The following is a 72,089-nucleotide window of genomic DNA, read 5'->3' as shown; positions in this document are numbered from 1 at the left end:
AGATTTTTTCTTAGTTTAGTCTGACTCTTTTTTCCTTCATTTTTGATTGAAATACAATTACCATTCTGCTTAAAATCGGGTATATGAATTAAGATTTTATTTAAACACTATTTTATGTCGTCATTTAATGTGACAGATTTTATTGGATTGTTCAAATTTCAAATGAAAATATAAATTCAAATTTTATTTGTCACATTCATAAATATACACAGAATGACGTAGTGAAATGTGTTCCTATAGTAGAAGTAAATAATGTGTTATGACTTCTGTATTCTCTTGCAAGTTGAAAAAATTATGAAATACATCTAGGACTGAAATAAAATAAATAAATAGATAAACAAAGGAATGTTCTAGAAATCTGCAGGTTTTCAGTCCTACCACATTTCAGTTGTTTTGTTCAAGTAAGATTTTTAAGAGATTTAATTTCTTGAGTGGCTTTTTGTCTACTTCCAAGATCAAAGCTGGATCTGAGGATCTATTGCTCAGAACTATGTTACATTTTTAAGGCAAATTAATGACTATTCAAGGTTTTTTTCTATGTTTCCTGTCTTTAATCTTTATTAAACTTCAAGAGAGAGCAAAAAAAAAATCAGATGCTGTTGAACGACATAAAGGTAACAGGAAATAACATGGCTTGCGATCGTTCCACTACATTACAAAATTATTCCAAAGTAAAATGTGTTTTTAAGAATGTTAATTGTTGGCAAATTGCTTTGTATTAAAAAGAAATCAAGTGTTTCTGGACATGCTGTTATAGACATATAGACCATGGTGGTGTGATGCTTCGTGACCTGACTCTGCCTTAAATATCTGATTACACCTGCATATGTTTGGACTGTAGCCCAGACAAACCAAAGTCACACAGCTCAGCTTTTGTTACTGTCCATTAAACTGAAGAGATTATGACCCGGCATGCTGGCATGGTGTGTGCATCAGCTCTGGTAATCAGAGAATGAGCACAGCATTTGGGGTTATGGTTGTAGCCTGGAGAAGGTGAAATTTCTCCCTACAGCTGCTGAGCCTTGCCTGCTGAGGTGTTTGTGAGCTCCTGCCTGGCTTTCGACTCAGACAGAGAGACATATAACCAAAAAATGCTGATTTTCTTTTCCTAGTCCTGCAAAGATATGCAGTCATTTTGGCTTGCCAATTAGTGTGTTCCAATAAAACCAGAGAAGTGTCATCCAGACCGTCAGCTGCCAGACACAGTCACATTATTCTCATGCTGTATTAATTATAGAAAAATGCAGTCCTTGATTAAAGATAAAGCCTCAGACAGACTTCCTAATTAAAATATTGTCTGGCTTTGTAAAACTTCAAAGTTGTTTTACAGCTCTTAAACACATTACACAACTGTATTGCCATATGTTCTTAAAAATATCTTCAACATCAACAGAAAATGTCTTTCATTTATTTTAGCACGAGGGAGATAAAAATAAACAAAATGTTCATGCGTGAAGAAATATTGTGTAAAATTTGTGACAAATATTATTAACGAATGCTTAAGTGTGTCCAGGTCCTCAGTGCTGCTACTTCAGTGCTACACAACTCAGAAATGAACATCTATAAATCTTGTGGATAGAGAGATGATTGGTCTCGACTCCACACAGCTGTGCATGTGCTTTCGGAGCTGATTGCTTACAGTATGATAGACAATCACACACGGTTATGGTAATAAAAGCTGTAGCAGTGATAACAGTTATATTGGATGCGGGAAAAAAAATCCTTATATATAATTCATTTTTGTAAAGAAACAAGTAAACAAACTAGTTCAGAATATAAAGCTGCTTTTCTCCTGCTATATCAGATGCCTTACTTTAAAAAAAGCACTATATCAAGGTAGCAACCATGAAATTAAAATACTATGGAACTAACTGTATTGAATTGTGTTGAATTGTGTTTTCAAATATTTTGGATTATTCATGATTAAAGTCAACATTTGTTTACACCAATACTGAATAAAGTGCATAACATCTTGAATATACGCAAATGTATCTAAAACTAGCAGAAACAGCCAGACCCATATTTCTAGTATTTATTTCTAGAAAGAAGCAAAATGATCTGTCAAAAGAATAAATATATTAAATCGCAACAACAAGAAGAAAAGCATCAAATAACAGTGAATCTGATAATGAAGTGATTAAATAAATAATTAGAAATATATTCAAGATATATTCTTTTTCTAAGATATACTTTTTGCTGTGTTTATAGCACAGATATAAGAAAAAAATTTTTTTTGCTCTAAACCATAAATTGTAGCATATTTGCAATACAATTATGACGAATATCTTATTTTGAATTATAATTCGTGGAAAAATGATACACCTCATTTACACTTTCATTTTAATAGTGCTGGACTTAAGCAGATTTTCTTTCCACTCGATGAAGTGATGTTTTTGTAGACATGCTGTTTCCAGACAGTAAAATCCGACAGTGCTTTGTGCTCCCAGTTAATGGGAGGAGTTGTTTAGGAGCAAATGGTGACCCCCTTCTCCCTCCCCCCACTCTATTTCTCTATGATTTATGGATAATGGAGGATGCACAGATGGGGTGGTCTTCATCCAGTCGGAGATCTGGAAGGGCGAAAGGCAGCTGGCTAAAGCAGGAAAAATACTTTTGTCTACCCATTTCCTACTCCGACAGTGCTCAAACAGATTTGTGCCTCTCACTGGGGAATTTCCTGGAGGTAAACAGAGCGTTAAAAGTTTAATTTCCACCAGAATTGTCCTGTTCTTTATAGGTTGAAAGCATTCACAAAAATAGCTGGTGTATAAAGGCAGTCACATTTCTCAGTATTTCTTATCTTTCCTTAGTTAGGAAAGAACAAAGTGTTTTTCGTATCATTTAAAATAGTACACTCCAAGCAATTCCTAAGCAGACTGTAATATACTACGCTAGTCAAAAATATTATTATAGAAACGTTAATGGAATGTGAATTAACAGCATGTCACCCTTATGGGCTTCTATGTAGAGACTAATATTCTTCTGGTGTTCACACACTCTGAAACCTCGTCCCTAATAATGGTGCCATGTTTTCTCTGACAGAGCTGCACAGTGTCTCAAATCACTGACATCATGTAGGCTTTTTACACTCTCATGTATGTGGATAATCTAACATCATCAGTGATACAGCCCATTTGAATGAGACCCATTCTGGAGTTACTCAGCCAAGTGCATTTGCCACCTTAACACTGCATATAGTCCTCAAATTATCAAGAGGATGATGGGAGGTTGGGAGGTTCAGGGAAATGTGCAGAATGTCAGCTAATTATATCTCATGTCCTTAATCATTTACAAATCACACCCCATTTAATAACCCTTATGGAAAAAATCTCATGTGAACACATCCTTCTAATTTCTGACATCTAATACTTGACTCCATGTGAAGAACATGTGCAAGCGGCATACGTTTCTTCAGATGTGGATCAAATAAATGTGCACATTGTTAATATTTCTGAAGTTAGTGCTCCAATTACAGTAATCACTTTAGAACAATTGCTAAATTAATGGTGATGTCACTTCCTGAAATGACTGTTAGAAGATGAAATGTAAGATTTAAGTGATGCAGTTTTATCCAGTTAATTTTGTGTATATACAGTACGTGTACCGTTCCTAATATAAGATAAGATAAGATAAGATAAGATAAGATAAGTTAAGCTAAGATAAGATAAGATAAGATAAGATAAGATAAGATAAGATAAGATATACCTTTATTCGTCCCACAATGGGGAAATTTCTCTGTTACAGCAGCAAAAATATATAAAAAGAATAAAGACATACGCTCACGTTCACCTCACACTCAAATATCACACGGAGATGCAAAAAAAAAGAAGAAAATTGGATGCATTACTATTTCAATGTAAAAGGACATTTTATTCATGTTATTGTATATAGGCTGTACTGAGCAGACAGCTGTCCAACCAAGTGCACTCACAATTTCACGTTTTGGTTCCATGTGCATGTTGAAATAATCTTTATTGCTTCAGTCCTGCATCTTTACCCCAAGTCATTTCAGAACACTTTTTTTTTTAAAATCATTCACTTAAACTCATTTAAATCCTTCTTCCTGGCTGAATCTTTCTCTTTTCTTCTACCTGTTTTTCCTTCTGCCTTCTTCTTTCCCTCTGTTTTCTCTTCTCACTCTTTATGTCTTTTTGCTCCATCTCTGTCTTCCCCATCCCCTAAATCATTTCCATATTTCATTTTAATATTTTCGCATACAGGCATATGAAATAATAATTAAAAACAGCAACGCTAATGCTAAAATATCAGGCAGGGTCACAGTGGATGGATCCTAATAATGAGCAATTGAGCAATGTCACTTATACAGTATTTCTACTATAACTACCGTACTAAGCACATTCGGAACCAAGGTGTTCTTAAAACATGACTTACACAGAATGCAGTGATTTATATTTGCCAGAAATGATGGCTGAATATTGGGCTGGTAGTAGAAACAAAGTGTAAACACATGAATTTAGTATTTACACACTGTGCTAACCATTATTTGCTAAGGTCATTTACACATCCTGTAAAATCTACACAGCATTTATAGTCAAGAAACTCAAACTTAACTATAAAAATCAAGTCAAAGCTATAAAACAGAGACGATGAGGTTGACAGTGTGGTCAGTAAGCTAAAGTCATTAGTTAATCTACATTGGAAATGTTTCAATTTCCTTTGGTTTCTAGGTGAAAAAAAAAATACAAATGTGCCTTATTTTTTCAGTTTATCTACAAAACAGTATATATATATATATATTCAACATTACCTAATACAAAGCCAACTTTAAGGACTTTATTTATTTGCATGCAATCCTTACTGGCATACTTTTGCTGTCTGTTCATTTTAACCAAGCTCACACATGTTTATGTAGTTTAGCCTTAAAACCCCAAGACCAAAATCAGAAAATATTGACAGTTCACAGAGATGAAGAATAGATTACTATTAATATCATTGAAACAAAGTTAAAATTAGGATAGATATAACAGAGAAAAAAGTCACAAAAAGTTACAACATCCAACAGGACAGGATTTCACCATTTATTTAATATTATTATATATTCCTGCTTTAGTTTACATTTTCTGACCATTTTTATTAGTTGGTACATCAGCACATCTGTATGGTATGAACTGTTTTATTGATTTCATTATTTAAAATTAGCATAAAAGACATTTAGTTAAAATTTTCCAAATAAAGGATAGAAATGCAGTTTAGGTCAAAGTCAAATGTCTGTGTCGTTTGACATTCATATTCATTCATTCATTCATTTTCTACCCGGAGGAAACCCCCGAGGCATGGGGAGAACATGCAAACTCCACACACACAAGGCAGAAATCGAACCCCAACCCTGGAGGTGTGAGGCAAACGTGCTAACCACTAAGCCACCGTGCCCCCCTCGTTTGATATTATTAAGTGTTTTATATATGTATTATAGGCTCATCAAGATAATATGACATCCTTCTTTTCTTGAATTAACCGATAGCAAGACATTTACAGCATTTGGCGGATGCCCTTATCAACTTACATCTTTAACTCGTTCTATACAATTGAGGGTTTAAACTGCAATACAAACTTACAACCTTCCAATCAGTAGTCCAATACCTTAACCACTAGGCTACCGCATCCCCAGTAAAAGTCCAGTATTTCAAACAAATAATAACAGATTAGTGGAAGAGCTTTTGCATTCTACTCTATTCTCAATAATCCTAACAATGATATTTCATCCCATAGGAAGCTTAGCTAAAGTAAATACAGGAAAGGTCTGTATGAGTAAATGTTTATCCTCAGTGGTAGTGAGTCACTTCCTGGCTTTCAAAATAGAACATTTGCAATTCTCTTCATGAGCTCTTCATTAGTCTGAAATAAGATCAAATTAATTAAGCTATATTGTGATGGCTCCTACTTGTGCACACAATACCTGACAGTTATTTGACTTGACAGGCAGACAATCAAAGCTGGATACTAAAATGTTGCACTGAACAACCTGAGTGATATGTTTCCAGCTCACTAATTTATTGTTGTAGTTATAGTGTCCTGGCACAGATGGAAGGGGCATATTGTTATATCTCGGTGAGTCACTCTAGTACAGGGATACAAATCTCACCTTGTATGGACACTAGGAAAACTGTGAGGATTTTTTTTTTAAAATGCAGATCCAATTGTTTTACATAATGAATATAATAAATGACGGTTTCTTTATCTACATAACTTCATGGATTTGTTGGATGTATCATGTGATCTAATGATCCAATGAGAACAGAGAATACACACTAATAATTGTATGAGAAAACTAATGTGAAACAACAGATTGGATCTTTACTTATTTTGTTGCCACTTTTGATCTACTGGCATAAAACATGTTAACGGAAAATAATTAAATGAAAACAATTGGGCCCCTTGCACACACTAGAACAGTTTATATTTGAATATAATAAATTCATATTCGGTTCATTTTCAGATCAGATTAACAATCTTACAACAGTAACACAAATATGTGTGTTTATGTTTGATTTTTTTTACCACGCTCATAACCTCATGTCCTTCTTTTGATGACAATTTTACATAAAATCATTCAGTAATTGTTCTTTATCCCAAAGCAAAGATAGGATACATTATAAAAGCACCATCTGGCACTTTCTACAAATAACATCTAATTTTTAATATTGTAGGTAAAAGAAGCGTGAACTATGAAGATAATCAAATTTTTTTCCAGCATAATTGACAGGAGCCAAAGATTATTGTATTGACCAAAGGTATTGGTCAATAAAAGGTGGGCTTATCTAGCATGACACATGTCTTAGGGCAGAATTGACAAACACTAGTTAAAGCAGTAACTGTCCCTCTGTTAATTTCTCTGGAAAGACATAGAACTGATATATTTCTCTAATGATCCCTTTATGGATTTCTCTAATAATCCAGCAGGTGTAGAATCATGGGCCAGCTTTCAGCTAATGGCAGGAATCCCAGATGCTTCGCACATTGTTTCTCAGCCAGTAAACACTAACCCACTCTCTGGTACATATCACTTACACCTCTTCCTGTTAATCTGTGAGACTTGTTTACAGTTTAACTGGTGTACTCAGGAGAGAGGTGTTTTCCATCATTTAGAAGGTTAGTAAGATAATAACCTTTATTTAACCAGTGTGACCTGACCAAAATACACAACCACAATGCATATTGTTACATAAAATGACCTAAAAATACAACGAAATATTGCAGAAACATCTTCCATCATGGAAATACTCAAAGCTATTTAGATCTGCTATGTATTCAACCAGTGAATAGAGTTTTAAGTGTTCTTGTTGCTGAGGCACTAAAGTTAAAAAAAAAAATTTTTTTTTCCCCAGCTCAATCCTAACATCTGGAAGAACAATCATTTGAACAAAGTTTGTAATGTAATTTTTTACAGAAATAATGCATGACAGATTAGTAGGCAACAAGATCAGATTGATTAATAAATAAAACAGTAGCAGTAGGAGCACTGTTGTAAGTCCAGAGGTGGGGATTTAGTATAGAAATAGCAGTGATGAGTTTCAGACTCACAACCTTTAACAAAACATTAGGCAATGTGAAAAAGGTTGTCACATTTTTTAAAACTTGCACTGTGCCATGCGTTATATAATATATGACCATAAGGCATGTTACTATTCTAAATTCAACTGGAATTTATTTGCAATGGAATATTTGCATAATACATTTATTCATTCATTCATTCAAGTTTATTTGTATAGCGCTTTTTACAATGGGCTTCGTCTCAAAGCAGCTTTACAGAACATAAACATAGAACAGAAGTTAAACATAAGGAGAAAAAAGAATTAATATAGTAAAAAATTAAGATATATATAGTTCACAGTGTGTATGTATTTATCCCCAATGAGCAAGTCTGAGGTGACTCAGGCAGCAGTGGCAAGAAAAAACTCCCTTAAATTGGTAAGGCCTTGAGAGGAACCAGACTCAAAGGGGAACCCATCCTCATATGGGTGGAACTGGGGGTGAGATTACAAATATACAGTCAAACAAGTGTTGAATTGGTGTAAAGATCACATGGAGTTCAGATCTCCTCTTGGTATCATAGAGTCCAACTGGAGCTGGTAGATCTGTAGATGTTTCAGGATTTTCATAGAGTCAGCCTCATCTCAAAGGTGCAAGTCTAAAGTATTGGTGCATAATTTTATGAAATGGTGATGTATTATGTGTGTGTGTACGCCTGACTAAAGAGGTGAGTTTTTAATCTGCTTTTGAACTGGGAAAGTGTGTCTGAGCTCCGAACACTATCAGGAAGACTATTCCAAAGTTTGGGAGCTAAATAAGAAAATGCTCTACCACCTTTAGTAGACTTAGATATTCTGGGAACTACCAGACGTCCTGAGTTTTGTGATCTCAGAAAGCGTGAAGGAATGTAACGTGTTAGAAGACTAGTTAGATACATGGGAGCTAAACCTTTAAGAGCCTTGTATGTAAGTAGCAGCAGTTTGTAATCAATTCTAAACTTAACAGGTAGTCAGTGTAGAGGTGATAAAATTGGGGTTATATGGTTATATGACCACACTAAGGTCAAGTAGAACTAATAGTGACATACAGTCTTGGTCCGAAGCTAAAAACAAGTCATTTGTAACTTTAACAAGTGCTGTTTCTGTGCTATGATGGGGCCTGAAACCTGACTGAAACTCTTCAAAGATATTGTTCTCCTGTAAGAAGGAGCTCAGTTGAAGAAAAACAACCTTTTCTAGTATTTTAGACATAAACAGAAGGTGTGAAATAGGTCTGTAATTTGATAGTACATTTGGATCTAAATTAAATTTGGATCTTAATGAGTGGCCTAATGACTGCCAACTTGAAAGATTTAGGGACGTACCTAAGCTAAAGATAGCGAGGAGTTAATAATATTAAGAAGAGGCTCACCAGCTTTATGTAACACTTCTTTCAGTAATTTAGTTGGAATGGGGTCTAGTGAGCAAGTTGTTGATTTAGATGTGGTAACAAGTTTATCTAACTCTTCCTTTCCTGTACTTGTAAAGCACTGTAGTTGTGTGTCTAGAGCCTTAAGTGAGACTGGGTCACTAGTTGCTCTCATATGTTGAGCATCACCTATTTTATTCCTGATACTTTCGATTTTATCAGTGAAGAATCTCATAAAGTCATCACTACTGAACTGTGATGGAATAGTGTGTTCAGATTTCTGTTTTTTTGTTAATCTAGCCACTGTGCTAAATAAAAACCTGGGATTGTTCTTGTTATTTTCTATGAGTTTGCTCAGGTGCTCAGCCCTAGCAGCTTTAAGAGCATGTCTGTAGCTGGGCATACTGTCCTTATACACAATTCTAAAAACCTCTAATTTAGTTTTTCTCCACTATCGCTTGAGGTTACGGGTTTCTCTCTTGAAGGTGTGAGTATGACTATTATACCACGGTGCAAGCGTTTTATCTCTAACCTTCTTTAATCGGATTGGGGCAACAGTGTCTAATGTGCTAGTGAATATAGCGCCTATGCTGTTAGTCATTACATCTAGGTCGTTTGTGTTTAAGGGTACAGTAAGAAGTCCAGACAGATCAGGCAGGTTATTTGTGAATCTGTAATACAACAAGTAAATAATTTTAATTAGGGAAATGAATAGACTCTTAATTTCTCTTATGGTTTTGTTAATAAAGGACCCAGAACACTTATTGCCAGGTTAGAATTTATCAAAATGTGTTTGCTCCAGTTTTCTTCTTTTCCCTTTGTCAATTATTTTGTCTAATGACTGCGTGAGACTTTTTAGTTCAGAAAGAACAGAGTTGGTAAAGAGCCTTCTTTACTCTATCTCCATAATGAATGTGTGCCTTGGTCATCACCACTTAATTGGAGATAATCTGCTTGGACAGGTGTAGATTACTCTGTAGCATGCTAATGGATTCTGCTCTGCCATGTTCTTAAATGAATGGATTACAATCAGTCCTGAAGAGTTTGTGCAATCAAACATTTTATTAACCGATTTATATGTTAATTTATTTTGTTTAACAGAAGATCTACTGATGAGCTGTTTTGTGTTCCTTTTTTCTTAACCTGACTTAACAATGCCTGTCAGCAACATTTCCAAATAGCCTCAATATTTATTAACAATTCTATGAACATACGTATTTTTCAGTTTAACCAGAACTGTAACTGTATATCAATATTATCTAAACTAATATAATGTTAACATACTGTTTAATGGAGTCTACTCTTTATCAATGTCAACATACTGTATTATGGATAATTAAAAAAAAGTAATGAAGCTACATTTTTCCTTCTGTATTGTTGCTGTATTTGACATTTTTATTGTAAGTGTGTAAGACAGCACTTAAAGACCTGTATTAAAGAAACCAGACCTTAATTCCTCTCATTTTTGGCTCTAATCTATTTCTGAGTGAAATACTTGAACATGTAGTCTTCTCACAGAGTACTTAAATGAAGACAACTCACATTCACAATTAAATTCCAGTGTGGATTCAGACCAAATCACAGCACTGAGACAGCATTAGTAAAAAGTTGTGTACTGTATATTTATTGTCCTGCATTTGTTTCATACTGTTGTGTGTTGCACTTTATGTAGTCCTATGTACTGCTGTGTGTAGTGTGCTGCATCATGGTCCTATAGGAAAGTCATTTTATTTTAGTGTATTGAATCTGTACAGAGGAATGAAATAAAAAAATGACTAGATTAGTAAATCCGATATTGAAGGTTAATGCAGGGGGGTTCTAATACATGCACTGGAAACAATAGCTCATATAATGCTTCAAATGGCAAGAGAACTGGTTTGGTCTCTCTGGGACTGGAAGACAATATTTTGTTTAGATGAACACAACTCAGATAAGTCTATGTGATCTGTGCATTTATTTTAGTTTTTTTTAACAAATTTTTTTTAATATACGTTAGTGGGAAGTCGTGGCCTAATGGTTAGAGAGTTTGACTCCTAACCCTAAGGCTGTGGGTTCGAGTCTCGTGCCGCAATACCATGACTGAGGTTACGTCACTTTGAAAGTGTTGTGACATTGGGTCAGATTAAAAAAATATTAATGGAGTCAATTGTCACAGCTGTGTAGATGAATAATATATATATACTGTATACATCTGTAGCACCTGATGATGCAACTAATCTTGATATGATGGTAATCTGCCTGTCTAGCATTGTTGGCTTAATGAATTTCTTGTCTTTTCTTCACTGTAATTTAATCTCACTGGATTTCACTACAACACACAGACTTCACTACACTACAACACACAGACTTCTGTGCAAAATGCAGCAGCAAGAATTAATAAATACCAGAAAATGAAATCATATTAGACCAGATTTTGTGATCCCTTTAATGGGTTCTATTATACTTTTCTCTAAAGATTTATTACTATATTTTAAAAAAACCTTTTAATGGTTTATCACCTACTGTCCATTCCATACTTTGTCATAAGGTCATATACTGTAGTGCAATTCTTCTTTTTTTTTTTTTTTAAATTTTTTACTTTTACTGCTTTTTTTAATTTTTATTTATTTATTTATTTATTTATTTTACAGATTTTATGATTATCTTAATTATTATAGTAATGTTTTACCTGTATGCATTACAGATAACACTACAGGTGCTATATTAATTTATTATTATTATTATTATTATTATTATTATTATTATTATTATTATTATTATTATTATTGTTGTTGTTGTTGTTGTTGTTATTGTTGTTATTGTTAATAATAATAACAACAATAATAATAACAATAACAATAATAATAATAATAATAATAATAATAATAATAATAATAATAATAATAATAATAATAATAATAATAATAATAATATGTTTATTTTTATATCTATTTTATTTTATGACTTCTGCTATATTTCTGGACATCATCAGCACCATCTGTCTTACATTACTTTAATTCAAAGAATTCAAAGAGTTCAAAGAATCTGAAAAACATTACCTCATCACCAGACATGTGTCCTTGAAAGTCATAAATGCAAATTACTCCAGCAGAGTGTGTAGCACACACACACCTGATTAATGGACCTTTCATTTGGTAATTTGTATCACTTATTATATTCAGAACTGTCAGAACAAAACAATTGGTTGATGCAAATGTTGTAACATGTAATTTCTCTCTTATTCTAATAGACCTGTATATTTAGCCAGTTTGACCGGGGACCAGAAGGAGTTTTATTTTAGGAAAAACAGCAGTACTGCTAGAATGGAGAAAGCAGAGCAGAGTAATGGAGCAGATAACTTAAGCCTCATCACACACATGCTGACTGGCAATAACATTAATGATATTGACTATGTGACTTCTTACTTCCCTGAAATAAAAATAAACTCATGAATTAATATTATTTATCAAACAAATATCTTCAAAGAAGTAAAACATGCCACAACTGACCTAGAAATTTTCCCAGATTCATTATGTAGCCTAAGCAACAACATGCGTAATGAAAAAAAAAATCTGATTCATAACTGACACAAGCAAAAAATGTATTTATTCATTTATTGACACTAAAAGTGTTTAGTCTTGTATTAGCATAATTGTAATGAAATGTGTACATTTTGAACATTTTCTTCAGAGACATGAAGATGTATAAATGTGTATATTCGGCCTTGGGAATAGCTTCCATGTTTTATGTATAGATACTGTATAATCTGATGTTTTTTGTTCAGAAACAACCCTAAACAGAAAAGGTTTTTCTGAGCCAACAGAGTTCTGTACATAAAATGCATCTGGAAAAGAGTCCTAAATGTGTCCTTCTAAAAAAAAAAAAAAAAGCCCCTCCTAACAGACAAAAGATATAGATTTCTGATGGAACAGCTTTAGAAAAAACTTCCTTCACGCTGATGATAAACCTCTTCTACAGACGATGTGAAAATTCCAGTCTTTTTTCATGAGTCTTTTGTGAGATGAATAGCAAAAACCTTCAGAGAAAAAGGGTCTTGTTCTCAGGGACTCGTCTTACCTCAAGGGCTTTGTCGGTGCAACTTTTCTCTGAAATAAGCATCACCCCTGAATATTTGAGTAACTAATTATTGCTTATTAATGAATTATTGTGTACTGTGCTTAGTTTGATAATATAACATCATACATTGTATATGTTTTTTTAGGTTTTAGCCATGAATAGATTTCCATTCATTTCTCCCTTTCTCATTCAAGAGTCTGTATAAGGAAGTGCTAATCAAGTAACCGGACGATTGTTAGCACTAGTAGTCCTAGTATATAGAAGTATTTGCGTGTCATATATACATTACACCACAGTGAAATTCTTTCTTCACATATCCCAACTTTGGAGGTTGGGGTTAGGGCACAGGGTCAGCCATGATATGGCATCCCTGGAGCAGAGAGTGTTAAGGGCCTTGCTCAGGGGCCCAAGTAGTTTGTAGTTTGGCAGTGCTGGGACTTGAACCCTGATCCTCTGATCAACAATCCTATGCCGGATGTGACTTTCACATGTTGTTTACATCCTGTAGTGTGACTACCTGTATTTGTTTACAACTGAAGAACTATGAAGAAATCTCTTGGACCTTTTCATTACAATAACTGATTTGTTAAAGCATTGATGATTCTCACTGCAATACCTCATCTGCAAGAGTAACGTAGAGAAATAATCTCTTTCAATAAAACTTCACCAGTCACTAACTTACAATCTCCACCCCTCAGAGAGTTTACTCATTCAAGCCATTAAACCAATTCTCAATTAATTAAAAGATGCATTGTTTAAAAAGGAGCAATGTTACATAACATCCGTTAGATTAGGTAATCCTGCATTCATTACAATTGCTCAGCTGTACGTACACTTTTAAAGTGGCTCAGACCTCAGAAAAATCAATAATCCATTATTATTATATATATATTTTTTAACATTCAGCACTTTTCTTGAGGTATGACCTTTTAGTCAGTCATTTATCATAAAGCAAAACCTTTCTAAAAAAAAGCAACTAAAGAAACCACTTCCATGAAGATTCAGAATCATTACTCAAAGCTTTCTGGACCACAATAATCCATTTGCTTTCTCATCATCTTCTCCTTCATCCCTGTGTCAGAATGTGGTATTGACAGAATGCCTTTGCGGTTTGGAGGTTTTTGAAGAAGTCTCGACTTATTAGTTTAGGACTGATCTTTGTCTTCTTTGCATAATCTAATAGCAATCAAAGACACCATGATATCGCTCACTAAAATGGACTCTCGAGAGGTCTTTCATTTCAATCTTTCTTTTTAAACAAGGCGAATTTAACAGTCAGTTCCACTCCAGGTCTGATCTAATATCTCACTATGTGACTATGTGTGTAGCAACAGCTTTTGAAAGACATAGACATACTTTCATATATACATTTATTTATATACATAAGGACAGCTTTTGTTGATATTGATCAATGACTGAACATCGATGTGTTCTGGATTTCGACTTCACAAATACATTCCAGGGTTTGATTGTTATGCGTTAAAAAGCAGTCTAGTATACAAGTAAACAGGATAAAAGCATAATTAAATATTTCAGGAAGTGATTTTTTTCCCCATTCCTCAACTGTCCAGTTTGAGTGTGTGTGTGTCCATGATAACTGTTCTTGGCTGACATGAGTGGAACCTGATGTGGACCTGAAGTTTTTTGCATGTTGAGATGCTTTTCTGCTCATTATTGTAGTAAAGAGTAATGACTTAAGTTACTATAGACTTCCTGGCCAATTTAACACACAGGAAATTTTCTGAAACATTCAAACCAACTCATCCGGCACCAACATCTATGCCATGATCAACATCACAGAGATCACACTTTTCCCCATTCTGATATTTGATGTGACCATTAACTGAGCTGTATTTGCAGGATTATTTGCATTGTCCTGCTAATCTAGCCACAAGGGTATTAAGCCAGTGATTTATGTGCCGGTCCCAAGCCCGGATAAATAGAGAGGGTTGAGTCAGGAAGGGCATCCGGTGTAAAACATGCCAAATGTAAACATGCGAGTCGTCAATGAGGTCAACCATCCAGTGTGACGGGGAATGGCGAGTACAGGCGGGTTGGAGTGGGTGTAGAAATGTGTCAGGAGTGTTGTTTGACAGAAGAGTGTCAGCAAGAATTATAGGAAAGGTGTACAAGATATTTTAGCAGTGAGGAAAATGAGGCAGAAAATGAGGTACCAGAGATGAGGATGTTGAGGTTCTATTTAGGAGCAACGAGGATGGACAGGATTAGGAACAAGCACATCAGCTCAGGTTGGCTGTTTTGGGGACAAGGTCAGAGAAGCTAATTAAGATGGTTTGGACATGTACAGAGGAGGGAGATGGTTATATTTGTAGAAGGATGTTAGGGATGGAGCTGCCGGATAAGGGGTCAAGAGGAAGGTCAAAAAAGAGATATATGGATGTGTTGAAAGAGGACATGTTAATTGGTGCGAGAGTAAAGGATGCAGAGCATAGAGTTAGATGGAAACAGATGATTCGCTGTGACGACCCCTAACGTGAAAAGCCAAAAGATTTCACAGGTAAGTTGCCAGGTAAGTTGTACTGATGTTCCTATAAAAATTGACAGTGAGTGTATGTTGAGGGACCAAATATTAGTAAATAAGTGTAAAAGTGTCTAGGTTATTTTCCAAGTTTCCAAGTTATCTTCCTAAAAATCACTTTGTCTGGATGAGGATTTAAATTAGGTTTAAATTCCAGCTGCAAGAGATAAACTGGTCTAATAGTTCAAATCTATTCGTCATTCATCTTGGCTGTCTTGCTGTATATTACACATGCTTCTTTCATCACTACTGAGTCATGAGTGAATATTATTTACTTCTTACAGCATCTTGTGTGCTTGACAATGAGAGAAGTAACATGTTAATATATGCTCTCTTGTGTGCTGGAAAGTGTTGATGTTGTGGACCAATATTTGGAAACGTGGACTAAGGTTTCATTCTGCATGTGCAGAACATCAACAGGACAGAATAGGACAGGACAGAATAGTAATGTAGTAGCAGATGTTTTGTGAAGAATAAGTTATTGCCCCTTGGAATGAGCCAGCTGACTCATCTGTGAACCTGTGATTTTTTTTTTATTATTATTTCTTTTGAATATATATATATATATGTGTTGTTTTTTTTAAACTTTTTTGGCAGCAGTGACTATTGTCATGTCTGGTGTTTTTCTATATATGACCAGCTAAAAACTGGATATAGAGATAAGGTTTGATACTTTCGTTTGTAGTTCCCTAAAAGTGTGATAAACATCAAGAATCTGAAGATCCAGCCTTCAGCCTTCTGATGCTGAACAACTGTTTGCTATTTTCCAATTACATATGTAAATGTAATGTGGCACTACATGAAAGCCCACAAAAATCCTACTTAGCATTTTCACTGAGACTGTGCTATATATATATATATAATGGGATTAATGAATGTTATTGGAAATTTAGAGCACAGTTTACAATTATTCATTACATAATTAGTAAAAACTGCCATCACAGTACCTGAGAGCATACATGGCAGAGAGTGTATCTAACGGGGGAAAGCCTAAAACATAACCCTCTGTGAAATGATCTATCTTTATTTTGGTATTAAGTAATGTTAACAACAAAATGCTCAAAAATAATGGTTAAGATTAATATGAGGGGAGATCTTAATGGGAATAGCATTAAAAGTTCAAAATCTATGTTTATAAAGGTTTTTATGTTCTAATAAAATGTAATAAAACACCTGCTTAATAACTGTCCTTATTGCCAATATTCCCAAGTGCTTATTAGCTTCGTATAAAGTAGAGATTAATGTGCTTTTTAAAATGTACACAGTAACTGTTAAAAATACACAGTAACTGTTGCTTTAAACTCTCTCTCTCTCTCTCTCTCTCTCTCTCTCTCTCTCTCTCTCTCTCTCTCTCTCTCTCTCTCTCTCTCCACATAAACACAAACATAAACACTTTTTCTTTCATATTTTTTTGAACTGTGCCATATTCTTCTCTTGTTTCCCCTCCATTTCAGCCCCAAGGAACTGAAGAGTTAGTGCATACTTAATAGTGAGTGACATTACCGATGACACCCTGATGTCACAAGCAACCTTCTTTGAAGAGAGAAAAAAGGGGGAAAAAACCCACTGAAAATCATCTAGTGTGCCATATATAAAACATCCTGATTCTATGAATATGCATTTTGAAAACACCCCATCCTTATAAAGTAAACTGCCTGCTTCTTTCCTGTGTTAAATAGATAAAATAACAAACAGACTAAAATCCACTATTCCAAGGAATTATGCACACTATAAGGAAATATCCTAAATGATTTCTATTCACTTCATCTTCGTTGTCTTTGTAGACCTTATAATGACACTTAATGTGAATCCAGTAAGTGTTTATCTGAATTTAACAATTTACATAGGATTATAAAACCAATGCATTATTAATAAAAACAGATGTGAAACACATTTCTATAGCTTACTAATTACTGAAAATAGTACACTGGACCTTTTTCCCGTTAAACGTGTAAAACCGGGGCTTGTGAGTAGCACAACAGTAAAGCATTCAGTTAATTAGTTGGGTGTATAAATGTTAAATTGCTTCTGACATCCATGTCTAAGGTCTTGTGCTGGAGTGTCAACACTGAAAACAAGCAGACCTTGTAGAAATAGAATTTTGAATTAACCTGCTCATAAAGTTGAGGTCTGCAGAACATTTCTGCCTTAAAGCCACTTCAAATCGCTCATCATCACAGCTCATTACAGAGTCCAGTAATCACCATCGTTAACACAAACCAGATGTACCTACCGTGCAGCAGACCATTTAGTAAAGCAGTGCACCTCTATTTCCCTTTTAAATCTGGTAATAGGATGAAATGTTCTGTTGTGTTGATGAAATGTTCTGTTGTGATGATGTGTTTTGTTGCTCCTTCTGGATAAATGATATATTATGTGTGACATATTGGCTTAGTCTCACAGCTCCAGAGCTCAAGCCTGTGACACATTTCTTCCCAGGTCTGTGTGGATTTCAAGATAGTAGGTGGATTAACCACACTAGATTGTCCCTGGTGTTTCAGCCGAGCTGACTTGTTCCCACTGTGTCTTGTATAAGAACATGATCACTTCACACTGAAGTTACTGAAGATCACTGAATGAATGAACAATGGATGAATTATTTAAATATTTGATGCCTTTTTCAAGCCATGATCATTTAGTTTTCCTTCTTCAAATGAAAATGCATGTAACAAATCACATCATTTAGAGGAACAGTCTTCACATTCTAAATCTTTAAGAGAACATATTTAGGGTAGAAATGTTATTGCAATTTATAATGATGTATTATGTATGATACGGGGAACAGCTTATGCACTTTCAATTGGTATTAATGTATTTAGCAATGTGTCTGGATAAAAAGTATTTTATGACAGCTTCATATGACAACCGGAGGAGGCTATAGGCTAAAAATATTGATGGTGGATGTCAGCTAACCAAAACAAGAAATTAAATACACCCCCCCCCCCCCCAAAAAAAAAAAAATCAACTCATTGAGAATAGATCCAGTTCTGAAAAAACACACAGTTAGCAATTAGTTGGCTAGCAAATATGTGTTGGTGCACATTGTATTTTAAATAGGCATTTTAAATGTAGATAAGAAGCTAAACTGTAGTTTCAGCAACTAGATTATTGACATGTAGCTAAGACTTTATACCTGTAACTTCTCATTCCACTTTATAACCTCATTTTAGCTTAGAATCTCTGTATCTCTTTTTTTTTTCAGTGATTTTTTATTTTATTTATTATTTATGGATGTCTTGATCAGCTTGATTCATTAACAAAGAACTGTATTTATGTATAATAAAATTGATTATAATTTCGTGAACCTAGTTGGGTGCATGATATTATGTGAATGACTTCAAATCAAAGCTCTTAAAATAGCATCAAGTATCTACCAAGTAAGTAGCAGTGGATGGAAAAAATCTTATTCTAATTTTTGCATTTTAGATTGTTAGTTAATATACAGGACGTTTATGGTGTCTGGTCTCATTTGGCCCATTTACTCTCACATAAAGACATCATTACATTAGCAACAACTGCAAGGTCTCATGCCACCCTGACATCCTCTGATAAAATGTAGCTCTTTGGTGTCATAGGCAATGAATTGCAGACTCTTGCACTCAGACTGTGGCTGCAGGTGACATATGAGCTGAAATTTTGTGTGAGGAAAGAACAAGGCCAGGGCTTGTCATGAGGTTGTGTTACGTGTGTGGGATGTTTGTGTGTCTACATGTGTCTCCAATCATATTTATTTGAAGTCACTTGGTCAGAATGGGAGTGTGAAGTTTCACACTATCTGAACACAGTATATATATTTTCTTTCTCTAAAGCCTTTACTGGCAAACCAAATTCATTGAGTAGAAAAAGAAACAATCATAAGCAATTAAACTGATAGTGTTGTGCATCATTACCATAAAGGTTTAAGGGATTTGGGAACATTGATGTTGATCTCAGACCTATTTTAAAATATCTCCCCAGGGCCACATCTTTTCCACATAGAAATGTGGCACAGTGTCATCTTGGGAGGTCTATGAAGATAATTTTCTCTATTAGGAATCAAACCCTACCTTAATTTATGTATGTGAGCAATCATGTCGCCCGTACACAGTTTTAAATCGTCTTGGAATAAACCGAAAAAGAAATAAAGATATTATAAACAAGACGAAAACAAAAAATCTTAACACAAATGTCCCTACTAAAACGTACTAGCTAGTATATTTATAATATACGTGTAATAGTATAGTGTTATATACAGTTTTTTATTGTTTTAATTGTGAAATGAATTGACAGGAGATAATGAAGTCACCCAGCAGCTGTGTTGATGAAAAAATAGCATTAGTGGAAAATAAGAACAAGCACTGACATGATTTTTTTCTTCTGTAAGCAGGCTCAAAGTCCTCTTCACATTCTGCTCCTAGCATAGCCTCTGAAGGAACATAAATCTCCAAAGATACCACATGAAAATCTAAAAGTGAAGGTCTGGCTCAGAGTGTGAATGGTTTCAGAGTCATGAAGTGGAAGGAAAAAAACACTGAGGGGGCAGATGTAGCTGTTTTCATCTGATTTTGGGTTGCATTCTGCATGAGAAGTCTTTTCGTGATATGTAGAAAATAGCACACAAGACTAAACACTCAATTTAAGAACAGAACATGCAAATTGCAGAACTTTTCTCTCATACATATGCATTTGAGGAAGGAGCATGCAAATGGTGCCAGGTAGGAGCAAAAAGGTTGGGGAAATGAAAAATGGAGGCAATTAAACGCAGACAGTTTTTACTTCCCAAACCCTTGTTTGGAGTATAAGTGTCATCGGTTGTACTCATTTATGGCTTATTCTGGTAGATTTTTTTATGTATAGCATGTATTATACAGCTATAATAATAAAAATTTCTGAAAGAATTATTGTAGAATCTTTCATATTTTAATACTACATGTCAGTTGTCAATTTTGGCACCTCACAGCGAATGGAATATTCTCATCTAAAGAAATATAAGAGAAGTTTCAAAACAAGACAGAAACCTTGAAACTTTAAAGCAGCACTTGGTAAATAACAGTAGTTTGTTCTGACACATCATTTTTAAATTCAAGACACATTAACTCTCTATACACTCTAAATACCTAAGTTATTATCTTTATTACTGAACTTTAAATGTATAAAAACATTTTGATTGAATTATTGTATTCAGTATGCGTATGCACATAGGATGTAGTTTCTGGGGATTGTGGTGATATACCTCATAGAGCCAGAAATTAAGTGAAAGTGATGTGACATACAGCTAAGTATGGTGACCCATACTCAGAATGTGTTCTCTGCATTTAACCCATCCAAAGTGCACACCAAAGTGCACACACACAGCAGTGAAACTGTTGGGACGCCGCTCCGCTTCCGGTTTCTCCGCGGGGGGCGCCGCCTCACTTCCTGGTTGTGGGCCATGTCACCAACTTGAGTTTTGTCTTGTTTTGTCTTTTTTTTTGACGTCGCTTCACATTTGGTTTCCGTGGAGGAAGTCGCCCCACTTCCTGTCTGTGGGGGGTGTTGCTGTTGCCGCGGGGGGTGGGGTTTGTTGTTGTTCTGTTTGGTTCTGTTTGGTTCTCCCGCCCTCCCCCACCGTCCCTGGGTTTTGAGAGGTGGGACTGGCCGAGGTGCGTCGGGGGTAGTCTCGGGTGTGCCTTGCTCCCCCCCACCTGCCCTCGCCGTGGTCCTTACTCCCCCATCTACCTCGCCGTGTGCCTCGACCCAGCGCCTCGGGGGGTACCGTCAGGACTCAGCCCGGACTTTGGCCACGTGCATTTGTTTATGTTCTTCTTCACGTGTCTGCCCCTCCTTTGTCTGCTCCTCCCCGTCTCTACACACCTGTTTCCCATTGTCATCTCCCAGTCTATTTAACTGTGCCGCGTTGCCTTGTGCAGCGCGGAATCCCTGTTGTCTTGTCCTGTCTTTAGTCCGTGTCCTGTTTAGTGTTCCTTTGTTATTAGACCCTGTTTATTTCGCCATCCTGCAGTTGGGTCCGTTTTGTCCCGCGTTCGTGACAAACACACACCCGGAGCAGTGGGCAGCCATTTATGCTTTGGTGCCTTGCTCAAAGGCACCTCAGTCGTGTGATAAATAGCGTGAAACAAAATGGCGTGTTTAAAGCCTGGTTAATGATAAGAGGTAATAAGCACTTATGCTTTGTTCATGATTATGAAAACTGTGAATATGCGAGTAAAGTAAATGGAAGCAGTTGTGATTTAAATTGCAATTTATAAATATTTATATGTTGCAGTGTATTGTTCACATTGATGACTTATTGAGTTACTGGTACAAATATGGACTTTATTTGAAATGAGAGACTTTAATGGACTCTTGAAGACATAGTTGATTAGAAATTAGAGAAAAGAGAAAGAAAGGTCAGAGTTCATTAAACATTGCAAGAGTTCACAGCACAAATGTGTCTCTGTTATTTCTCTGCAGTGTTACACATTCAACTTGCCCCTCTGGGTTTCTCTGGCCTAGAGCGGGTAACAATGACACTCTATATTGTAGCTAGCCAAGTAACTACAGTTTAGCCATATCCATCAGTATATGAAATACAAGTTAGCAAAAATAGTCTTGTGTTAGTTAAATTCTAATTCTGTAATTAACAATAACAAGGTTGTCACGTCATCATCTGTAGAACGAAGGCTTTGTTTTATTTTATATTACTCTGTTGTTTAATTTCTGAACTTTCTGAGTTGATGTGAAGCTCTGACTGAATCACGGCCAGTATGAGCCTCCTCAAATAGCTAACATAGGGAATAGCTAACATTTTATCTATATATTAAGCTTATAGAAAAATGTTTACAGATGTTCAATTCACAAGTGTTCAAGTCTCACGATAAATGATATGTACAAGTTTAATCAGTTCCAGTGTGCGTTCATTTGGACTGGTATTATGCTCTGTGTGATTTATTTCAATGAAACAACCATTTTATAATAATTATACAATATTTTTAATTTGATAGATAGATTAGTATAGTTTAGTAAACTAAACAGTAATTTCTGGCAACTTTTTGTGACTGTATTAAGTTGTATTTTGTGCTGTCTTCGTTCAAATCTGACCCAGAGCAGCAATACAAGAGAAAAGAAAACCTCATATTGCTTGAGAGAATGTAATGTGTCATGACTTTTAAAAAATGAAAATATGTGAAAAGAATCAACTGAGACACAAGGTAATGTAATCTAAAACAAATAAACGAATAGATAATTAAACTAGTATTAGTTCATAGCTAGGAAGCTCGATAAACTGAAGTGATAAGAATAATTTTAATATTAGAACCATAAATAAATAGTAAATTATAAAAGTCAGCAGTGGTATCAAGTCAAACTTACAACAGGATTTTGATGATGATTAATATCGCTATATTTATACAACAATAATAACATTATCTTTATGTTTCGGGTCAGTGCTGTATTTTAAGGTGAAGCTCTACTCCAATCTTAGTTTTAGAGCATGTCTGAACAGGTTTTTTTTCTTCAGGAAGTCTCTGTATTCGATCCGTTGATCCTGACAAACCTTCCAATCCCTGCCTCTGAAAAACATCCCCACAGCATGATGCTGCTGCCTTCACTGCTGATAAAAAAAAAAAATTACACCTATTTATATAAATAAATAAATAAATAAATAAATAAATAAATAAATAAATAAATAAATAAATAAATAAATAAGGAAAAAGTCAGAGTTCCTTCCGTATGACTTTGCCATATGCCACCCTCTTCCTTTCTCCCCCTCTGTGTGTCAATAGGAAAAATGTAATAAAACCGTAGTGTTCAGAGCTTAACTAGATTTTACAATTCTGAAAATGGCCAAACTGGTACACTATCACTGCCAGCTTGTAGGTTATTTTTTCCAGCTTCTGTATTTTTTCTAAATTTGTTAATAAACTGATTTTCTTATTGGCTTACTCTTGTGTTCTTGTCCTTAAATAACGTGTACAATTTAGAATTAGAGCAGTTACCAGCTGGCAGGTGTAGACTGTGAGCAACAGTTTGAGCAGGATTTTGGTAGCAACTGGTGAGAGTATTTCTCTATTCTATTTTTTATTCAAGAGAACGCTGATGTATTTTTTAGTATTTAAAAAAAAACACACACACGTAGGTCAGATTAATCATTTTAAAGCAGTACAGACATCCTTCTCAACAAATGGTTAATTAAAATACATTTTGAAATTGGGGCTATGTATATTTGATTTTTTTTTTTTTAATCAATTACATTTTATTTCTGCCGCTGGCAGATAAATAAGATAAATGATAAATGCTCTTTGCTTAGGGCAATGGTTTTGACTAAGTTTTGATAATTAGTTTAGTGCTACTAATTACTAACTAAATTTAATCATCAAATTACATTAACATTACCATTATAATCTCTTATTAATCTTTGTCATTTCTTCTGGGATTACTGATCAGCAATACATCTTTACAGCTGTAGGACATTATTACAAGGCCCGTGACATATTAGCTAGGCTAAAAGGCTTAGACCAGTTTTGTCACATGGCTTAGACAAGTTGTGCCACATTGGACGTTTGTTTGTGTGTGAACTCTTTATGTTTTCTCTTCATGCCTTCTACATCCAGCTCTAATTGTGTATCTTATTAGCTTTTGTTAATCCATGTATTTATGGCCATTTGTTTGCTATGTTTCTTGATTTTCTAGCAGCTACAGATTTATTTACTCGGGTCCTTTTATACAGAAAAGGGAAATAAGTATTCAGAGAATTTAGTATTTTTTAATTTAATATATTACATACTTCTTGTCTTTTGTACGTACATTTATGAGCAAAGACAAATGTAAGCCTGTATGCAAGATAGTAGCAGTTATGGTGAAGCTGAAGATGCTGAAGTTCTCACAGACTAATAATAAGGGATGTAAGAAGGAAGCCTGCAGTTGCTTAGAAAGATTTTAAGCATGGATTGAAAGCAATAGGAACCACAGTTACACAGAAAATAAGTAGCAATGAACTGCACCACAATAATCTCTGTTCTACACTCCAGAGAAAGTTTATCTGCAAAGATTTAAGAAAGGCGTATTAAAATGGATTTTACTCATCATGTCTGAAGAAGAAATTCTAGGCATATGATAGATGCTGCTTCCCTGCAAATGCCACAAGAGTGGGACAATATAGTAGTTCAGACGGTCTGGAGTGAAAATGGGCATTAAGACAATTACATAAAACATACAGCCAACATGACTTTTGAAGGGCTTGCCTGGAATCCTCAACACCAGACTTGCATCTTAAAATTGATGAGGATTTTAAAATGATGAAGACATCAGTTCTCTTAATGCACTGGGAAATGAAAATGTTTTGAAAAGGCATGTCTGTAGATGTATCAAAGCTGTGACCACTGACAACACATTTTAAATAAAGTTATAATATTTATAATATTTGGTGCCTGAATACTTTTTTACCCCTCATATTTAACTTTAGAAACGTATTCTATTTCTTCATATGAATACATACTTTGTGTTCTTACTTATGTCAAAAGAAAATATGTCTACACACAAAGTGTGTATTTTCACAGGAAGTATATTAAATAAAAAAAACTTATTGTTATTTAATGTATTGTTAATTTCTTTTATCCCCCCCCCCAAAAAAAAATGGCATGTGATTATAATATGTGCTCTTAGACGTGATAAATGAACTCACTCACTGTCAACTGATGGTTAGCAGGAATGAGAGGAGAAGTATTTTCCTAGAGAATCTATTTAAGCGGTATTTCTAGAAGAATATTACAGAGTAAAAACAAAACAAAAAACAATGATTTTAATGTTTTATTGTGCCCGATTCAATAAAAAGTCTTCTGTATGGTGCAAATCCTTATTTAAATGATATTGCTGAGCATTGTTTTCATATTTAAGAGGAAGTCAGTTGGAGTCTTCAGTGTACTGTACATGATTTGTGGAAGGAAGCTCCGACATCCTGCTGCTTGATGTTGTCTATTGTTTGCACTCTTTAGCTGGCAAGCTAAACTCATTTGCCAATTATGGCTTGGCTAAATAAACAAAAATCAATTATATGCATATTCAATATATTTGCACATTCTATTATATACATATTCTAATGATGAGTTTCTGCATATTCTGCTTTGGTCATGCGACAGTTGTTCATTTTAAGGGATGGATGAGAAATTCAATTTTCACGTCCTGTGGTAAAGACACAGTGAACTATTTTCTACAGTGAACTATATAGAACACAGTGTGCGGTCTTCCCAGAGCTCATCATCTGAACTGATGCTGTTGATTCAGTGTGTCCTTAACACAGTAGTGACTTACCTGGCAGACAGGGCTGCTTTCTCCATCTTTAAATTTGTAGCTCAGATCCCCAACTGCCTTCGTGCTAAACAGGGGAACAAAACTGCAGGATATGTGTACTGTTATAAAGGAAATAAAATAAAAAGTGCACTCATGTTGTGTGACCTTGAGGAATGTCTGTGCTGATTGACAGGCATCATAAAGTGGAAAGGGGATCATGCATTTGCGGCAGTAGCACCTAGACTTTGGAATAGCTTACCCATGTAGGTCAGGGATGCTGATTCCGTACACGTTTTTAAAATACAACTTAAGACATACTTGTTTTCCATGCCATATACCTCTAGTTGAAATATTTTTTATTATTTCTGTAAATGTGTGTACTGCTATTATTAAAATTGTATTTATTTCTTTTTTATATTAGATGTTGTAAAGCACATTGGTCAACATGTGTTGTTTAAATAGTGCTATACAAATAAAGTTGACTGACATTGACATTGACATAAAGTGGGTCCCTCTGTCAATCTTACTGTCTGTTGCTCGTCAAAAAAAAACATTAATGATTCAACATTTTGGTTTGTACACCAAGCCAAGGCTAAATATTGCTAAAGAGGTTTGGCAATGATAAAGTCATATATACTGTACTGTTTGTGCTTCATTACAATTTCTGTGTGTTTGTTTGGACAAAATGAAAAAACACAGTGAGAATATTTTTATATTTTATATTTTGTGACATTCAAAAGAACATCTATCTCCAATCATTGTTCGTAAATTACCCAGCCCTTGAAATAACCCAGAGCCGTAGTCATTGCAAAGTTTTGTTCCTGCACTTCTCCACAAACGTTATTAAAGCTTTTCATTATTGTTCATTTGTCTTGCTGTTTTGGTTTCTGTTGCCTACCTTATTGCCTTGGTGGTTTGTTAACATATTAACACAAATACTGTACTTAAAACACACAAGTCGTTATTTGAAGGCATTTCTGTAGCGTGTAGGACTTTTAAACCATTGTGTAAGAATTTTAGACCACTATGTACAGTGTAATGTGCCACTCTTTCTACACTTCACTATCGATAATCAAGATCTTTCAAGGTAACTGTTTTTTGTTTTGATCATCATCTCAACAGTATTTCTGATGCATGCACCATATTACTAATATACTACACAGTAATAGAGATTATAGGATATTTTGTCATTAGGATTAGGTGATCTCAGTAAATGCGTATGGTATGAGAACAAATTTGCATCAAACACATTTTCTTCTGCATTTTATGAATTTTTAAAATACTGTATGTGGTGACCATGCAAAGTGATGCCCATGCAAGTTTGGTAGCCTTGCAGTTTGGTACTCGTACCAGAGCTGTTAAACAGCTGCCATCACCATGACTTACCAAAGGCACCTTCTGTTTGTGATCAGCTAATGTACAGCGCAGCAGCTCCCAAATACCTGGAGTCATTACGGAGGACATGAAGAGGTAAATGTGTTGACCACTCATTATTATCCAGAAGGCTGCAAAAACCATTCCTTGTTACTGGATTTTGAAAATAATTGACATCACAGCTAATGTCATTTTATTATTCGTCATATTTTTTCATTAGTTAACAGTCTGGAACTTCACAGAATGCAAGAACTGCTAGGATCTTTTTAGATCTCAGCAATTCATTGGATTAAAGTGGAAAACTGACCCACCACTTGAGACTTCTGATGGTTATGTAGCAGTAGAACAGAACACCAGAAAAATACCTTTTATATAACTTTTAGAGAACAAAAAGTATCTCAAAAAAAAAATAAAAAATACAGATGCTTTTTACCACATTCCCTTTCTTCTTTTCCTCATCTTTAGTTCATGTTAAAAAGAGAAACAGGATACTGCCACCATCATGCTTTACTATAATGCATTTACTTTCCTAATTTGCTTTACTAACATGTTTTTTTGTTATAAGATTTTTCATGGCTTGCCACTGGGTCAAGTGTGGCTTAGTGTTTAACACATTTGCCTTGCACCTCCAGGGGTGGGGGTCTTATTTCTATGTGTACAGAGTTTGCATGTTCATGCTATGGGGGTTTCCTCAGAATACTCCTGCTTCTTTCCTCAGTTCAAAGACAAGCATTGTAGGCTGACTGGCATCTCTAATTAGTTTGGAGTGTGTAAGTATGTGAGTGGGTGTGCAGTTGTTTTTTGCAATAGGTTGGAAACCATCCAAGGTTAATACACCCTGTTCCCAAGGCCCTGGTATAGACTTCAGGTCCCCCGCCACCCTGTTTTGGAAAATCAGTTCAGGACATGGATGGAGATGAATGTTTTTGCCAAGCATACTATATTGTCTCCAAGTCACAAAGGTTTTGGCATAATTGAAGCCCAGCACTTATCAAAATATTTTAAGACTTTTTAATCAAAATCATGTGCTGCTTTTTTGTCACCAGTGTTTCAATTGTGCTGTGTTGTACACACAATAAAATGTATTTGTCAAAATACCTGCTACGCTTTCCTACTTGCCATAGGACTCTTCGTAGCCTTTTTGATAAGCCTCTTATTTTTATTGTAGAGTCTGGAACAACTTCTTAAGAAAAGCAAAATCTGGGCACTACCATATGCCTTCCACTTGCTAATGGCTTTTACTGTGCTAGACTGGATGCCTGGATACTTGCCTACATTACAAGATCCCCAATCCTGTTTGCATTTGTGTCTGTATGTGATCTATTACTTTTAAAAGACAGCTGAAAAAAGCTGCATGCACATGTTTTTGAAATTACTGTCACATACATAATCCACCTATGTTCTGATCAACAAGAAATGATGTTTGCAAGACAGTCTATAATTGCTGTAGTGATAAACGAAAGAAAACTGGCAGCATAACCATCACTGCAAAGGTTATTTGATCTGGGGGTCGGCTGATTGCTCTCTCATTTTTCTTTGATGTTATCCAATGCCAACACTTGAATGAAGTGTAGAATAAAAAAGACACATGAGCTCCAGTATAACTCTTCACATTTATTGCATGTTTAAATGTCAACTTTCAAAAAATTTGGCTCTGTACTTTTAGCTGAATAAGATGTATATTTTATGTATATTTTTACTTTATTGTAATTTTTCACCAATTCAAATGTAAACATTGTTTGTATATAAAGGGCCAGGTGTAGTTACAGTATATAGCCTATTATTCATGCCATGTGGTCTATTTTTCTTGTATTCATCTGTTAGCATGAACTCTGTGCACTTTTGTGTCTAGGCAAGCTACTTTTTAGTCCTTAGCTCTGTGTTGTTGTATGTAGCACCATTGTCCTGGAGAAACACTGTTTCAGCTATATATAAAAATGACAATAAAAGCTTCTTGACTTTTTATTTTGTAACTATCTTGGTGGATGTCAGATGTGAAGCATGCCTGAAACTATGCACTTTAATTGCAATGTATATAAATTCCCTACATATTATAACTGTCAGATTTTTTTCACTTTGGGACCAAATAGTTGGAAAAAATTCTTCTTAATAGCAGTCACTGCAGTATTTTGGGGTTGCAGCACAGGGGATTGTTAATTGCTATAAATTCTCATAAAGCCAGAATGATTTAGAGCTTGGCAGATGGTGTTGCTTTAGTGTCAAGGCCAAGCTTGGTCCTGGTTCTGCTAGCTCATGCACTTGCATGCGTCATAAACTCTAAAGGAACGAAAGACATTAGCACTCACGCTATGAGGAGAATATTTAAAAAGTATTCTTGCTTCCTAGTGACCTTGCATAAAACAAAGTCATACCATTGCTTAATATCCAAATGGGGAATCTTTAATACTCAGTGTTGCCCCTAATTCTTTGCATTTGTTTATCCAGGAGATCATGTACAACAACACTTCATCTTAACAGTATGGAAAATAGTAATTACAAACAGTGAATGTATCTAAATAATAAAACTATAAAGAATTATTAATGCTTCATTACAGATTTTCTAAAACTTTTTTAAAAACAAAAACTTCAAATTTTCTTCAATCTCATGTGGTATCTCAAGTAAAAAAATGCAGACCAGGAAGGATCAACATTCCTAAAATATTCATAAACTTGAATTTATTGAGTTAAGATTTTTTGGATAGCAAGCAACATAAAAACATGATTTTAATATATAATATGTAAAATAGTGCTGACCCATAACCCTTAATTTGAATAAAAACATCTTCATTAGGAAAAATCTCAATAATATTTTTGCTAGACTTTAGAGATCAAAAGTCACCCAAATCTTAGTACAGTAAATTCTCTTCCTTCTTTTTCTTTAATGTAAAAAATGACCACATACAAATGTGTGACAGGAATTAATCAGCATTCATTCAACTCCAACTTAATCTTAACATTAACATCTTAAACATATCCACTCACACTTCACCAGATGATTGTCTCCCTCTCAGTATTTGTGTAGCTCTCTTATTAAAGAAGCTGTTCTTATAATTCTGCCATTAAAGCAAGGCCCTTGACACAAAAAAATGCAACACACACACACACACACACACACACACACACACACACACACACACACACACACACACACACACACACACACACACACACACACACACACACACACACACACACCATGGACAGTTGCAATAGGGAAATGTCTTTTATAGGTTAGAGTGCATGAGTGGAATACAATATATAAGAAGTCTGAAAACCTAAACATATAATAATAATAATAATAATAATAATAATAATAATAATAATAATAATAATAATAATAATAATAATAATAATAATAATAATATTTGTGTTAACATGCTGAATTCATTTATTGCCTTTGGTTTCTGCAAATGCTTAATATAATCTAGACTGTCCTGTGGCTACATGTGGAAAATGCTCAGTTGTTCTGCAATCATTTAGAATAAACTGATGAAAAAAGAAAAAAGAAAATAGCAGCTGTATTTAAAGGTTAGGGGGATTTAGATTGCGTGTGTGAGATTACAATTAGTAATTTAATTTAGGAAATTAAATTGATATCCCTTAGAGATATCTCTTGGAGATATTGCCCATTTTACTTCACATACAGTTTTTGATTCTTTCAATATTTAATTATTTATTCATTTTGTTTGTTTGTTTTTTTTAATAATGGTGCCAATTGTTGTGGTGATATTTTTTGTTAATCTTACTTTAAATGAATACAATAAGTGCAATAGCCAATTGTGAATACAATGTGTGTGAATACAATGTTGTGAGTGAATACAATGAGTGCAAGTAAAAAGAACATCATGTGAGATTTCTTTACAATCAAAGAACATCAGTGTGCTGACTTCTGAAGGACGCATGGTGCAGAATAATCTGAGAGAGGAAAGCAACCTGCTGGCATCAAAATTAAAGACAGCATTGTTCATTAATTATACACTGGCATCATACATTAGGGAAAAACTTTTAAATTAACCTACAAATAGACAAATAGCCGAAGGACACATTAAAGTTGTAATGATTCATTTTAATACATAATTTCTTCAGTGCACCAAGCTTTGTAATGTATTTATACGCAGCTTTCACTGTGTCTTGAAACGTTTTCACCATCAAAACCAAGATGTCTATAGAAACTTTAATCAACAGCATCCATCCATCCATCCATCCATCCATCCATCCATCCATCCATCCATCCATCCATCCATCCATCCATCCATCCAGACAAAGAGGAAACTAGTGTCATTTTCCACAATTTTTTCTGAGAAGGATAAAATATTAAGATTAATATTTATTGATGTCATTGTGAGAACACTGCCAAAAAAGGAACCATACTGAAAGCAACTAAACAACCATTGAATTCTAAAGATATTTTTATTTCAGTACTCCTAAGTCATAAGGTTCTAGACAATCACCTTTCTTATTCAGTCTTTTTTTTTTTTAAAGTTTTTTTAAGATTCCTTGAAAACAAGGAAAACATTTTTTTTAATTTTTTTTTTTAGAAAATGACAAAGGACATCTTAAAGGACTTTTGTATCTTATATAGTATCTTTGATCCCTGTAATATGCTGTAGGCTAGAGAATAGCATTACCTAATAATTGCATTGTTGATGTGAGAATTTTAAACTGGCTTATATACGACCAAATAAATAGCATATTTATTGTGTGATGATATAAGCAGCTTTATGACTTTCGGCACAGCTGCAGATCACAGTTTGTCACTCCACTCAATCCAGACAATTTGCTACATAACGGCTGAATAAACATGCCTTCAAATTAGGCAAATTTCATCTCCGATAAGAAAATCATAGCTTAATAGGCAAACCTGAAATATCATTCAGCATTCCATGTGTAAATTTGATGGATATCAAGAACATGCGGTTCGTAAACTCTATAAAAGTAGTTGATCTAAACCTGAATATGTAATTTAATAAGGATTGAACGTTTGAGTGTAAATTTGAATCACAAAAAAGACACTGTTTTTCATAATTGTACCTTAAATCCATGTTGACATAGTGCACACAGGGTTGCATATGATTACACAAGACACATGGTTATGATTTCAGTAGAGTTGATTAAATTATATTTTTATTGAATGCTCATTCTTTACATTAGCCACAGCGGTTCTCTTAAATAAAGACACAATCCTTTCATTGCAACACAATAAGAACAAGACACATTTCAAAATAAACATGTGAACTGTGAAAGCTGTAATGAAAAGAAAGTATTTACAGTCTCTACGTTACACAGACAGATTCCCATTAGCCTAAATCAGGTGTGTGTTCTGGACCTGTTGGTCAAAAAGGTGTATGTTTTCATAAGAATTCAGAGCGTAAAAATAATCCATGTATGCTCGGGGAAAGAACTTTATCTTTGCGTGAGGAATCTTTTTGCTCAGTGTACAACAATGTGTTTTATATACAAGAAATATATTTGAAATGTTTAGATGAATTCATCCAACTTTTTTGTAGTGTCTTTTTATTACTTCTGATGTGACATTGGTAAGCCACTTGCTTTTGTGTAAACAATCAGTTTGCACCAAACACAACATTTACAAATATGACAAATCAAAGGGTGCATGCTCATTTATTTAAACGTACATCTCAACACACTGAACACAAGAAAATGAACTATGAACATGTTTTTACACTATTTAATATGTTTAAAAGAAGTCTTTTTTTGCTGTGCTGTGCTGTGCTGTGATAAGAAATCTTTCTTTCTAGTAAGTTTTTAATTCATAGCTGGCTAAAGGTCATTGCAGAAACATGATCTGGACCCTGATTGGACCATTTAAAAAGTTTTACAAAAGTAAGCAATCATCATGACATCCTCTCGGAAGAGTTTCAGCTAAAGTGTGTGCAGAAGAATAATGATCTCAGGTCAGTTCACAGGACAGATATTGAGCTGCTGTCAGCCTCAGCATCGGGGTGTCAGGGAAACGTGAGGAAGAAGAAAGTGCTGCAATCTTCTTTAGATATAGCTCAAGACTCAGTAATTGTCTCTTGCTTTAAAGAGTGAACCTTTCATCAGTTTGATACTTTTTTGTGAGGGTGAGGTGCTGGACAAATTTTCCTGGCTTTAATTTTCCTTGCCAAATTCACAGGAGTGGGATTGGGTTCAATATAGAATACATTTATTTTAATCTAGTCCTTTGAATGTCAGCTGCAATATAATTTGTGGTCATACAATGCTGAATCAACAAATGCAAAATTCTTTGGAAAGAAAAAAAGTGAAAATGAAAATAAATTATTTATTAAAGCCGGAATTTGGTAGTCAAACCAGACTATTAGGTTTTATCGTGAAATGCAAGGAATAGGGGACAACATTGTTTTAGGCAGTAACTTCTGTTCCTCCTTTTCTTCTTCCTTGCTTCCTCCCAATTGAGTGCGGAGATTCCTGTCGCCTTAGCCTGCTCCTGGCTCTTCCTCTCTTGCTGTAATAGTAAAATAAAGAAACAGTCACCAGTTAAAACCTTAGGTTGTTGACTTAACAGACTTCCTCTTGGACTGTCAGTTCATTCTGACCCAGACCGTTCTCCCATACGGCCAGGTTTTAGAGCGTGAGTGGTGCTCGTTGAGCAAATTGTTGCCTCAGTGTGGAAGTAATTAAGTCATGCACAATGTCCAAGCCTTTATCTTTCTTGCCTTTTGCAGTATTTCCTATTACGGTAATGTCTTACCTAGAATGAAATGCCTGCAGGCAGTGACACTATAAAAATCAGTAGGTTTACACATTTGGACTGTTTCACTGTGTGCTGAGGGATTGTGTGTATTACTCACATCCTATTACAGTATTTTATGTGTAATTATATAACAATTTGGCACTTTTAGACTTTTATACATTTTATACGTTTTCCAACTGTTTCAATCTTATATTCTAATCTGCAATTTATTAAAAGTCTGGATGTTGGTGTGAGTTTTATGGATTTTTTCCTACAGACAGACGAGATCCAACTACATAGGGTGTGGGAATCCAAATGGAAGGAAAAATAAATGATTAGAGTTAAATATCAAGATCAGATATCTAAGTGCTGTTCAGGGCTTTTGGTCATAAATGCCATGGAACATAGAGTATTTCCAGTTATCATATAAAATAAGAGAAACAGGTTAATTAACTGAAACAGCCTGGCCTTCTTTGAGATCTTGGTAAAATGATTAATGCTTGTAAGCCACTGGACAGCAAGTTTGCGATATATACTCTGGGAGAGGCGTTGACACGTTGTAACAGGTGAGACCTCTGAGTAACTCTGAGCATGACATGATGAGTTGCTGGAAAAAACATTTGTTAGGCTATAAAGGTAACTTGTGTACTGTAGTATGATATACATAAAACTAATAATATAAGCAGAATTTCAAAAGATCACAAATCAAACTGTATAATATTCCTTAAGCTCTTATTATCATGCCTTCTTCTCTTTTGCCTCTCTGAAGGGACTATTTTCATACCGATATTGTAGCACATGCACAGAAACAAGGACTTATATTTCTGGTATTTTTCTTCTAACATGGTGCAGAATTTCACAAGATCTTTCATTAAATCTTTTTGAGTCTATGCTGAGACATAAAGCATCATTGGGAGATAAAAGGAAAGAAAGTAAGATTGTAATACCGGATTTAAATGAGACTGCAGTTCGTGTCATAACAGCATTTTTTACTATTGAATAATATGTGGAGAAATGTATTGTTTTAATAAAAGCATGGCTTTGGTTGGATTTCTGTGGAGTTTGTTCATGTGCAAATCCTCTCCATTCAACCTGTACCTCAGTACGAATGGCCATTTCAGTACCAAAATAAATAGAGAAATTCCACCACACTGGTGGATTATTGCAAACATGAAAAAATTAGCTTACACCATACATCAGTGCTGCCACAAAAAATACTGAGCCCACAACGGCATTCGACCAGACATTCTGTCTTCTGTTAAAACACCTAAACATCTCAGATGCTCATGCCTTGGCTTTGTGACAAAAAAGGAACAGCTACTGTTTCCAGAAATCTAAGTAAATGCGATCAAGTACGATTTGACCTTCAGATACACTCTATATTCAAAGCTTTGCTTCATAATGCTTTATTAGCTCATGCAACTTAAATGAAGTTTGCTCAGTTTCAGTGAAACTGTTGGAAATCATAAGATGGTTATACAGTTAAATGTAGGTTATAGCTTAATAACTTCTTCCTGGCCATTTGTAGATTTTGTAGCTTGATTCCTGGTGTTAAATGAATGCTGTACACTACTAGCTATGTGTTATAAGCCCTACATACTGCATACTTCAAATTCTATAAAGAACTGACAGAACTGTCATTGGTATTAATGTACAAGATGTCCACAGAATTATTTAAAGTGTGTCAGCATTCACAAGAAATACAGCTGTCTTCAAAAACTGCAAGGTGTTCATTTTAATTTTCAACTTTAGTTTTATCCTGCTTTTACAATTTCGTCCCATTTACATGAATCCATATAGATTTAAAAACAGCAGTGTCCAGAACAGCAATTTGTGCATTAAGATATTCATAAAATGGTAATTTAGGGCCCTTAATTTTGCCTGTAGTCATTTGAAATGAAGTCCAAGCAAATCAGATGGCAGGAGTGTGTTATCAGCAGGGTGTTGCTGCAGTGACTAGCTTAGTGAAAGGGCAAAAGGACCAGGAGCAGTGAGCCAGAGCCATAATCTTCTTGCTATGTTTAACCGGAAATAGAGCACGATTGTCATGACCGGGAGGTAAAAAGGAGAAAGTGCACAAAATTAGATTTATAGCAAAGTACTAAAGTCAGTTGCCTGGCCCATTAACATCCTCTGCTTCGCTATACATAGAAGCATCACTGAATCTTAAATAGGCTGCAGTCAGAGTCAGTTTACTTAATAAATATTTAAACGTATAAGCATTTTACAATCCATGCAGTATATCTAATGAAAATAATAATAATTATAAAGTTTCACACCTGATTTCCAAAATACACTCTATTAGTTGTAACTGAATTAAGACTTTATCATTTCTGACTGATTTTTTAAGACCATGCCTAACTAGACACTTTATTACACATGTGATGAAGCTGTTGTGTTCTTGATTGAGATTCAGGCTCCTACTGACACTGAACATTCTCCTACTGACAGCTCCTACTGACACTGACACATCTTCTACTGACTGCTCCTACTGACACTGACACATCTCCTACTGACTGCTCCTACTGACTGCTCCTACTGACACTGACGCATCTACTACTGACTGCTCCTACTGACACAGAACCTTCTCCTACTGACTGCTCCTACTGACACTGACACATCTACTACTGACTGCTCCTACTGACACTGAATCTTCTCCTACTGACTGCTCCTACTGACACTGACGCATCTACTACTGACTGCTCCTACTGACACTGAACCTTCTCTTACTGACTGCTCCTACTAACACTGACGCATTCTCCAATTCTCCATTCTATCTCATACTGACTGCTGCTAATAACACTGAACCTTCTCCTACTGACTGCTCCTACTGACAATGACACTTCTCTTACTGACTGCTCCTACTAACACACATATTAAATTGACAATATTGACAATATTACAATATTTATTATAAAACACATTCTAATGCATTATTTAAACATTCCAAACCTATCTTTGAAGGCCACATCCATTCACATGTCAGTACACACTTTACATCCTTCTCAATGTCTAGTCTGTGTTTTTTGCATTCCATTATGTGCATCCTAGAGAACGCATCATGTTGTAACCATACAGTGGTTTGTTGCCATGGTATGATGGTAACACTGTGAATTCCTATTATTCTTCTAGGGTTAAAAATAAACAATGATTATTTGATTATTATCCTCCCATTATGCTCTGCGACATGGACATGTCAGAGTTATAGAGTTATAAAGTTATTTAGACTTTACAGTTTTGTTCACAGAGCTAACTGACACATACATAAGCCATTCATGACAACTGACATCCTGTATATCTACATGAATATTGCTTATTCCAAAATGTGTCATGTCTCACAAATATAACATTTATCAATTTTGATGGCAAGTATTATCATTCTTGACATTGAGTTGTGTTATGATGCTCTGCATGCTGATATACATTAGAATGGCATGACAAATGAATAATTAGCTAAATCAGTAATAACTGGCAATGGAATATGTAGCAAAGTAGCCAGTTAAGATAGAGATGATGGCATGACTTATTCAATGGATACCATTTTGAATCCCAAATGAGAATGTAAAAGATGCTCTACAGTGTCTTCTGAAATAAGACTGACTTGAAAACCTACAGTAGTTTATAACACTATTAAAAATATATCGAAGTATTTAAAAGTGACACATAATTACACTGTAAAAATAGAGGACTGTTTTTCTTGAAAGGTTACAGCAACAACATACAATAGTGTCTGTATATTTACTCTGAGTTTTAACATTTACATGAATATTTATGTAGGTTTATTAGGTCAATGGACTCTAAAGTATTGACATACAGACAGATGAATGATTTAACTAGAAGAACTAGCAGGTTATCTGCTTGTTTAATAGTCTCCACTGAGATAAAGAATGTAATAATATCAACAAGCTGCATCCTTCTTTCCCTGTGTGAACTGGAGAAAACTGGACCACTGTTGAGAAAGCTGACAGATAATGAAAAGCATGCATTTAGTTCATGACCAGGCCAGAGTTTAAGATGAAGTTGGAGCTGATGAAAAGGCAAGACAAGATAACAGGATAAGTGTGTGTGTGTGTGTGTGTGTGTGTGTGTGTGTGTGTGTGTGTGTGTGTGTGTGTGTGTGTGTGTGTGTGTGTGTGTGTGTGTGTGTGTGTGTGTGTTGCCACTGCTTAACTGTTGCAGAGATTCTTGTTCTCCTACCTCATGTGTAGTTATAATGGCAAGGACAGAACATTATTCTTAAAAAAAGTATTCTTAATATAAGACATTCTTAAAATAATTAATTGTGCAGGATAAAAAAAAATATATTTCAATGCTGTAAATTAATCAATTGCAGAAGAATCTACTGATGTGTGATTAAGGCTGGAGGCTCTCATATCTAAACCCAGTTACTTTTCTAAATGATTTATTCCTTCAGTTAACTCCAGCTGCACAATTATACTATTAATCAACTATTATATAATATATACATATATATATATATAATAAATATATATGCTGTGGTGGAGCACAATTCTCTTCATAAACTGGATGTTCTTTTTGTGTGTCTGGCAGCTTCAATTAAAAAGTTTTGCATGTATTCAATAACATCATTATGGAAGTAATGACGAAGGCACCTTTAATGGAGTTTTTAAATATTCTTCACAGAAGCATATATAACAAAAACAACACCTGATATGTGGAGACGGATGACAGGTGTTCAGAGCATGATGGAGGAAGACTATGACCATAAGCTGTGGACACAGGTGCTTAATTCTATTTCTTACAGACACAGGAAGGGTTTGAGGTGCACTGCAGGTTTCTATGTTGCTATGCGTTTAATGAAAGCCAGTGAAGCAGAGTGTTACATGCATATTGATCTGTGCCCGTTAGCACAGGATTTAGCAGGTAATTGACCATGGTTGTGCAGGTGACATTCAGGAAGATTGCCGGCTATAGAAGGTTTTTTTCATGCAGATAGCCAAGATTTCATTTTGATGTAGGCTTAAAGGGGATTAAATCAGATCTAGAGTCTTCTCTGGTTGTCTGATCAGCCTTCACTCAACACACTTTCAGCATAATCATACCAAGTCTGATGCTCACTTTCTCACATAAAACATTTAATACTACATCAAATGTCAGCTCAGTAACTAAAGTACACTGCTCAAAAAACAGTCACAGAATCACAGGTGGTGGCCAAAAAACAGTTGCTCTCTCCTTATTCTTCCTGACTGATTTGTCTCTACTATTGTTTTGTTAGGGTCATTACAGTATCTCTACATGTAGCAATCAGGTAGCACAGGTATCCCAGTCCCTACAGAATGACACATCCATACGTGTCATAACAAAGAGGTTTGATGTGTCTTCCAGCACAGAAAGAAGAGCATGGAGAAGATACAGGGAGATGGGCTATTACAAGAGGAGAGCTGGACAATGCTGTAGTAGGACAACAACCTAGCAGCAGGACCGGTATCTGCTCCAAAATGGCCTTCAGCAAGCTAGTGGTGTGCAGGATTTTTCTGAACACCAGAATTGGCAGGTCTCACATTGGCACCCTGCTCTCTTCAAGGATGAGAGAAGGGTCACACAGAGCACATGTGACAGACGTGAAAAAGTCTGGAGATGCCGTAGGGGTATGTTTTTCTGCCTGCAACATCATCCGGATGTCACATGCACATGGAGGCTATACACAAATTCATGCAAGTTTGTGAGTTAAGTTTTAGTAGTGTATAAACATAGTCAGCAGAACATGCTGCTCTATCTACCATTATGTTTCATATTGGTATTAAAATTACAAGCATGTTTATCAAAGTCTTCTTAACCAAGGGGCATGTTTCTCAAGCTATGTGTATCTGGCTAATTTCCCTGATATTATGCTTGCTTACAGCCACTTGGGCATTCAATTAGGCTGAGATTAGACTCCACTATGTCCCATCTGATGAGAACACTAACGAGCATTTGATTATACAGCAACAGAGAAACTGATGTTGAATTTAGAAACCAACATTCGGTTCCTGATTAATGCAATGCTAAATTGTTTTCCAAAACTCACAAAAGTGAAAAATACTTCACAATATTAAACCAGGAGGGATTCTCGTATTTCTCTAACATATCTGACTTGTTTCCCCTTGTTTAGTCAATTTTCTTTTTCATTCATGGCTGTTTCACCACACTGCTTCAAGATATGCATGACTGAGAGGAAAATATGCGTTGTCTGGCTTGCTTCCCTGAGAAAACAGAGATGTACTATTGAGACTGAGTTCCAGCCAGACACTAATAACATTAAGGATGATAAGTAAATTTTTAATTTAAATAACATTGCTAGTCACTTGAGCTTAGCATCAGATAAAGTGTTTTATCCTTTTTTTTTTTTAAATATGAGAAAAGGGCAAGAATATAATGCCCTTGTGCTCCAATAGCGCAATGCAAACAGAAAGGCATCAGAGTTCATGGCAGCTAGCGTGCCATGTGTGCATTTACTGTTATTTGAACTACAGGCACCACAGGAAGCAGTAGCAAAGGAAAGAATGTGCCATTCATTAATTACATACTGTACAAGATGTCCTCTTATAAGCAAGACCGCTACACATTATTAGACCTGACAAAACAAAGATAGGGTTCAGAAAAGCAAGAGAAAAGAAAAAAAAAAAAACGAATGAAAGAGCCAGGGTTAATACTTAGGGGTAAGTAGTAAACTCTTTATTAGGAAAAAACAAAAGAGTGAATCTTGTAATTAAGTTCTATTTGTCTTTTGTCCAGGTCTTTAGTGGTTTGGTTGGAACTAGAGGTCAAATAGTTATAATCTTGCATCAGCTTTACGGCTGACGTCATTCTAATTAATCCCCCCTGTATTTTATTCCACAGTTGTCCATATAGTATAACGAAGGACAATTATTGCTCAAGTTCTTTACCTGCTAGGAATATGCACGGTATTCACTGCTCTAACACTATCCACAAATAGAAAAGGATATTGCTTATCTAAAGCACAGAGGTATAGAACAGATCATATTGTCTTGTCTTAAGATAAATAAACGTCACTGTCAGAACTTTTTGATGTTTTTCAGTTATTCTAAACATCAAAAGAACCGAGAGTTCTGTCAGGACCACTTTGTCACAAGGGAATTATTAGATGATATGCGTACAGTTAGTGTTGGCGGTTCTGTTCTGGGCAAGAATCCACATGCCCGTCAGAGAGCAGCGACTAAAATGGAATAGACCCCCGTATAACAGAACCACTAGCATGCATAGTATTGATATGCTCGCTTACGCGTTTTTGGAAAGTAATAAATGAATGGATAGATAGATAATTAAATAATTAGAGAGAGAGAGAGAGAGAGAGAGAGAGAGAGAGAGAGAGAGAGAGAGAGAGAGAGAGAGAGAGAGAGAGAGAGAGAAATGTGTGGAGATATAAGACGTAAACTGGTACAGGGAACACGGGTTCCGGCATGGTGGAGTCGCGGTTGGAGGAGGGAGTTTAGATCGCGGCAGCAGCGAAGCGCTAGAACGGCTCTATGAATGGGAATTTAAATGGTCGGGTAATATGGACACGCTGGAGGCACAATTCCCCCGGAAGAGCTGGAGGAAGTGTCTGGGGAGAGGGAAGTCTGGGTGTCCCTGCTTAGACTGCTGCCCCCGCGACCTGGCCCCGGATAAGCGGTAGAAAATGGATGGATGGATGGATAGATGGATGGATAATATGGATGTCGTAACCGGATTGGTGCGCGTCGTGGACAGCTGAGCTGTTGCACGCTTAACGACGTGTCCTGCCAGAACTAACGCGATGCTTGATTTTCCACGGCATTGGAGTAAAGGTTTTCCTGCTATTCCTGCAATTTCCTTCCGATTTCGTTTATATCTTCTGGGAACTTTGTGTATGTTATATTTTTACTAAAACTTCACTGGGTGTGGATAAATTTGAATTTGTTGTTTTCCTGGATGGTAAATAGATGTAAATAAAGTTTTGTTGTGTGAATATGTGTGCGTGTGTTTGTGTGGTGTGTGTGTGTGTGTGTGTGTGTGTGTGTGTGTGTGTGTGTGTGTGTGTGTGTGTGTGTGTGAGAGAGAGAGAGAGAGAGAGAGAGAGAGAGAGAGAGAGAGAGAGAGAGAGAGAGAGAGAAGAGCACTTCTGTACTAGGTGTTTACACAAAGAAGTGCCTTACTGATGTCAGAAAATGATTTAATAATGACACAGTGGGAAGAAAAGACACTCAATGTGTTTTATGTGGCTGGTAATGATCCTCTTTCAATAATGATGTCTTCCACTCCAAATGAAATGAAACGATTGATACAAGACACAAAGGCTGAAGATTAGCTGTTGAGACGATGGAAAGTATCTTAATTGCATGCTATAGCCCAGTGTAGTTAATTGAAGGAACATTTTAAAACACTATCTAGTGAGTTAAAGATGGAAATGTTCTGGCTGATATGAATTATGTTAAATAATCTGATCAGATGATGAAAATTGATGAGCATGTTACATCTATCATGTGCCTACCTGTCTGTCTGTCTTGAAACCTAGGCTTATTGTGCTAGCAGTGATTCTCTAGCTATAGTATGCGAGTCACTGAGGTGATAAATGTTTTCTTTTCTTTTACTTCTAAGGAAGATTCTTTGGCTGATCGCTCTCTCTGCACAAATTCTTCAGAAGATTTGATTAAACATTTTTGGCTCCAGTTAAAGTTTCATCTCCAGAGATCCCCAGTGCAGTTATTTCAATAAGCACTTCATCTGCCAGTCAGACAGTGAACGCAAAGTCGTTTGTTTTAATCATAAAAAGGTCTCTTTGTGGTTGAATGTCAGTGTTTATACTGTATGTAGAAAAAATATTTTCATTGCTTAAGATTTTGGTGTTAAAATGGACATTTCTTACATACATTCCAGCTTCTTGGGTGAATCTTGTATTAATAAAGAATAAGACAGTCAACTTGCTCCAGGTCAATGGAAAAAGATTGGAACCTAGATAATTTCTTGACCTTAGGGTTTTACCCAAATCCAGATGTTTTTAAAAGTTCCAAGATGTTCCCAAATAAAAACTGGTTACACATTAATATATTTGTTTATCAATATTATTTATATATCACTAGGTTTGTACTTGCATCAGTATCGTAAGGAATTTAGGGAGGTTCATTTAAGGAGATTCAATATTATGAAATGATCTATATTACTTATATATATCTTCTTAAAAAGGTGAGCTGGAAATGAGGTCCAGGTTTTTTCCTTTGTTTTAAAACCACAAAAAAGCATCGTCCGTGCATCTGTGAGAGTTTGCACGAAAATAATCAGCACAGATGTGACCAAGTGTGCAGGTGTTCAGCCAGGCTATGGGGCTTTTGTGTTACCTTTTATTCAGGAGAAGTAATTATTACAGCACCCTGGTTACATGCCAGCGGAAGCAAACAGTCCTTTGTAAAGTGTTCACACATGGGTCTGGAAAATGGCATAAACTTAGAAAATGTTGAGCTGAAAGACTTGAAAATTGTATTGTGTAAGTGAGATATTTAAATTCCTTTTAATAGGTCACTTAATACAGTAAGTCAACCAGATTAGGTCATGAGTTTGAGGTCTTCTGTTTAGTAAGTATAATATTATTTGTCGTGCTAAAAACATGCACTGGTAGTAAAACAAGCATCACAACTTATTATAAGCTTAACAGATTAAGTTACTAACCCTGCCACTTTCACAGCCTCTGAGGGAAAATGTAATGTACATAACATGAAATCAGATTATCAACCGTTCCTGTACTAGTGCACAGGACATAAACAGTCCTCTAAGGACACTGCACATTTATAAAAACACTGAAGTTTTTTAAATTGGCTCAATTATCTCATAAAACCTGTGAAGACAGGCTCCATTCCTGACACAGTAAACATTCAGACTTCAATGTCATCAACAATTACAGTCTCTTTATGTTAAAGAGCATTATAGAAGCTGTATAACCTGCCATTTTATTATTTATGTGTAAACATGTGTTACATTTCCTGTTTCAGTTCCAGGGATGATGGTGATAAATGTATACCCATTCACCCTTAACCCCCTACCATCACTGGCATGGTACCAGCTTGGGAATAATGATAAATAGATCGTAGCTTCCCTCCTCACATTAATTAGAAATAAATACGAGTATGAGACAATTCATTTGCACCCAACTGAGATTAATAATGATGAATGTCCTAATGAACCTAATTGAGACGTCTACAGAAATTCAAGGAGGAATTTGTTCTGAGTTGTAATTTTATAAGGAATGAATTGCTACATTTGGTACACAATTACATTGTGAACAATTGCATACCATGCGATTTCCGCCACCATCGCATTGGTTGAATTCTGACCCAATCATAGTCTCTGGTAATGGCAAAAAAAGTCCCAAGGCAACTCCTGGCTCTATAGACTGGCTTTATTTAGGCTACACGTTTAATTGATTTAAACAATCAATCACTTTCCATTTGCCGTCAGCACGTGAAACTGAGTGATTTGCTGCCTTTCCCCTCACTTACATAAACATGCAGTAACCTTGATGGCTTGGAATTCTGTCTCTCCTTAGAAACCCTTGTCTCATGTTGAGCTCTCTGTGCTGCATTCAGGGCTGCTCAGAATTTCCTTCCTTGCACTTCCTGCACACTTCACAGAGCTCTAATTACACTGTTGATCTGCTGAACTGAGCTACTGAGCTCAAGCACCTTCAAGGGCTTGTCCTTCAGCCAAAACAGACTAGGGTTTATTTGTTAATCATCTGGAAAATAAATAAATAAATACATTTATAAATATATAAATACAGTATATAAATGTATAAATTAAATAAAATAAAATACAACAACAACAACAATAATAATAATAATAGTTATTAAATAATAATTATGTTAATTTTTAGTGATTGCAATTATTTGAATTAAATAATCATTCTTTTTTTGTTCGTAAAATTCGTTTACACCAATTTTAGTCTCTTGTTGACAGATTTTGTGTGGAAAATATGCCATTATTTGTAAGATTACAATTACCTATTTCTTTGCAACTCTTCTGGGAAAAGGAAATGTCACAGTAGAACAATCTCAAAGTTTGCATATACGTCAGATAAAGTTTTGAGATTGAGGAAGCAGAGTTATCTGTCTGGGCAGAAGGGAAGCAAAAATAAAATCATGCATTTAGGTTATGACTGTTACTGTGTGGTGTTAAACAGGATCGCTGGAATTAAGCTCTAACTCAGATTACAGCACAACAAAAGAAAACTGCATTGAGACTTCCGAAAAAAATATGCATACATATAAAACGTTCCAGTTCACTAATCTGATTAGTAGAGCGACGTTTCAAGATTGCTTATGTTGTGTTTAATATGGCAGCACTCTGACATTTCACTGTGTGTATCACTTCACTTGTCTGTGTCAAAATACCTCTTCCTAGTTTAAAACTGTTACTACAGTAGCCTTAATGATGTCATTAACAGATTCGTCAAATAATATTTTTTAGGAATGTAGCTTTTGGTATAAAATATGAAAGCTCTTCACCTGAAATTGAGACAAAAAAGGCACGTCTAAGTCAACAGAGGCACCTTTAATACAACCGATACTTGTACTTTTCAACAATGTCCTATGAATATAATATGCAGATGGCTATTAGTATAAACTGAAATTTACAGAATGGTATGTGCTATAAACAAAATATATGGCTATTAATATAATATATTGCTGTTACTATTATGTACACATACTACATATACATCTGCACTGGTCTATTTGCACAATTGCTACTCTTTGCACTTCTGGTAGATGACAAACTGCATTTCATTGCTGTGCATCTGTACTATGCAGTGTTATCTTCAGGTATCACTCAGTCTTGAAATGCTGTATAAAAGCAGTATCACATACACACACTTGCAACCGAGAGTATTAGCATTTATTCATTTTAACAGACGTTATTTTACCGGATTCTGAAGCCAATATATCAACCAGTGTAATGTTAATGTGTGTCATGTTTATTTTATTGGTTAACAGTTAAGTAATTTTTTTACATTGTGTCCATAACAAGTTCAGATATATGTGTAATACATACAGCATTTGTAATACTTTGTGTAACGTGTAATCATTTTTTTTGTGTGATAATAAGAGAAGTTATTCAGTTGGAATTCAAGCAGTGGTTTAGTGTATGTTTGTGTAAAATCAGAAGAAATGTGTGCAACTACAATAAGGGAGGTTTGGCGAATCACTGCTCCTAGATTAAATTACGCTCCACACGCTCTATTTCAGCGTAATGTTGCCAAAAGGAGGTGGAAGCACAACTGAAAGCGCCATGGAAGCACCTACTGGAGGACCTCCCATAGACGACCACCCCGATGATAGTGATGAACTCGGTGAACAGGGTGAAGAAGATAATGTTATACACTCGTGGTCGTATTTGCAAGAAACGTTTCTGTACATTGGAATGAAAGATTCTTCCTACCGGATGAAGTGCCTCTTGTGCCTACAGAAAATCACTGAAATTTTACTTTTTACTTTTACTTCAAATACTTAAGTACATTAAATATCAGAAAATGACTTTTGATACTTAAGTACAGTAAATATCATATACTTTAAGATTTTTACTTGAGTAATATTCTAAAAGGTAACTTTCACTTCTACCAAAGTCTTTTTCTAGTACGATACTTGTACTTTTACTCAAGTATTGTTTTCTACTACTTTATACAACACTGGTTTTAATGAGTAGTCCATGTTGTAAATACTGTCACACAACAATGTCACACAAACCACAAACCAATGCTAAACATTTCAACAAGTGTAGGTTGAGCAAGAAGATTTAAAAGGAAAATCTTGTGTAATCTGGAGCATTTGGCAACTGAAATAAAATCGTGAGTATCCGTTGTTGTTTGTTTATTGATAATCTCACCACATCAGTATGCAGCCATATGCTAGTGATTAATTACAGATAGTGTTTACCTGTCTTACTCACTAAACACACATCTGTACAGGCAAAACTGTTGGAAACATTGTGTAGCCAAAAGTCTGCATTTCTTTCCTCTGAGACTTATCTAAATTCATACTGTTATTTAAACCAAATTCAGAGGCCCTACACCGGATAGGCTCTGTTTAATGGGCTTCCTGTCTCAGTCCTAATGTGCTTTTTAAATAAATAAATAAATAAAAACATCCACTACTCAACAACCTCATCACCCTCAACTCTCTAATTAAACATAATGACGGTGTGTTGTTCTTTGTCTGCCAAAGGTGCATATTTGTCTTTCTGCATAATGTTTTACTATTGTGTACTTGTGTGCAGTATTTTTCATTTATTTAAAGCAGTACGAATGCTCTAATGTGTACTGAAGCATGGTTCTGTGATGTGTATGTTTTGTACTTGGCGTGTGAAATCTGGAGGCAAACATCTTGCTTTGATTTGAACCTGATCGATGCTCCTCAAGCACTGTCGGTGTTCCTCAGTTACTCTTCCTTTACTAAAGCATGTAAAACTTTAGTTATGGCCTGAAAAACATCTTTGAAGTGAAAATGTATCGTAAAGCTCCTTTAGCAAAATATATTGAAAGTGTGCCAACTCTATATCCTTATGGAACATTACTTTCATTCAGTCATTAATTTTGATGCATTACATTCCTTGATTTATCCTCTAATTTGAGATGATGTGGTCTACAGTGTCACTCTCTGTGGGTTTGTCAAGTCTTCATTTCATGACAAAATACAAGCAGAGTAGACTCTAGTAGTCATTTTACCAACAGATTATAATGATGTATCAATCTTGCTTAGAATTTGGATCTAGAGTGAGAAAAGATTCTTCAGATTCTTCAGATTCATCCATTCATCTTCTGCTTAATCCCGATTGTGATGGATCCAAAACCTATCCTGGCAACCGTGGGAATGAGGCAGAGATTTGATCCAAGTCCATTGCACAATTCCCCAGGTGCATAATAAAAATATTCCAGCAACTGGGCAATGTCCAACTTTATGTTTGATGAGATAAACCTTGTTATTTTGTCCAAGGAGCATTTATTGAATACAATGAGTGTGGTATGAGGAGTAGCTGTGCACTAACGATTAGTTTTTAGTGCCATTAGGTCATGTGAGAAGTGCATTAAACTGGGTGTTATATGAGTGATGAGTGTGTCAACTCCCTGTAATAGCCTGACCTTGAGTGGTTGCAGTGTTTCTCTGCATGGAGGAACGCAATACAAGCATGCTGAGTGTGTGTAAGGGTCACGCTCTCACCTACCGCTATGAAAAGAAAGTACATTTAGCACTTCTTATTGAAGGACAAAAATATACTTAAGGATAACACATATTTAGAAACAAATGGGCAGGATACAGAGGCTAAACGCATCTGTCCACATTCACCGGAAAACTATTTACTAGTGTACACAGGTGAGGAATAGAGACCCATACACACAGACAGCTGTCCCGGGTCAGTCACTGGGCTTTATCTGTTAACAAGTCCCCTGCGCTTCATTTCCACAAAGCATTCACCCACCGACAGATAACATATACTGTAGTACTTTAATGCACTTTATGTAAGATCTACAAAGCACCAAAATGATTTTTAATTATTAAAAAGAAAATAAAAAAGATTTCAGTTTAAGTATAATCGACATTCTTCATACAGATATATACTCTGTGTTGTATGAATAATGCATAATGCCTTTGGCAGACAGTAATGAACCGGGACGCATATTTACAATGTCAGCTTTTGAATCTCACCCATTTCCACATCCTCTTCCCAGTGTTGTTTGACTGCTGACTATCGTTATTTATTCTGTGTTGATCCCTGCTCTCAATTTCCATTTCACAACACAGTCAGCTTTTCCAGATACACGAAAATCCTGTTATTTCATTAATATTTCTTAGTATTTTGGATAAACTTGTCTCAGTTATCTATTTTAATTATAAATTAGACATATGGTTCAACATACCAATGATCATTAGACCCCAACATTGTTAAATTGTACCTAGTCATTTGGAAATGTTATGGAAATATGTGGCATGTGAACGTATCATGCTTTAGGATTGCAAAAACTTGTCAACATTTAGACATCCTGTGAATTGCACTCACAAAGGTTTCAGAAACTGGGTTAAAGGCCAACAGGGATAGATCATGAAGGCTATAAGGCTTATTAATCTAGACCTAAAAGGATCCACAGCCCTTATGAAATACATTGATCTGCGATGATTGATCATTGCCAAATCGTCAGAGATATGAGTGATTATTGTCTAATAAACATAGTCTGTGATCAATAAAGATTTGATGGCAGGCATAAGGAAGGGCTTTCATATCTCATACTTCAGTTCTGACTTTCATTTACATGTCCCATTTAAACGTGTGTTTAAATTTAACTCTCTGACATTTAATTTTATTCAATGATATCTCCGGATGAAGGACTTCAGAGCATTAGAGCCTAACATGGCTTATTGAGGGCCATCATGCAGAACGGTGTGTGGAGAGGAATCAGCTGTGCTTAAGCACCACCAAACTATGTTCTCTAACTCTAACTAAAAGGAGCTGTTGCGGGTTCCAGTGAAAAATAAAGCGGGAAGTTCAGAGAAGAATATATTAAGTTTGACACAGAGCAATTTGCAGTCAAATACTGTTACAAGGAAAAAGGATGTTTTACTGAAGATAAGGGCTAATATCTATCCAATTTAAGATATAATCATTAATCTGCATGAGAATTTGCAACCATTACATATCATATGTTAATCTTGACCTTTTATCAGTTATGCCGTTTATCTAAAGCAATAATTTAAGCATTAAGATTGGCACAGATCGTGACCGTAGAGTAGCTGGAGAAGTTGTCACCTTTGATAATGCTATTGGCAAGTATCTAGTGAATTTATCCATAATCCCATAATAAAGGCAGTATTCCAGCAGCTTGCTGTGAGTGGATTTAGATGTACCTTATTTCAATTGTATTTGATATAGCATGTCAGGCATCAGCAAGATTCACAGCCCTACCACATTTCAAAAACCACATGAAAGACATAAAACTAGCCTCCAAAAAAATCTGGGAAAAAAGGCAGATATATTTGTGTTATTTCTTCTTGCTTTTGCTTTGTGTACAAACATGTCAGATGTACAGATATCATGTCATGTCATTATCCTCTTCCTCCTAATACAGGAATAATTCCGTAAATTATACACTTTTTCTTTGTGTGTAAAAGACAATGTAAAAAAAAACTGTCCAGTCCTCTGTTTCTCTCCAGAGCTCAGGGGCAGTGGGGTTCCTGCCCCAGTGTGCCTCTATTAGCGCTCTTACAGTCGCCATCTTTGGGCATTGAGTGCACTAAGAACTCTATGGAGCTAAATAGGGAATAGAGCATGCTATGATTGATTGCACAAAATCTAAAAGGATGATACATCATCTCACATCTGTCAAATGGTCACTCAAAAGATGTAATTAGTATTTCAATGGTATTTAAAATGTATGCAGTAGGGAATGAGGACTTTATGGAGACTGACATTCTAAGTGGCTAGCTGAGCCACCACTCATTAAATAAGAAATTATATATGTGCTCATTTTTGTATTTAAGCATACACATGAATTCAATGCTTAAATCTTTGTAATAATACTAATCATATTATCTGTGCTAACAAGTGTGATTAGGTTCCAATTCAGAAATCATCAATCTCCTGATGATCAATTTTTAAGGGCTTAATATTTATTTCTTTTTTTTGGTCATTTTGATGCATTGCCCATAACAAGCTCTGTGGCTTCACCTGTGCAGCCATGTGGGTATACAGTACTGCACAATTTTATCAGTGATTCTGCTGACCGATTTTCTTTCCCAGCTCTACAGGAAGAAACAGGATTTATTAAGAGCATTTAATTTCACAGTGCTTTGTAGGCTAAACGACATTCAGGCTGAATGTTTGGGAGACTATTTTGAAAGCTGAATTTTAAATGTATTATAAAAGAATATGATAGGATATCGAATAAAAACCTCTCAAACTGGGATGGCAAAAAATGTGACACAAATTATATGTTTATTTAAACTACAGTATATGATTTATCAAAATATCAAATGGTGGCATAAATCTATGGTGGCACATAACTGTTTATAAATTAATGCAATAATAGTTGTTATAATATTATAAAATATTTTTTTTAAATAAAATATTTCCCCATTATTGATTATTATTTATATTTTTATTATAATTAGTGATGTCTATTTTTGACATGAATCCAGCTGAACACACTGAGGGCATTTCCCCGTCCTGTTTTCCATAAGCTCACGAGTCATCTGTGATTGGCTAGTGTCAGTCTTATAGGGGCAAGTGTAATATCAACCACCCAGGTCTGTATCCTTATACCACATCAGCTTTTGTTTGAATGATCCAAATGATTATTTTAGGTTAATAATTGTTTAAATTGGTCAAAGGAACTAGTTATAATTAAATGTAATCTAGTGGCAAATTTTTCTTCATGAACACACATTAATAATATTGTATTCTCTTCTTTACATGGTCAATTTGCAACCGTATAAAAGGAAATGAATTTTTTATGACCTGTTCCATCATCTGGAATTAAGTATTTTACTAAATGTTTTGTGTTTCAGTTTGTCAGGATGAGCATTGACTCTGCAGTCAAACCGAGAAAGCAAAAATGCCTAAATGTGTTTCTCATACTCACATATCATCATCAAGTATCAAATGCTACACAAATATATTTCATATTACACAAATTGTGATCATTTTGGGGAGGTTTCTTTGAGACACTGAAGCAATAGTAACTTAGTAACTCTGAGACTAAAGCTTAAATGATCTTTTATTTTCAGGGAGAAAAAATTTGATGCAGTCACACATGATTGTTCGATCACAGCCACAACTTATTCTTGTAGAAAGTAAACACTGGAAAGAAAATCCTACCAGGAAAAGAGAAAAAAATTCTGAATACCTGAAGTTTAGAGCCTAACATGCTGGAATAGAACAAGATGTGAACAAAACACTGATACTTCACAGCATTAATTCTGCAAAAATATGATGCCAACATAATAATAATAATAATAATAATAATAATAATAATAATAATAATAATAATAATAATAATAATTTAACAAAGACATTCACTTTCTTACGTTCTACTTTCTTCCCAAGACAGAGGTACTGTAAATGAATTCAAAGGTCATGGTTTGACAAAATGAATTGTAGTGAAGTTACAGCTAATCCTTTTCACTGAGTGAGATATTCTAAACATGGGTCCAGGTACTGAAGGTATTGGAATCCTAATCCTTTTTTTTTTTTGTCTGATCATATATTTAAATAAAGAGAGAGAGAGAGAGAGAGAGAGAGAGAGAGAGAGAGAGAGAGAGAGAGAGAGAGAGAGAGAGAGAGAGAGGCAGAACACTCTATTTGGCAGAAAGTACGTCATTGACAGTATGTTCACAGAGAAGAAGACAGGGACCTACCTCACAGATTGCTGTTGTTGGTACGTGGTATGTTTGTGAGCACGAAACTCTCTGTACACTGCTGGCTGCTGGATGACAGGGAGCGGCGAGGAGATCGTTGGAAACGATTCCTTCTGTTGAAATAGCTCCCAGACGTCCCGGTTCTTTGCCTCTTACGAAGATACTCCTTGTAGTTCTTGGTCAGAAGAGTGTAGAGGAAGGGATTAATGCAGCTGTTGCTGTAGGTCAGGCAGGTGGTAAGATAGTTGATGTTACGCCTGGCCTTGGTCGAAGGAACCATTTCTGGCTTGAAGTGGCCCAGTAGCTGCCAGATCCAGAAGGGAAGGAAACAGGCCCAAAAGAGAAGCACAATTGTAAAAATAAGATATAGCACTTTGTGGTTTGGCAGCTTCTGAGTCTGCTTAAAGTTCTCCGTCTGTGAGATCCAGTAAGTACGCGCCAGGCAGATGTAGAGGTAGCCGATTATGACACCCGGTGCCACAATGCTGGTGCAGAAAAGGAAAGTGATATAGATCTTGTAAGAAAGAGGACTTAGTGTGGTCTGACACATTGACTTGGAATTTTCTGTCCTTAGCTCTACATCAATGATCATGGGAAGTGTTAGAATCAGCGAAGCTGTCCACACCAGAATAGCAATGGCCTTACGGTAGCTTTTGGAGCGTTTGACTGTATCCAGAGGCTTAAGAACAGCAAAATAGCGCTCTGTACTCATGACAGTCAGGGTGAAAATGCTCGCATGCATGGTGAGGAAGTCCATACTGATGAGAGCCCGGCATCCAACATCACCAAAATACCAACCCTTTAAAAAGTGAGTGCACACTACAAAGGGAATAGTGAGCAGGTAGAGGAGATCAGCCATTGCCAAGTTAACAATGTATATATACATGGAGGCAGCAGAGCGCATTGAATGGCACATAACCACCAGGGTGTAGATGTTTCCTGACACTCCAACAAGGCACATGAGGGACAGGATGGTACCAATAGTGAAGGTTGCAGCCACATCTTCAGCAGATGATGCCACTGGAATCTCAGTTCCATTTGGCACTTTATCGACCATCACCACCATTGACTCTGCTGACACAGTGGTCATGTCTACATAACAACTAAATAAATAGAGACACAGTGAAGACACAGAGAGGTAAAAGTTGAAAAGTTCAGAACTAAAAACAGGACTGAAATCAACAGGTTTAATCTGGATAGATTATTCCAAATGCAGGAAGAGCAGGACACCTTTCTATCCATGAATCATAATAATAATAATAATAATAATAATAATAATAATAATAATAATAATAATCCTGCTCTTAAAGCACTGAGCTATTTTACTCAAAATTACATCGTTAGCATGAGGGAATGTACGTGCTAAACTCTTTGCCCTTTAATTAAAATGCATGCCTTATCAGCCAGCACAGCACCAAGAGTTGTGACCCAAGCCGTACGAATGAGATATCATTTTAAGATGATAATGGCTTACCTTGTTTAAATCCCACAGACTGTTTGCCTCCCAGCAGAGAGTAATTTAGCATTTGTATTAAGCATAGCACACACTTGTCTAACTCATAATATCTCCAAGGAGTTTACTCAGAGCCCATGTGTGCTGCATATCCTGTCACTCCATTTGACATATCTCCAGAATACTGGATTCAAGTTTACTCACGCTGGACAATTAAAAACATTGACTTCAGATTTAAAAACCTGATGATGATGTAATCACAGTTATAGGCATAGTCTGAATGCCTAGGTTCAAATAAGTCATAGGCAGGTGCTTCATCTCCATGGAAGAACTTCCTCTGCTCTTCTTCATCACTTCACATACTTTCTCACGCGTCTTCACAGCAGATCTCCTTAAGCATTATGAGGTAAAAAAAGAAATAATAAACATGAAGGCAATTAATCTTGAGCAATCCAAGAGAAGCGAATACTTTGAGCTACAGCTGGATTTTCTGCTGACAGAATGCGTGTCTGTGTGGAGTAGAGAGAGAGAAGGCAGGAGAGAGAGAGAGAGAGAGAGAGAGAGAGAGAGAGAGAGAGAGAGAGACTCATTCACACACTAACACAGAGTGGGAGGGGTTGGGAATCAAAGCTTGGAGGAGCAGAGGGAGAGAAAAAATCATGATAGAATCAGGGGGAGGAGGACAAGAGTTGTGAGCAGGTATTCTGAAATGAATATGTTTCTTAATGCTTATTAGAACTGATTGACACTTTGACAGATATGTCCATCAAAAATTTTCAAAATGTATGTGTTCTTTTAGTCTATAAATTTATATCTGTATGCCAACAAGAGAAAAGAAAACATTTTGAGACCCAATCTGTTGTAAATTTCTGCATAATTCACACATTGTGATAGGATGAATCTCGAGAAATCTTTCTCAACAGTAGTCATTTTAATCCTTTAGAAAGTCATTTATCGATTTGTGGTAACGATTTTATCCTGTCAGGGTTGTGGTGGACCTGGAAACTATTCCAAGAACACTTAGCAGAAGTTAGCCAGGACACCAATTCATGTCAGGCACAATTGTGTGCTATTTGCTGCACCACAGTGCCACCTTACCGACAGTTACTACCGAATCACTTAACATGCTTCTAATCTAATCCTAAGAAATTGCACAGGATATTTCTACACTGATTTTTTTAGGAAACACAAATATGATGTGCAATCTGACAGTAGTCAATCACCCATATATGCTTAAGGATTTATTCACAAAATGGGCGTACTGTGTTGTTAGAGATCATTGTGTTTAACTCCATCATTTCCCTTCTCCAGGGAGCAAATGTTTACATCAAATCCTCTAATGGAGCCTCTCCTAAGATTGTCTATAAGATAAATAGTATATGCTGTTCAGTCCAAACAGAACAAGAGGATAGAGAAGGTATTAGTAGAAAGAAGCAGAAAGAAAATCTTTTTCTACCAAGAAATAGTAGCACATAATGACCACTAACACATACCACAAAATCAAGCCTTTAATGTGATGCCATTAGTGCCACTGTGAAACCAAGTGAATTTTTAAAGCCTTGTTAAAGATCATTTAAACCCTCTCCCGATCATATAATTTAAGCTGACAAGCCAACTAAACAAAGTTATATCTGCAGAAGTGAAAACCAGATTTTCTAGTTTAAACCGTTTATATAAACCGAACCAGCCTGTTCCATTTGGATCATGGACAAAATGTTCCAACTTTTCAATTCTCAATTCTGAGGACCCACACAGCCATTCAACGTGCATCTGTGTGGAGAATCATCTGATAACATCTACACTGCAGTCAGGCTGAAAGAAGCACAGGCATGACTGACAACAGGGATGGATATGCCTTCTGAACACAATGTTCTGATGTGTATGGAATGTCAAGGAGAGTCCACATACAGTGTTGACCTCGAGTCCTGCTAGACTCCTATAATCCTCTCCAGGACATCTACACCGATATCTAATTACTGTGGACTAGTACCAATTAGCTAACACACTTTGGGTTTGGTACGACATTCCACAAGGTTCTTCCCCTTGTGCAGCATTTATTCTAATTGCTTTGAGTCATGGTGTCATATTCCTGCACCCTCTGCTGCTGTGCTACTTATGACTCCCACTTCAATGTCAAAATTCCCCAAAATGTTCTCCCATGTGGTCTGTATACCTGCTTGTACTGACTAATGTTGTGTTCTTGTTTACCGCACGTTAATATTTCTGCAAGCATCTTTTAAAATTCCCTGACATGCTAAACATTTTATAGTAAAGAACAATACTATGGGGTTTTTTAATCAGTGTTATGATTTAAACATTTTTTAAATGGAGTATGTAGTATGTATGATATAACACCATGCTGCCCTCTAGCATTTGGCTCAGGAGCAGTGCAGGTACAGTAAATCATGACTGTGTATATTAAAAAATATACACAGTGTTCCCCCGGAGCATACAGTATAAGTACTCAACAGTGTGCTGTCAGTGTGATAATGTCTCATCATGTACATTAGTAAAAACTGGATAATCAGTTTTAATCAATTTGTCCTGTTTTACAAAAACAAACTATATTACTCAAGAGTTCTGAGAAAGCAGACGAGAGCATTGTCTACAAAGTACAAAATACAAAAAAAAAACCTCTATCACCTATGAACATACAAAATACACCCATTTCTCAAATCCATTAACAAAATGACTAAGTCAGCATGACACTACAGATCCCAGAGGGAAGCTACTCTAAGTGCACTTTCACTTATTGTACAAGGTGTCTATTTTAGGGTATTTATGAAGGGGTCAAACAGATATACAACAGCAACCTTGGCAACAGACTTTCGAAATGCTGGTCAAACCGGCACAGCACTCCATGTGCCAGGCTCTGGGTCAAGTCACAGATACTAGTAAAACACTCAAAACTCACATGCAAACACTCCTGTTAAGTGACCCAGAGCACAACTGAGTGTTTGATTTGGCACACAGTGACGATTCTCAAGAGGATTTCACCAATCTGAGAGAGTCCTGACAGGACAATACTACATATTTGTTTTGCTGGTGAACACATGGTCATGACCCTAAAGGTCAAAAGAGACTCATTACGTCCCAGGAAATGAGACAGCTAATTATTTGCTTCACTGTTTTTAAATGAACAGATACAAAGATGTAACAAGACAGAAAGCGTCACCGCTGCCTAATTAGTGATGAACACAAACGGTCACAACACACACATATCTTATTATAATGAAATCTGAACTATACTATTTTTTTATAATTCCACATCTACAAAATGCTAACTTTCTGCCCAAACTTTTTGTCGCACATTTTAACAGGATAATTAGGTTTATTAGGCATTCGGAATTGTCACATCAGATTAATGAATATTTTACACATTATCTTTGACTTGACTACATGCTACAAAATCTCTTAATATTTGGTACTCAAGAACACAGGACATTGTCGTTAGCATGTGACTTTACTGAAAGTAAATCATATCAACATTATAGTCTAGTGTTGTGCACTAGCTCTGTGATATAACATTAGAGTACTAGCACAAGCCCTCACTCAAAATGTGCCAAAAGCCTGTTTTTATTTCCTCAATAAAACTCTATATGGTCAATGAACAAAGTTTGTCCTATATAGTCCAATAACATAAAGTGTACATATACATGTTATAATACTTTCAACACTACTGAATAACAGAATAATAATGATAAGAAAATGTCAGTCGTTCATTAAACCAGGTTTGTGTGTGTCACGTGTTCTCGTCGCTACTCTCCTGCTCATAATTGACTATTATTAATTTGCCTATTTATTTTTTTCACTTTGCAGAGTTCTTGTACTTTCTTGTTTTGCTCAGTTTCTTATTTTCTGTTAAGTTTACCCTGTTTTTTTAGGACTCTGACCGACGGCTCTGTTTTTTTCTTCTTTGGTTGGGTTTTTGTTGTGATTTGGTGCCCGTGACCTTGCCTCGTTCCTGTTCCTGTGGGGGATGCTGATCCACTTTTGTGGGTTTCTGTGGGAGGAGAGACGCCTCCTCTCTTCTTGTCCATGGGGGAGGTCGCGGATCGGTCTAGTTTATTTATTTACCCCCATTTATGTTCCTGGGTTTGTTTGTTTTTTTCCCCTGTCTGATTTTTTTTTTAGTGTTAATAAATTATGTTTCTGTTATCCCTACGTTTGGGCCTGCTTTTATCACTGAAGACACCCGTTTTTCTGGCACCATTAATCTGAGCTTTCAAAATTGCCGCTGCAGGCTAACAGTTCCTGACAGCATAGCTGATAATATTATAAGGTACTACTCTTGTTAAACCTGAAATGCTAGCAAATAGTCAAATTTCAACTTCTTATATTATTTAGACTATTGGTGTAATATGATCAAATCATATTTCATGACCAGAAGTAGATTTGGACAAATAATCTGATATGGTATCTAGTATGCAAAGTCTAATCTGACCCTGGTTTTATTTTCTCTTCTTCTTACCCTTTCCAAGTGACTAGAAGCATCAGATTTCAGTGCCTGATTGCTGATTTATAATAATTTGATGAGAATGTATTCAAAATACAGATGTGGACGATAAAGTATTTACTTGCCAGGCAGTGAGATAACATACATCTCACATTCTACTACTGCCAAAGATGGATACATTATAGAAATCAAAATAAACACATAACATTTTAACTATTATATTAAATTATAGGCAGTTGGACATGACATTTTTTTCTTCCTTTATAGAGAAAGAAAGGATAGTGAAAGCAGAAAAGTTAAACTCAGCTATAAATTTAAGAATGATGTAATTTCCAATACTGCATTTAAAATAATAAATAAAAACCACAGACCTTCCCCAGCTACTGGACTAAACTAAAAAGAAAAAAAAAACATCTGCTATTGTCTGGTTTGCAAGATTAGCTACCGTTAATGCAAACTTTTTATGACTGCCTTAAAAAGATCCGGGGTCATTGTGTAACTGCCCAGAGTATTTGCTGATTTATATTCACATTCATGGCATTCAGCAGACGTCCTTGTCCATAGCGACTTATAGAAGTCTCTTTCAATGAATACATCAGTACTGAATCACTAGGTCCAGACGAAGAATACCATCAATCTAAAATTCTGTTGGGAGATAAGAAAAGCAATAGTTATTATTATTTAGTTAGTTTGTTTAAGTCAGTTTTTAAGTATGTGTGGAAGGGGTAGGTCTTTATACTTTGTTTAGACATCTAGAGGAATGATGTTGAATGGATAGTCTTGGAATGTCACTAAGTCAATGAGTGGATGTATATTAGTAAACTGTAGCACACATTTGTGGACAGTAGTGGAGAATGTGGAATACGCATTCAAATGAAAGCAGGAGCAATAAACGGGCCAGCAAGGCTGCATCTGCATAGGATTTCAGTTCTGACATCCATATCAGATTATTTGCTGTTGATAAATGTCTTAAGAAAAATTCTTTTGTAATTATGTGACAGTTACCACACAGAATGTGTTACCTAATAGGTGGGAATTGGCAAGAACAGAAGAATTGTCTAAGCACACAAGGTTCAAATACACAAAAGTACAGGTTTATTGTAAAGGATTACACAATCAGTGAGACCTTGTGATATAATGCCTTGTGTTCATTATCAGTTTAACATTATTATTGACCAGAGGTCACAACCCCTCTTTTACAAAGCTCCACACAGTGAAGGAAGTGTAAGTCCACACAAAACTAGTTCATGTTTAATGTTGTTTATTGTTCTTGCAATTAGCTAAAAAGCTGCAAATGGATTGTGGATATTTACACAATACCACAATCAGGTGCTGTTCTGAAACCTCAGGGACTTAGTAAGCTCTTCACGATTAGACTGAAACAAGACCAAATGTTTAATTCACCAAATAAAATGTTGGCTGGTAATGTCGTGATTTACAGTATTGAAATAAGTCAGTGTCATAGTGTTACAGTGCTATCTAGAGATCTTACAGAATCTTTTTTTTAAGTGCAGCACACAGTGACTCAGAAATCTGAAGCTGCCATCTCTTTGGCCCAGAGCTTGAATAAAGGATTATAGACCCCATTATTTTCTGATCCCACCTTGAACAGAACAAACACTACTAAGATCAGGACCGAGGATTGAACATCGATTTGGTCAATGGGGCTATACCAGTTGAATGAAATCAAATATCCTCCTCCCATCCATGAACAATGGGTGGAAATGTCCCTAGTGAAAGGCAAGATAAGAAACGCATCTTTACCAAAAGTGTAATTCTTGGCACAACTTTCTCATTGAAATGAACATGCTTGGGGTGGAAGCTCAGGAGCCACCACATGCTGTTTAGAACACCCGCTATTTAGATGGCAAAATATATTTTAGTCGCTCTCTCATTACAGCTTCTCATCATCTGTTTAAACACCCGGTTTGTTTGCTGACACAAATATTTCATTATGTAAATTAAAATCAGCAGCTTAAAGTAAGAATTTGTTCCATTCATTACTGTGACTGCTGATCACACTGAAATTATTGTCAGGCAAAACATTTTTTTATCAGCAAAATGCTAGTTAAGATCAGAGGTCTGGTGGAAATTCTAAAGCTGAATGACTTTTTCCATCAGCTATTAATTATCAATGGTGTCATTTAGTCTGAAGATCTGTGTGTATTTGCAGTACCTGGAAACATGTGGATAGTTTCAGTAGGGACAAACTGTGAGTTTTATACGCTGTCTGTATGCCAAGAGCCAGCTATTAAAGCTCAGTTTAAATGGAGCTTTTTATGTAATATTATATAAGACTAGAGAATAGGATGAGCAGCTTTAATATATGCACATAAAGTTACAATACTGTAACCAGGGTGACTTAAGACTATCTGACAATGACTAAAGATTTACTTTTCAGTAAGTCTTTCTCCTAAAATGTGGAATGTAAAACATACAGTATGTTTTTTTACAGTATACAGTATATTTTTTCGCCGCGGACCGGTCAATGTTTTTTTCATTTTACCGTGGCCCGCTGGGGGTGGGGCATATACAATTAAATTAAAATTAATAATTGTAATTTAATTGGATTTAAACATGCCTTTTTAACTCACTACAACGCTAAATCAATGAGAACCCTGAGCTTGTTTCTTTGCAACGAGACGGTTCCATCTGGGGTAATAGGAGACAATGACACCCGAAATGTGTTGCTTATGCTCGGTTTATTCCGTTGGTTTGTTTTGGTTGCCGTCACTGCAGAAAACCCCGCTTCACACATAGCATGTCGGAAATGACAATAGGGATTTAAGTGCTGTCTGTGGTGGCAATCTCAGGGTATTCCGCCATGACTTTAATCCAGAACACCGGCAGAGTTTCTAACTTTCTAACGACGTCTGTTTTGTACTCATTTTTGCTAATTTGGGGGTTAAATTTGAGCAAACAGAATATACATGAACACCAAGCTCTGTTAAACATGAGAAAGTACCGGTGAACAGAGAGAAGAGCGATACACACCTTCTCTCCACCAAAGCTACAACGCCACTGCCGTTTGCAGCCGCTCAGCTCCAGACGTCACCTAAACCCGGCCCGATATGATATTTTGCGCATTCGCGGTATTGGTGCGGCTTTAGGTGACGTCTCTCATCTCCCGGTTAACCTCTCATCCATGGAAGGTCGGATCGGTACCGGTCCGCGGCCCGTGGGGTTGGGGACCACTGGTATATAACAAAGAGGTAACAAGTCATATACTATAATATTAGCTAGCACAGCAGAATGATTATCTGATGTTATGTGTTCTGAGATTACCGTTGTGTGACCATTTCTCTGATAACGGAGTTCAAAGATGTGGAGAATGACATGGAATGGACCGTAACAACAGGATGTGTTACAGAGATATCCTCAGCAGCTGTTTAGTCCCTGGTACCCCTACAGCTCATAAAATCATGCCACACACAGTGAATGTGTATACAGATACATTAAAGCACAAGGTGGATAGGTGACCATGTTATAATGGCAGTGGACTGATCTGGTATTATGTTGGGGTGTTAAATGTTGGATTTTATTGCTGTAAACCCATTGATTTAGTGGTGTGTTTTTTGCAGAATGGCATTTGGAATAATATGCCACGTTATTGTGCTAACCATTTCAAGGCAGCTTTTGTAATATCAGTCTTGAGTAAATAATTGGACAAATGACATTTTCTGATGCACATAAATATGTCAACATCGATATATAATATGCTGGATTTCCTTACAGCTTTAGGTTATTATTATTATTATTATTGGAGGGTTAACCATGTGTTTAGATTATGTGATACAACAAGTACTCTTCTATCAAGTACTCTTCTATCTTCTATTGAGATTCCTCAAGGGTTCTTTGGATTCTTAATAGTTCTAGCTCTTTTAAAGGTTTTGTTCTTGGATTCGTGTCTGATAACCTCTGTTTTAACAGTTTTTAAGGGTTACTCCCATTGGACATCTGCCAAATGCTGTAAATGAAAGGCTTCTTTGGATGTTTGACAGCTATCGATTTCTACTGGGAGCTCCTTTAAAAAGACAACCCCTGCTGATGAGTTTTTACATAATACTTTAATGGTTTCTCTAGAGAGATCAACTAAAGAACCATTAAAAGAGGACCATTGGTTTCTGAGTGCATTGTAGCCTGAGTTTGTTAGCGTTGAGACATCATGTCATGACTCGTGTACTGTGACAGTACCTACAGCATTTGAATCAGTACCTACTGCTTATCTGTTGATAAAGTACATACTGATCAGTCCGGACCTACTACATCTGTCATGTTGGCATAATATATCATGTGATCTGTGACATCAGAAAGCAATTTTTTTTACATTTTCAAAAATTGTCACTTTTTCTTTTTGTTTAAACTTCCAACAAGTTAAAAGTTTACTCAGGTTTTATTAAACAAATATATTTTCACCATAAGGATAAACTTAATTTTTTTTAAGCAATTACACTTGCACTTGCACTGTCTTCTGCTATTTTTGATTGTGTCAGCTCTTGCAGTCCTGTTGCCTTATGGGATTGCACAGTGTGTACTGGAACCTGGGGCATTGTTTTTGAATATTGAGAATTCATTATTGGGTGGAAGAAGTTAGTATTTATTCTAAACTGAAATGTACAACACTTTCAATGGAGGACAATAAAGCTTCTTTCATAGTGCTTTCAATTGCACATGGGCTGGAAATTAGCCTATTCATTTCTAATGCTTTCCAACAGAAATATTTTTTATCACACTGAGTATATGATCCTTTTTTAAAGCATGATCTCCAAATTTTAGCACATGATAGGTCATGCTATAGAAACTACAGGAATAAACTGTTGATGGAATTAATTTTCCAGTGACATTTATCAGAGAAACTTGTGGACTGCCTGCCTATGTGGTATTTAACCCTTCCTAACCAGAAGCAGTGAGAATCTACCAAATACATTTGTATACATATGTGCATGCATGCCTTTTAACAAAGCCATGATGTGAAATAATATTAGCAAGAATTACCGCTGTCATGCAGACAGTTACCATTTTTTCTTTGCACCATATACATAAGACTTATAGATATTTTATAAGACTAGCATTCATGAAGTCAGGATCCAAATCCGTAGGAACCCAAAGTCAGGACCCTCGACACTTACTGTACTGCCTTGACATTGACTGCCTCGATCTTAAGGAAGCAGTGTCTGGTTTGGGTATCCCCTGCACTGCCAGTGTACACAGTATCCACTCACCTGACAGATGGAAACCATGATTCAGAGTTAAATCTAAATCTTACCCAAACATGGCAGCCTACACACCTTGCTAACCATAACTGATCATTTTTAATAACAAATGATAAACAACTGAGTCACTTTCTACACAAAAACTATGATCTCAGTTGGAATGAAATGAATAAAGAACCTGAGACCACAAAACGAAGAGGCTAAAGTGCTCCTAAAGTGTGCACCTTATTGTCCAATGACAGGATAATACTTCCATTTCTCACTGATATATAGATTGATAGATCAAGATTTTTTTATTGTCAATGCCACCATATGTGCAGACATACGGTGGGATCGAAATACTCTCTTACCAAGGGTTTATGTTGTAAATCCAATATGGAAAATTTGTTTAAGGCTACCAGCAGTAAGTGCAATATAGAAAGTTTTGAATGGAGGTAACAGCAGTGTACTTGTACTTTAATAAATAGACATATATAAACTGAGTGAATATATATCTGAAATCTGTATGAATTCAGACTCATATATCTTGTAAATCATTCATGAAAACATAAATGAATGTTTGAGTGATTCCTCAAGGCTGAATATCCAAAATATAGTTTAGTGTAATACTCAATATTTTTTTATAATTTCCTGCATTGTTTTCATTATTTTTATTAGTATTAGTATTATTAGTAGTAGTATACAGTATACTGTAGTAGTACTGATAGTAGTGGCAGATGAGTTTGTTTGTTTGTTGCCCTCAGAACATCTACCCATAGCTTAAAAGGATTGTGGCCATTCCTTACTGTTATTCATTACTGTTTACAGACTGCTTGCATTTTACATTATTGTTTTTACAGTATATGTCAGGACAGAGACATGCAGTTCTATTTACCCAGTGTTCTAGTTTGCTGTTCTAGTTTACTGAAAATTAAAAGTATAAAAAAAAGGAAAAAAAATAGTAGAAATACGTTCAACTCCCTTGAAGAGGGAATTTGAATTGTCATAGTATAAGAAGAAGAGTCAGATTTCAGAATCAGAATCAGAAAGAGCTTTATTGCCAGGCATGTTTTCACATGCGAGGAATTTGTTTTAGTGACAGAAATGCTTGTTTTAATGCTTGTTCAGATTCCTTCTTAGTTTTATCAGTAGATAATACAACACACTTATGACATATAGTCATACATTTATATTCCTTGAATCTTGTGCATATATTATTGTAAAAATATTTTGTACAAACAAACAGCCCGATATCAGAAGTCAGGTCTCATTTTCAAATCCATTAAGTCCACAAAGCACTCAGGTTTCATGCAGCAGTGAATGCAGCACACACGGTGTCCAAGAGCAATATTCTTCCCTTAATACACACCAGATTTTTTTCAGTCATGGAAGATTTGAACTGAACTTCATCAGCTTTTCTTAGAGCTTTAGAGGCTGTCAGACATCGATTCTCAGACGGTCTAGGAGTTTCAAGGATCATAAGAAGACAATTGTTTCTTTGCTTCTAACACAGTGTATCAGTCTTCAAATAACAACAGTGAGAACCTATCCAGTTTGATGTGCACTCCATCACACTGGGTCTGAAGTGAAACATTCAGTGATCATGGTGTTAAAATGCAACGATTATGATGTTCATTCATATTAAATCAACCTGTTCAATAAGTATATATAATTGATGGCTGAGTTCTGCGATTGAGTTCTCCCATTATGCTTGGTGATAAGAAATGGGAATTGTGGAGAAATATATACGAGTGAATATTCAAAATAAAATATTCTGTGGATCTATGAGATGTATAGAATATTGTATTTTAAAGGTTAATCTACAGTAGCTGCTTCATCCTGGTCAGAGTTAATCCCATTGTTACTGGGTGAAATTCACTCAAGATCAAGGTTGCCAGTCCATACTCAAACACCTGCATCTAGGGAAAATTAAGCATAGTTAATGCACCAATGTTGCTACTAAGGTCTCCATCAGCACGTTATACAGTATCTACAGATCACAAATTAGCTAACTAGATTTTTTTTTGTCTTTTACAGAGAAAAATCACATATATGCAATAATATATGTAACCATGATCAAAAGAGAAGAATAACAGTCTTACTGTTCAATAGACAGGCAAATTGTGTTCCTGTACACAGACTCGCAGACAGCTGTTTCATCACTGTGAATCAAAACTCAAAATTCTAGAAAGACGATGCAACCTTTATAAGATGGGACACGAAATTCATTTTATAGAGACATTGCACAGAGAGCAGATGCAGATAATGCCATTTAATAAAATATCCACCAGAACTCCCAGAAATATAAAATAACTTAAAAAAGAAACTCAATAAAAGAAAAAAACAGGGAATTGAAATGAAATGTACTGTATGTATTTGGAAATATAGAACCATTTATTTCTGAGTGAGAAGGTCTCATACAGTATATCTCTTTAAATCATGGACATGCCAGACCTTGCAAACAAAACAGCGTGGATGAAGATGACTGTCAGTTTTTTCATTGTACGCTGCGCTTCATGTAAATCTGTGAGCTCTGTCTTTGATGATGTGTTCTGCCTGAAAGAGAACACAGCCCACAAAAATCTGAGAAGAGAGAAATATCACCATCATCTGTCCACTTCTTTCAGTAACAGTAATTAAGTCTGACTAAATCATCTTTGAGGATATTTTTGTAACCAACACATGGTGGATATTATCCCAGGACTTTTGTCTCTGAATTGTTTTTATAGTTCTTAGTTTTTAGGATCCTGTTTTTTTAGCGATGTTCTTTAACAAACTCTGAGGTTTACAGGAACAGGTGTATTAATATTAAGATCAGAAGACACTGTAATTGCATGCAGAGGAACTAACTCTATTTAAATAATTATGTGAATTTCGAGAACACCAGAACTAATTTAGTGGTAGCTTTTATGATCTTGGCAAATCATTTTGTATTACAATTCATCAGAATGAAGTCCATTTCAGTTAGAGGTTGTAACACTGAACAATGTGGAAACAGAGACTGATATATTATTATTAACTGGAGAGTCACTCTGGCACTTTTTAAGGTGGCTGAGGAGACACAAGACAAATTATTTGCAGTTTTATATATATATATTCCTTTCCTTCTTTTTGGAGTGGACATGGCACAGAGGTGTGCACCTTTCAAGTACCACATTATAGCAGATCGAACCCCACTTTTCAGGCAGACACCATAATTTGTTACAGGTTGTACTTTGCTGCTTTTTTGCCACAAAGCATTTCGTTTGAGGTTAGAGGTGCTGTTTTCTCCTGTTTAAGTTGTCATTATATGTCATTGGATTGAACACCTCATCACACAGGAGGTTCAGGAGAGTGTGATCACTTCAGACAGCACTCTGTTAATGTAATAGTAGAAGCAATCTTTTTCTTGCTGAGTGTGTGGAGTCTGTGAAGTTAATTCTTAGCGCTATATCTTTTAGGGTGACTCACTAAAATACGTTCAAGTATTCCATAGTTCAGGTTCAGGTTTCAGGTTCCCACTGAGATGACTATTTGTCATCTGCTTATTTAGAAAAGTAAAGGGCCTTTTAATCCTCAGCTGTGTATTTTTACCCCAGGAAGTGGTACTGTATTAATCAGACAGTCATTATAAGGCTTGTATCTGAAGACAAAGAAATCACACTCTGCACGTCCACTTCACCCCTCCAGACTTTCTTCTCATGAAAATTCACACATTTACAGCTCATGAAACATTTTCTGTACATTTAACTGCTTGTGATTTATTGTTGTGCTCTTCAAGCACTGACCTGTCCTATAAAGCATGAGTGTCTTTCCAAAACCTTCTTAAACATGTCTCAGTATTTCATTATTTTTGTGTGATGGGTAAAAATCTCGCTTTGAGCTAAAAAAAAAAGAGAAAACCTTCATCTTTGGTTTTCTGCTGTCTGTACATTGCTTTGCAATGTGACCTGTTCTTGTCAATGAATTGCTTCCTGTGATTTCCTGTGATGAAAATTACTGGATGATTTAGTACACCTTGCTTGCTTCCAGAATCAGTAACTGGATAAATGTTTTGTTTTTAGAGTCAATAAATTTTCTTTGCACATTGATATTACAGTGCATTATTTCTGTGCATGGCATGTATTGTTTCTAACAGTAAACTTCAGGTCAGAAGTCATTCATGTTTAATCGAGAGTCACACTGGAGCAAAGACTCATTGAATTTCAGATGGGATCAAGGGTTCAGATGTGTTCAAACTCCTAGCTAGAGCAGACGGAACGCATCAGTGCGACTGGAAATACTGGACTGTAGTCAAACATACAGTATGAAGTTTGAATGCTTTGCTTCTTTTAATTGGCATTTATTCTTCATTGAGAGTTATTTTCACATATAGGTTTTGTTAAGTTTGATGCCCCATTTCAGGTTGCCATGTTTGTCTTTATAACCATGATAATGAAAAACAGTAAGTTTACATTTACAGCATTAAGCAGACGCCCTTATCCAGAGCAACTTACATTTTTACCTCATTTTATACAGCTGAGTGTTAAGGGCCTTGCAGGGATGGCAGCCTGGTAGACGTGGGAATCAAACTCACAACCTTCCGATTGTTAATCCAACACCTTAACCACTAGGCTACCACATCCCTGCTTTATTTTTGTTTAATTTAAAATTTATTGGTTTTCCAGATGTTTTCCCATGAAATGTGAATTTTTACATTTGTGGACATTAATTAGTTTTTGAACATTGTCTACATATATGTTATATGTGTTATATGTATGTATAAATTATTTCAACTGCTATTATAGTATTATAGTACAGAGTTTACGTTTGCTTACATTTTATGTTAATAAGTCTCATATACAATGTTCTATAAAACTGTACTACTTATTACTTTTCTATTTTACTTAGTAAAGTCATGTCAATTATAAATTCACAGCTCCTGGTGTAAGCATCACTAGCTGTTTTTTATTTTTATTTTTTTATTTTTAGAGCTTTGGAAATTCCAGTTGTGAAAGCTTTTGGCATTCAGATTTTCCTTATTGGAAGTGCTAGACTGGCATTCAACAAATTCACAATAAATCTTATTACACTTTGAACTGTGGTTTTAACTAAAGATGGTTCTGCCATTTAGAACAGTTCAAATTGACTGACTTGGCAAGACAAATCAATTCTTCACCTTTAAAGTGTCTTCTGCAGCAAGAGTAAAAGCAGAGAGGGAAGAAGACTCCAGTGCCCTCTTGTGCTAATAAGTGAAATATCCCATGATAAATTATTGAACATATTTAGGTAAAAGTTTAGGTAAAACTTTAACTTTAAGCTGACTACGTTTAGACATGATGACTCATAGCACAGAATTTATATATTCTGTGCTATGACTCATAGCACAGAATTTATATATTCTTTTTGGGTTTCTCCACTACTAGTAGAAAATCCAGTGCTTCGCTCGGTACTGTCAGGACTCAGCCCGGACTTTGGCCACGTGCATCTGTTTACGTTTCTCATCACATGTCTGCCACGTCTTCGTCTTCTGCCCCTGTTTCCTATTGTGAATGCCCATTTTTATCCCACGTTCATGACAGAAGATTCCACCGCACCAGGAACCAGCAGGATAGCTGCAGCCTGGACCGGCCGATTGGGAGTATTTGTTTTCTTATTTGATTTTCTTATTTCACATTTGGTTTCCGTGGAGGACGTCGCCCCACTTCCTGTCCGTGGGGGGTGTTGCAGGCCTGTATTTTGCCCCTATGGATTTTCTGTTCTATGGAGGTTTTTTTTTGCTTCCTGAGAGGTGGGACTGGCCGCGGTGCGTCGGGGGTAGCACTTGGACCGTCAGCTCGGCTTTGGACGTCGCTCGGCCCAACACCATCTGCCTCGCTGTGTGCCTCGCCGTGTGCCTCGCTCGGACCTTGTCAGGATTATACGCTTCGGGAGCCACGCCTCAGGTGGGGTACTGTCAGGACTCAGCCCGGACTTTGGCCACGTGCATCTGTTTACGTTTCTTGTCACGTATCTGCCCGCCTTCGTCTGCTCCTCCCTGTCTACACACCTGTTTCCTATTGTGAATACCCTGTTCATTTAACTGTGCCATGTTGCCTTGTGCAGCGCGGAATCTACTGTTGTACTGTCCTGTCTTTAGTCCGTGTCATGATTAGTGTTTCCTTTGTTATTAAACCCTGTTTATTTTGTTATCCTGCGTTTGGGTCCGTTTTTATCCCGCGTTCATGACAGGTACCAAAAAATGCCACGTCAGCCTTATTTCTGCTGAAATGTTTAAAACAGGTTTGTCATTTATATGCATCATTCTATGATTTCTACTATCTAGCTGTTTGCTGTCTACACACTTGCATTTAAATGAACATTTTTCCATTTAACAGCAGCTAAATGGGAACTGATTGTGAACTCCAAAGCCTCAGACAGGAAAGGCAGATGTTTTATCCTAGTTACTGTGTGGAGATTTATTTCTTCAGCCTTTAGTAAAAGCAATGGAAAAACTGAGCCTGTAGGGGGTTTATTCCACCACCAAGACATCAGCTCATATAACCAACAAGAACTCATCTTAAAAGTATGCTTAGATCTCGAGCTCCTTTATGATTCAGCTCCTTCGTGATTCAGTCCTGTGTTGCTGGGAGGATGTACTTTTGAACAAAATACACAAAGTAAGGCAGAGACACGATATGAACAGACAAAAGATTTTAATGATTTTTTACTGCAGTGGTAAGAAGGAGTGGAGTTTAAATCTTTAATGTCAACAGAGATTAACCTCACAGCTTGAAGGTCTAGGTTCTCTGTCAGGACATATTTAAATGACTCAGTTCTGCTATTCCCTGTCCTTTGTGCATTATTCTTGAAATGCACTTTGGGGAACATGTGTAATCGTGACAGAGTAAATCTCCCGCTGAGAGAATCCAGACACAGGTGGTTATTATATGAAAAGCAGCTTTATTGTCTGTACATTTCATTGGGAAAGTCAAACACAGGTGTACCTGTAATAGTGAGGTGTCACTGATTTCCTGACAATCGAACTGTTAATGAGTTGGCGTCCATGCAACATAACTACAAGCGTGCCTGTTTAAATAGCTGTAAGCTGAACCAAAAACTAAATCCCAAACAGCTTTCTATAGTGCACTTCATAGGCTGTGGACAGCTTTATGCTAAAAATAGACATTTGATGTTATATTAAATGTAGCTCTCATATTAACTGTTCATATGGCACAAGTAACAGTGCATCTTGAGATCTGTATAGAAACAACTTGCTGATAATATTGAGAAGTGTTTGACATAACATGTAATAAAGTTTTTATTGATTTGATAACTCCAGAGAAGCTCTCTGCATAAATGCTCAGGTTGACTGTTTATGTGTCCTCCAGCTTTCCTGCGAGTATGAATTGATTCAGTGTAAAGAGGGCGAGGTTATTGATCTCTTATTTCCCTAAGCAGGGCTTAATCACTATAATGTCGTTATAAACTAAACAACTAAACAAACTTTCCTTCAACTAAAGGTGAATTACAAATAAGTACATTATGAAATAATGAGGAAAATATTAATTATACTAGATGTGAACAAACTACCTAAGACTATGTATAAATGGCCATTATAGTGAACACTATAAAACAGATTTTATGTAATTTAGGAGATAATATGTGGGTAGAAAATGAGTGTGTGTCAACAAAATGTTTGTACAATGTTCTGAGACATTGCTGAATTATTGTTTTAAATTCCCATGACAGAAGGCAGCAATAATCATTTGTATTAATGTACTGTATTTACATTAACAATATTTAATTCCGTAATCCATGGTTTAAATAGTCCACACACTGTTGTTAAAATAATTTTTTTTTAAAAGTGTTTTTTTTTGCAACAGATTTTGCAACAAAATTCAAGTGAAAATCAAATAGAAGAGATTTATTAGGGAATATTTTAGGGGAAAAGAAAAAAAATCCTGCCATAACCTGCACAAGTGTACACACCCATTATCTAATAATTAAATCCTTTTTTTACCTGTGATTCAGCACCCAGTCTTTGGGTAAGTGTCTACTAACTTAATGCATCATGATTTGGCAAAGCAATTCCACTGTGTACAGACCTCTTCAAGTCATTTCAAAGGGTTTTGATTGGATTCAGGTCTGGACTCTTACTGGCCCATTCATGTCATTCATCATCTGAATCCATTCCTATACTGACCTGGATTTGTGCTTTGGATCATTATTTTGTTGGATGGTGAACTGTATCTTCATCCTCAGCTCTCTAACAGAGAACTATGTGCTTTGTGGCTTTGTGGAGCTAAAAGAAGCAGCCTTATTGCACAATGTCATGCTTCGTGTCAGTGTTCTTATGATGGTAAGTTTTATTTTTCTAATAAACATATGTTTTATAATTATGAACAAAAAAGTTCTACCTTGCAGGGGTGGCCGGAGCCGAAAGAACATATAAAGTTGTGTGGATGTGGTAGCCTAATGGTTAAGGTTGGACTACCAATAAGAAGGTTCTGAGTTTGAATCCCACCAAGTCCACCAAGCTGCCACTGCTGGAGCAATGCTCTTAATCTTCAAATGCTCAGCTGTATAAATGTAAGTTGCTCTGGTTGGTGTAAAAGTCTAAACATTCAACCTTAGTTGTTTTCCTTTCATAATATCTATGACCAAAAACAACAGAATCTACTTATTTCCTGTTTATGACCGGGTCAAGTGTCATGAAAGAGACAGGCAGAAGATGAGTAGAGCTACAAGAACCTCCTTCCTCTTTTTGTCTTTCACTTGGTCCTATATATATATATATATATATATATATATATATATATATATACGTATATATATATATATATATATATATATACATATATATATATATAT

The 72,089-nt window shown here is 35.8% G+C and overlaps 1 protein-coding gene and 2 long non-coding RNA genes across 4 annotated transcripts; 1 reads left to right on the top strand and 2 right to left on the bottom strand.

The window, feature by feature from the left end:
* Nucleotides 1-32,715: 32,715 nt before the first annotated feature.
* Nucleotides 32,716-54,159, bottom strand: LOC113638906 (urotensin-2 receptor). Of its 2 annotated transcripts, none has more exons than XM_027140381.2 (3): nucleotides 53,652-54,159; nucleotides 52,178-53,280; nucleotides 32,716-33,581 (listed from the first exon to the last, which is right to left on the bottom strand). In XM_027140381.2, the coding sequence occupies exon 2, from the start codon at nucleotides 53,265-53,267 to the stop codon at nucleotides 52,179-52,181; it is 1,089 nt and encodes a 362-aa protein (XP_026996182.1). In that variant the 5' UTR covers nucleotides 53,268-53,280; nucleotides 53,652-54,159; the 3' UTR covers nucleotides 32,716-33,581; nucleotide 52,178. The 2 variants fall into 2 exon arrangements, with proteins under 2 accessions (XP_026996182.1, XP_026996185.1); XM_027140384.2 differs by having other exon boundaries at nucleotides 52,178-53,269.
* Nucleotides 54,160-61,240: 7,081 nt separating this feature from the next.
* On the top strand, nucleotides 61,241-69,427 carry LOC125145301. The gene is made up of 2 exons (XR_007143647.1): nucleotides 61,241-61,298; nucleotides 62,017-69,427. It is a non-coding gene; the product is annotated as an uncharacterized LOC125145301 (long non-coding RNA).
* On the bottom strand, nucleotides 64,315-66,146 carry LOC113637086. Its single transcript, XR_003439287.2, has 2 exons — nucleotides 65,381-66,146; nucleotides 64,315-65,197 (listed from the first exon to the last, which is right to left on the bottom strand). It is a non-coding gene; the product is annotated as an uncharacterized LOC113637086 (long non-coding RNA).
* Nucleotides 69,428-72,089: the final 2,662 nt, after the last annotated feature.

Source organism: Tachysurus fulvidraco, chromosome 8, assembly GCF_022655615.1.
Source record: "Tachysurus fulvidraco isolate hzauxx_2018 chromosome 8, HZAU_PFXX_2.0, whole genome shotgun sequence".
Lineage (NCBI taxonomy): Eukaryota > Metazoa > Chordata > Actinopteri > Siluriformes > Bagridae > Tachysurus > Tachysurus fulvidraco.
The sequence above is the reverse complement of the archived record's forward strand: the minus strand, read 5'-3'. Positions and strand labels throughout refer to the sequence as shown.

Excerpts from the sequence above, each read along its gene's own strand:
- LOC113638906 (XM_027140384.2), bottom strand. The coding sequence starts at position 53,703 with ATGCTAAATTACTCTCTGCTGGGAGGCAAACAGTCTGTGGGATTTAAA. Across the intron at positions 53,270-53,651 it reads GTCTGTGGGATTTAAACAAG|ACATGACCACTGTGTCAGCA; the intron begins GTAAGCCATTAT and ends GTTGTTATGTAG.